General features: G+C 37.9%; 3 protein-coding genes and 1 non-coding gene across 13 annotated transcripts; 1 reads left to right on the top strand and 3 right to left on the bottom strand.

Annotated features, from left to right (window-relative positions):
* Positions 1-1,492: 1,492 nt before the first annotated feature.
* Positions 1,493-31,694, bottom strand: ppp1r13bb (protein phosphatase 1, regulatory subunit 13Bb). 7 transcript variants are annotated; one of them, XM_032585931.1, is made up of 19 exons: positions 31,329-31,694; positions 30,949-31,100; positions 24,116-24,263; positions 23,302-23,421; positions 22,057-22,127; positions 16,988-17,089; positions 14,216-14,390; positions 13,786-13,985; positions 13,539-13,703; positions 12,745-12,937; positions 12,201-12,329; positions 9,361-9,494; positions 8,135-8,585; positions 7,057-7,823; positions 6,835-6,972; positions 5,867-6,000; positions 5,613-5,779; positions 5,312-5,511; positions 1,493-4,475 (listed from the first exon to the last, which is right to left on the bottom strand). In XM_032585931.1, exons 2-19 carry the CDS (start codon positions 30,955-30,957, stop codon positions 4,434-4,436), a joined length of 3,345 nt encoding a protein of 1,114 aa, XP_032441822.1. In that variant the 5' UTR covers positions 30,958-31,100; positions 31,329-31,694; the 3' UTR covers positions 1,493-4,433. The 7 variants fall into 7 exon arrangements, with proteins under 7 accessions (XP_032441822.1, XP_032441826.1, XP_032441825.1 ...); XM_032585935.1 differs by having other exon boundaries at positions 9,361-9,467; XM_032585934.1 differs by having other exon boundaries at positions 13,563-13,703.
* Positions 31,695-32,272: 578 nt separating this feature from the next.
* LOC116734500 (histidine triad nucleotide-binding protein 3-like) lies at positions 32,273-36,248 on the bottom strand. The gene is made up of 5 exons (XM_032585942.1): positions 35,822-36,248; positions 35,093-35,210; positions 34,932-35,001; positions 33,804-33,930; positions 32,273-33,653 (listed from the first exon to the last, which is right to left on the bottom strand). Exons 1-5 carry the CDS (start codon positions 35,912-35,914, stop codon positions 33,576-33,578), a joined length of 486 nt encoding a protein of 161 aa, XP_032441833.1. The 5' UTR covers positions 35,915-36,248; the 3' UTR covers positions 32,273-33,575.
* Positions 36,249-37,507: 1,259 nt separating this feature from the next.
* On the bottom strand, positions 37,508-53,212 carry ncoa7b (nuclear receptor coactivator 7b). Of its 4 annotated transcripts, none has more exons than XM_032585938.1 (17): positions 53,044-53,212; positions 52,146-52,291; positions 46,363-46,508; positions 44,397-44,467; positions 44,152-44,259; positions 43,961-44,062; positions 43,692-43,817; positions 42,688-42,872; positions 42,156-42,310; positions 40,933-41,490; positions 40,602-40,773; positions 40,320-40,467; positions 40,098-40,223; positions 39,664-39,816; positions 39,414-39,509; positions 39,249-39,322; positions 37,508-39,146 (listed from the first exon to the last, which is right to left on the bottom strand). In XM_032585938.1, exons 2-17 carry the CDS (start codon positions 52,181-52,183, stop codon positions 39,011-39,013), a joined length of 2,394 nt encoding a protein of 797 aa, XP_032441829.1. In that variant the 5' UTR covers positions 52,184-52,291; positions 53,044-53,212; the 3' UTR covers positions 37,508-39,010. The 4 variants fall into 4 exon arrangements, with proteins under 4 accessions (XP_032441829.1, XP_032441832.1, XP_032441831.1 ...); XM_032585941.1 differs by having other exon boundaries at positions 42,156-42,277; XM_032585940.1 differs by having other exon boundaries at positions 46,369-46,508.
* Positions 53,213-53,421: 209 nt separating this feature from the next.
* On the top strand, positions 53,422-53,493 carry trnae-cuc (transfer RNA glutamic acid (anticodon CUC)). Its single transcript has one exon. It is a non-coding gene; the product is annotated as a tRNA-Glu (tRNA).
* Positions 53,494-60,688: the final 7,195 nt, after the last annotated feature.

The following is a 60,688-nucleotide window of genomic DNA, read 5'->3' as shown; positions in this document are numbered from 1 at the left end:
CTATATATATATATATATATATATATATACACGATAATGAATGTTTTCTCAATGTAACAGCATATTCAATTGCCAATAAAGTAACAACTGAAACATTTTTCTTGCAAATCTTAAATCTTTAAAATTTCAACTTGGTTGTAAAAATACTTTATTTAGTTTGGTGACAAAATTAAACTTGACATTTACTAGCAATTACTGAATGCAATGAAGACGGTTTGTTTTCGTCAGACGAAATTAAGGTTCAGCTTTACTGGGTGGATTTGGCCTGAAAAATGTAGAAAAGTATCTCATTCCCACTATTAAGTACTAGTGGAGGATCAGTGATACCTTGTGCTGTTGTCCCTCGTGGGCATTTTTTTATTAAAAACTTATGAATAAACTGAAAACAACTTACTAGCAGGTCTTTTGAAGCATAATGATCCGTAACATATTGCCAAATTAACACAGGAACGAGTTAGCAGTCACAAAACCACCCCACTGCCATGGCCATCTTAATTCCCAGACCTAATTCAGAAAAACTGGAGAGATGGTAAGACTCCTCTTCTGTATGCTCCAATGCTGAAAATGTCAAATGTTTCCATACATTTCTGTAAACAGTTATTGAGTAATAAACAGCAGTTTATATGCACATAATTCATTTTCACACATTTAACTGTTAGTAAGCTCAAAATGTAATTAACACCAACATATAAGCAATGACATAATCCCTCGCAATAAATGTTGAGATATTAGTCATTTTCTATAGTCAAGTTCTTCCAATTTACCAAAAGCAAAACAAGCAAACTGCACAAAGGTTTCTGTAGTTACAATGTTATTTAGGTTGAGAAAAACCTGTATGCTACAAGGTATACTTTAACAGGTAGTAGAACTTCCATGTTCTTTTTTTAAATTTTTTTTATTGCCAGACGTTTTAAAATCGACCTGCTTTTCATCAGAAGCTGTAACTTTGAAGACTGGAGTAGCTATGGACAGATGATTTACTGCTCTCTGGTGGCACAAAAACAAATTGCATGGTTTTAATCTGAGCTGTAAAAACAACCTCAAACTTACTTTATTTAAAAACTCTTCAACTTATACTGACAAAACCACCCTGTTTGTCCAGTGCCAGAGCATTTTTTCCCCTAAGCTTTAAGAACTGGTGAAATAACGGCAGAATTATAGCCTATATTAAAAATCATAGCCAATAAAAATGTTTGTGAAGAAAGGCCACTTAACATTTCAATATTTGCTTGAGGAAAACATCTCAAATAACAACCTTAACCATTCAGAAATTATGTCTGATCAAGAAATGAACCCAAACCGTTCCTTCAGGTCAGATCTTAGACATTCCTGCATTTCCTACATATAACTATGTTGTGCGTGACTTGTCTGTAATAACGGAAAACTTCTGAAATATTTCTCTGCAGTCTGACAACTTAAAACATAAAAATCAGCATAACAAACTTCACTTCAAGCAGCTTTATAATTTTTAAATGAAAAAAAGCACCACAAATAAACAGAGCAAATAGATTTTATTAGCATTTCAGCAACGTAAAGCTCAAAACAAATAGGATCAATTCTAATATTCACACCCTAATTTAAAGGTATTTATGGCACAAACCAAAGAATACAGGAGTTATACGATGATGGCCCAGACTTATCTGCAACACAGAGCAACAGACTGCAATTTGTTAAATGCTATACCAGAGCTGAGATGAAATGAGTCTGCAGCACTTTGTCAGTCCTGAGATATTTCAGTGGAGTTGGTTAAATCATAAGAAATAAACCAGAGATGACACTGTAAAATCCAGCTAGGGTGGAAAACAAACAAAATAAAATATTTTAATAGAGAAAATAAGATAATACATAAATTATATTCAGAAATAGAGTGTAATCTGTCTAACGAGGGAAGATAGATGTTTAATAAATGTTTTTGAAATGGTGAGAGTCAGGTCTCAGGAAGATAGTAGCGAGGGATAATGCTACAGGGTCTGGTTCCTTGGAGTTTAGATTAAAATATGTGTATATAATCCAATGTTTATTTCCTGCACTTCTTTCTGATGAGTTGTGTATTTGCATGTGTAGGAAATACAACATTTCAGAGCCAAAAAACTAGTAATTTACCTTACCTGTACTTTTCCTTTAAAGCTAGTTTTGTAGAGATGAGTTTTCTTGAAGAAAACTGGCCTATAAAACACCTCAAGATGCATTAATATATTTAGAAAACCTTTACGAAGCCTAAATCGATAATTTTCTAATCCAATCTTTTTTCTTTGCGTTTTTTTTATGGTTTTATTGTACTTTCTTTGTTTTTTTTTAAGAAAAATAATTTTAAAACCCATTACTGCTTAAATCAGCTGTGCGCGCGCAGTACTCCGATGTTGTTTTGTTACTCATTCTGCTGCAAGTTGGCTCAATTTTGAAGCGCAAGACGTAACCGGTAAAATCCGGTATAGGATTTTCAAAATAAAACATCCGGAAGTAGTTCATTATTTCTTGCGCGGCCCGGTACCAATTGGTCCGCGGGCCAGTGGTTGGGGACCACTGGCTTAAATGATGTTCCCTCAGTCATTGGCACCCTTGGTAGAGATGTGAAAGCCTTAAAATTTTATTCTACAAACATAATCCTTTATGAAATTTTTGAAAAATCCAAAATTGAATAGTTTTGCCACCTGATATTTATTCTACTGGGTTTTCAATCCTCCTTCCAAACTTACTATATGTTCACTTTTAATTCCCATCAGCTTGTTTGTTGCACCGTTTTCCTTGTTTTAGTCCATTTATATTTAACTTTATTGCAAGCATTTTGTTTAAATACTGTACTAATTGCTACAGCGCAGTACTGTCTTTCATGAGTTACAGAAACAAAATTTATGTTTACCAACAGTCTAAAAGAAATAAGTTTTTAATTTTATCAGTGTCAAGGACGCTAAATAAACATCCTGTTTTTCTGGGGTATAAATATGACTTGACAAGTGAAGTTCTCTCAGCCACTCCTCAAAATGGAAAAGATAAAAGAACATGCCACTCAAGTAAGCTAGATACAGATGTGTGTTAATCTCTGTAAAACAGAAAAAAGGCTAAAATAACACTCCTTACCAGAACTTGCTCTTTTTCACAGTTGGACAAAGTAAATATTTTAAACTTAATATAAATGGAACTATAATAAACAAGGCTGGATGATAACTTAATGTGAGCACATACAGTAAGGTGGGACGGGACAGGGCAAAAAAAAAGAAAAAGAAAAGCTCACTTTAAGATAACCGCGGCAAAGAATGGTAACAATAATGTATTTTTAGGCTTTTAGATGCATCTGTATCAGGGGCACCAATGAATTGTGGAGGACACTGCATATAAATGACACCACATGGGGCCTCAGCGCCATTTGATGCCAAATTTTTCCCCTTCTCTGTGCAAATGTAGCTATTAATTGTGTTATACGCATTAACACACATTCTACAGTTGTATGCACAACATTTTCTGGCAAAGCAAAATACTGATTGTTGCCCACTTTCATAGCATTGTCTTTGGGATGTGCTAATTTCAGATTTTACATACTGAACCTCTTAATTTAACATCTGTTTTACACAGAGATCACATAACACAAAGAAAATATTGTTCAAAGGCTCGCTTATAATTTATTAGTGTTCTTGCCAGAGATCCAGAGTAATTCTGCGCCAAGATTTTGCACATTAATTTCAACAAAAAAAAAGAAAAGAAAAACGTTACTGATGTGTATGAAATCAGTTGTATAATGCATGAAATGTCAGTCCGTATTCATTAAACTAGCTTGTGTGAGCAATACTGAGGATTTACTTTCTCATTTTCCCCACAAAATTTCAATTTCAGCTCCGTGAGAACATCCAGAGTGACTTTTACTCCTGGAAACCATTAATAATTACTAACAGCAGCAAGGAAACTGATCATCCCCCTCTTCAGCTTTACTTCAAGCTGTTGCAGAGAATATGAATTAAAACTTTTAACTGTATTTCATCTTTGGTGGTTAGTTTTTCTGCAATAGTGTTTATTCAGGTGGAGCAGAACAAGAAAAAGAATGTCCTTAAACCCAAACCAGACTTAAAGGATAAACCTCCAGCTATTATACAGTATCATGTAAACCAGTGCCATCAATATGACTTTAGGAGATGGCTGAAGTGTGAACACTGCAAGAAATACAGACCAGGGGTAGTGTTTGAATCTTCAAATAGTCGTCTGTTAGAACAATGAGAGAGGCGGGAGGAGGAAGGAAGGAGGAAATAAGGATGGAGACAGTTAACAGACTTTGGAGTGCTTGTCTTTGTGTGTGCAGACGTGAGTAGGTGTGTCAAAGTTCAGTTCCCTCTGAATAGGAGGGAAGGATTTTGTGAACGCACAAGGCTGGGGAAGATTATGGCCACAGGGAGGAGTCGGAGCACCGGGCTCCTCTGGTGCGTCTCCGGTCCAGGCGGGAGACTTTACGCCAGGGAGCGCTGACGAGGCTTAATTCGAGGACAAAGCTGCAGAGACAAACAGTAATCAAAATTATTTTTGCTTTCCATAACTAAATTCAAACTAAATTTCTGGGCTTAATGCAATTATTTTAATAATCTTTTTTTTCTACTTCTCAATAATTATGAGTGTTATTTTATTCTAAATTGTTTAAAGTAAAGCAGAACTCAAAATAGTTACAAACTAGAAACAATATGCAACGGTACATAACAAAATACGTCTAGCAAATGCTGTTAATTACAAACGTAACCAGGATCTGAATCTTCTCCCTATATAATACACAAACATGACTACTAGCACACTTCAGTGGTGGTAATCTTTAGATCTCTCTAATATTCCTCCTCTTGTCTGAAAAAGTATTTCTAAGCAGATTTAAGTTCCCATATTCTGTGTCAAACTATTTAAACTGTTTTGATCATTTCCATTAAATCTTTTATTTTTAGTAGCTCCCATGTTTGCAATTTCAAAAGCAGCAGGTCAATCTAAACTCTGAACAGCATCAGCATGTTATCAAATCTGCTGTTACACAAGACATCATGTTGCTGCTTATGAAGACAACTTTCCAAACGAGCTCAGATTTGGATCCTCTGCCCACCTAGTAACCCAGAAAGACAGCCTTATTTGGAATTTAGATATTTCTTTATAAAATATGTGGATAATTAATTAGTTTGATAAAGGAAACCTTTATTTCACTAATAATCCAAAGATTTATTTTTCACAGAGTTAAATGGAGGTTAAATTTTAACCCAGTCATTTTTTCCAAGGTAATTGAAAGGGGTAAATACTGAAATGCCAAAATACTAAAATAGTTTATAGCCTGCTGTTAATATTAAGCCTGCTGTACCCCGAGCAGGTTGCGGGGCACGTAGCCCTCCTTGTCCTCCAGCCGTGACCACCACCACTCCGTTTCATTTTCGTCTTGCCGCCGCAGGATTGTGATGGCGTCTCCCTCCTTGAACGACAGCTCATCTGGACTCTGGGCTTCGTAGTCCCAAAGAGCGTACACCGTGCCCTTGTTCATCACACCCAGCTTCTCCTGAACACCTGCGTAGGATAGTGCAGAACAGTTTATGTCAGATTTGAAGGAGATGAAGCAGCGATGGGATTATAAAACCAGAACTTTCCTCTCTGGGGCCCTTTCTCACCGTATAAAAACTGGGAACACTGGATGTAGCCCTCCTCCATTTCCTCACATTTGTCTGCTGCCGTCTCCACATCACTAATGGTGCTTGCAAAGATGGCGGCTCCTGACTCCACCAACAGTTTGCAGAGATGAACACTGTTGCAGGAGGCGGCACAGTGAAGAGGAGTCCTGCTCAGATGAACACAAACAGTTAAAGAAGGGAGACGCGAGCGGAGTCATGATTAAAGCATTATGGTGTCGACTCTACAGACTCACCATCCGTCGCTGTCTGCCGCATTGACATTCACACCGAAATCTAGCAGGAACTTGACGATGTGGTGGTGTCCTGCACACACTGCGTTGTGCAGAGGTGTGATGCCCTCATCGTTGGGAGTGCTGGGATTCTCCACCTGGAGGACAAGAGAAACATGAGGGTTATACACCGCCCTAAAAAGGATGAACTTCCTCATCTTCTTCCCATAAACACACTGAGGTTTTTGATTTTAAAGGGGCAGTATTATGTATTTTCCGGGCACATAGTGCCATTTTATAGTACAATCAAGTAACTGTGTTACCTTCAGTTGTTATAAAAATGCTGTATATATCTAACATAACTTACAAAATGTTGTCTTTGAAATTTAATGCTGGTAAAAACTGTCAAATTTAAAGGACTCTGTCACTTTAAGAAGCCCATAGTCTTTCCCACACTACACCTTCAGCAAGTAATTGCAACAATATTTCTCTGGTATCCCATTAACAGCATGATAAGCAGAAGCGCAGCTCTACCAGGTGTTTCCTAATTGCTGCTGTTAGTCTGAAGGAGCCACTGGGATACTCTGTGAGGCAGAAGCTCAGCTGGGAAACTGCAGCTTCAGGGAAGAGCTGTGTTGAAAATGCGGCACTCATTAAGAGCGACCATTTTCCCATCCTGAATGGTTGCCACGGGAGATTAGAGGATTTCTCAAACATGCATGAAAAAAATCATAGCAACACTTTGATTTCACATAATCCCAAATTCCACCTTTAAAGTAAAATGTTCATGGGGTGTGAATATTTTTGCACAGCTCTATGAATGAAATGTACAGTACAGACCAAAAGTTTGGACAAACTTTCTCATTGAATTCAATGAGAAAGTGTGTCCAAACTTTAGGTCTGTATTGAGTACAGACCAAAAGTTTGGACACACAGTTGTGTCCAAACTTTTGGTCTGTACTGTACATAAAGCATTCCTCTGAAGGACATACCTCATAGATGATCCTCTGAACCAGATCAAACTCTCCCTCTAGTGACGCATCAAGCAGCAGGGCTAAAGGATTAAACTTGACTCTGAAGCCATGACCGGTGCGCTCAGAGTCGGGTTTTTTCAGGTTTGTGCGCTTCTCCTTTAACAAAAACAGAAATGTCTTTTAAGATAAGAAAAAAGTTAACGTATTTAAAAAAAAGAATACACCTCTGCAGTGGCTCACCAGCGGTTGAGAGACTGCTATCCCGCTCTCCTCTGGACTGCTGACTTCTGGCACCGGGCTGGGCAGAGATGCCTCAGAGCCTCCTGTGTTGTTGTTGTTGTCGTCCTCCGGTTCCTCCTCCTCGCCTGGATCCGCAACTCCTTCTGGTGCCTTGGGTTCGTTGTCATTGGCGTCGTTGGTAGAGGAAGCCTCAGAGCCTGGTTCCTCCCCTCCTGGTGGTGGCGGTAGCTGCGTCTCAGGGAGGAGGTTGCCGTTGTTTGTGTCAGCCAGCGAATCGCCTCCCAGGTATCCAGGTGGAATAGCCGGCTGATAAAACGGCGTTCCATTACCGCCGCCATTACTCCCACCTGATCCACTGCCACCATTTCCCTCTATGCCTCCAGCCAAAGTGTTAAACCTCTGGTAGAGAAGTTTCTGAATGTTGGGTCCGCTGGGGCCCTCGGGTTCTGTGATCGAGCTCCGCTTTTTCAGTGGTCTAGGAGCGTTGGCTAGCTTTTTACGGAGCACTTCCAGGTCTGCGTCGCTCTGGTAACGGAGTGGGGAATGAACCATAGGCGTAAGCTTCGTGGGACTGAGTGGCCGTGGAATATTCTCCACACTGGGAGGAGGTGCCGATGGTTGGAAGCTCTCCGGATCGTCAAGTTCTCCGTCCACAGAGTCGTCACTGCCGGCTAGGCCCTGGAGCGCCGGGAATGCTCCACCTGCCTGGACGTAAGGCAGGGGGGATGCTGGTGTCGAGCTGGAGGAGAGAACAGGCTTCCCATAGACTATATGTAGAAAGAGAAGGTAGAATAAAAGCAAACAGGGATTCCAATCAGTTTTTTTTATATATTACACTGCAAAAACACAAAAAAGTACTAGTTAAAAGTGAAATAATCTCTATCAGATTATTTCACATATAACTGTTTCATCAACATTAAGGAGTAATTGTCTTACAACAAGCTCCTATTTCTTGCTGAAAAGTTACTTTTAACTTACTTGTGTATTATTTCAAGTGTACAAAGATATTTGCACTAGAAACTAGACCGGAAATACTTGGTTAGATTTTGAGTTTTGTAGAAAGGTTCTTAAGTCTCACCTGCTTTAACAGCAGGCTTCAGCGGTTGGCTCTTTGGCGCAGCATGCTGCAGATACATGTGATAAATGGAGCTAGAGTTCACGGTAGGTGGGCCCTTGCGGGGCGACTGAGGCCGCGTTCCTCTGTCCGGGATGAAGGGGCGCACTGCCACGGCGGGCGGATGATCCAGACGCTCGCTCAGCGCGGGAGGGAAGAGCGGAACGTTGGGCTGGAAGGTGGGACTCGGCGGCACAGAGATCCGCTGCTGGATCTGCTGAGAGGAGGAGCCGGTGGAGGACGGCACACGGGGCCACGCGGGCGCCGGGGGGGCTGGAAGGGGCCGCGGGGGCGGTGCATCTTTGCGGCGCTCCAAGGAGCTGGCTATATTTGCGGAGGTGAGGTGGGATCCGTACGGCGGCGGCTGCGGCTTGGTTATGGCAGGGGAGGACACAGCAAGTTTTGGATCTAGCACCTGAGGAGAAGCAGCAAACAGACAAGAATGTTTTTCATGAAGGATCAAGTGTCAGGGTTCTGTAGAATAAGATATCATTTCCATTTGGTTTATTTAATAAATATATTCAGTTTTTGAAAATAAAACAGCTTGACAAGTTATTTGATTGGAAGCATCCTGTATCATGGTTGCAGTTTCTGAATGCCAATATTGAAAAAGCAAACACTTTCCTGGCTATTTTCTTTCTTGGTAAAGAAAGTAAAATATTATTAGCATGCAGAGTTTGAATTCATTGTGTATGAAATAGAACATTCTTTCTTAGGATATTGCAGGCAATGAAATCAAGATTTGATTCATTCTAGGCTGTAATATGTAACAAAACTTTGTTTGGATTGAAAATAAAAAAAACATTTAAAACAAAATGAAGCGTGAAAATCAAAAGGCAAAACTGAACTTCTTATGTAGCTGATTTGGTTGTCAATAATTTAGCAAAAATAAAACTTAAAACACAAACTTCTTTGATTATGTTTAAAAATAATTAGTCATACAACTATACAATGTACATCAGGTACAATTTGCTTGATCTCTTTTTAATGTTTAGCTCTGATGTTGTGAATTTTTCTACAGTTTAAAGTCTGATTTGACAGTTTTACCCCAATAGACTGATGGTAAATTTGTTCAGAAATGAATAATGAGATATTATGGTCCTCACAGGTTTAAAAAGCACAATTGAATTGGCTGTAGTTAATCAAGTTTCTGAAGATTAATTAGTGAAGATTAAAACTAGACAGCTTACCTTTTCTGCATTTGGGGTGACGGGGGAGCCTGAGGTGGGGCTCTTGCCCTGACTGTCGGACCCTGAGTCTCGTCTCTCAGGAGGTTTCAAAGTTGTGCTGGACTTGCCTATGGTGGGCCAACCAGTGTCATTAGCTATGACAAAACCAGGACACAGTAAGTATGTTATAAAGTATTAATAGAAATACTTCTTACCACTAACCATAGTGACAAATGCCACTAAGCAAAGCGACAACTAATCTGACTTTAATGTTTTGTATGAAATGTTTGGTCAGGGCTGTCTGGAATTTTAGTGAGGGAATGTAAACATGTTACCAATTCAGATGGAGGAGTCAGGATTTTTACATGTTGATCCTATTAACCAGAAATCATGAAGTGGCAGATAAGGTAAAACTATTTTCATGGTTGTCAAGGTTTTTAATCTGTATGTTCCAGAAATCAGAACCACTTGATGGGGTGTTGGCTTTTGATTCAGCAGTCCGATGACGGGATATTTTGCCTGGTTTTGAACTCTGAGCCAACATGAATCAGATCCATTAAAAACATTCTCAAATCCAGAATAGATTATTATCCACTAAAAACTGGTTCCTTAATTTATTTCATCTTTGAAAACGCTAAAATGTTTTATCAATGTCTTTCTTTGTTTGGAATCTAAACCGTAAGTCTAGTGTAAAACCCTGATCTGAAAAGCTTAGTGACAAAGAAAAATGTGAAGCAGCTCTTTTATATTTAAATGAGTCGATTAACTTAAATCAATGACTTGACAAAAAAGTGTGTGAAATTAAAATAAATGCATAAAGAAATGTACAAAAATATTTTAAGAATGTTTTGTCGTCTTAGATCATGGAAAAAGGAATCAAGTCTCCTTTTCCAATTTTCCCTTTTCAAAACCTATCCAAAATTGAAACATAAATCTGATCAAATTAGGTTACATGCTTGTTAAGATGGAAGGAACCCTATGTTTGCTTCTGATATTGATGGGTATACACCGATTCAGTGATAATATATCTGAATCTAAATCATTTCTGGGAAAGTCCTTCAACTTAATATTTCAGATGTCTAGATGGCCTAAAATCCATCTGAATACATATTAATCAAAATCAGGGATAAAACAGATATTCTAGAATAGGACAAAAAAATCCTGAGGCCCAATTTCACAGCAATGACAATGGATTTGCATGCATTAGTAGAGTAGAATAGAATAGCATGTAGTTGCTGCACTTGAAGTAAGACGTGCGTTCAGGCTGAAATAGTAAATATTTTCATTAGATTTGAGGGGAAAGAAAATCTCTTTTACAAAGGTGTGTCTTTTAGACAGCAAGGAAAGGGCAAATGGAAAAACAGAAAAATAAAAACAGAGCAGCAGAAGTAGATGAAGACGACAAAGTCGGAAAACCATAAAGCTGAAGATCAATGATGTGTTTAAGAGATTTCATCAGATGTTACCAGATTTCTTTTAGGTCTTAGATCAAGTGGAGGCTAACTATACCAACAATATTGCTAACAAAGCTGAGGCAGTATGGGTCATATCATGCCGTTGCAACCTTCAATAAATTGAATGGGAAGCAATAATTTTCACTTTATTAAGCAAAACTTTCAATGGTCAAATTGGAACTGCTCCTTTTTTTTCCTTAATACAGTGATAAAAGCATTTTTGATACTTGAATCAGAATTCCTAGTGATAAGGAAACCTTTTAGATTCAAGTCAACATCTTGTGCATGCAAAGTGTTTAACAGCAAATGCTTCCTAGTGTTTAGATGTCACAATATTCGCATGAAGGTTAGTGCTACAACAGGCAATCAAGGAATGTTATGAAACTGAGGAAAATAAAGATCAATGGCTGATCTGTGTATGAAAACAAACAAGGCATTCAACTCTTCAAACCTTCTCAAAACTGTAAATAACAGGCACGGGATCAGCAGTGCTTTGATCATAGTCTCTCTAATAACTGCATTGTTTAATTTATTTTAAAATTATTTTAACATGATGTTTAACTGTTAATAATGTAGCAAATAAAATAAAATGTACAGAGTTGTACAAAAGTATTAATACCCCTTAAAGTTCTTTATTTTGTCACATTACAACAACAAACTACAGTGCATATGTCAATTTAAGAAAAGACCAACACACAGCAGTGCGTAAATGTGACATTCAAGAAAAGGACAGACTTTTACCAATTAAAATCTGAGGGAAAACAAAAAAAAAACAAAACAAGACTGTGTGCATCAATACTTTGCCAAAAAAAAATTTGTAATTTGTCATTACGGCTGTAAGCCTGCAATATTGTAACAAAAAATATGCTTCAATTATAGCTCTGGTTATATGTTAAGTTGAGCCTCTGCTCAAGTCTAAAGAATTTTGCAGACTATAAAATGGCTGCCTTGTAGTTTTGCCCTATCTTTACATTCTCCCACCTGCGGGGTGGCTCTCTGCAGCTCCTCCAGAGTTACCATTAGGCTTTTGACTGCTTTGCTGATTATTGTTCTTCTTCAGTTATGCGCTGCTTTTTGTTGGTCTATCACACAAAATCCTAATAAACTTTATTAAAGTTTGTGGTTGTATTGAGTTAACATTGTAATAATGTAAAGGGGCATAAATACTGAACTCAGGCATTGTACTGTATTGCTGGTCAGTGAATATTGGAGCAACTCATCATAACGCAATCACTTTAATATAAAAACACAAATTAGTTTCTGAGGAGGATTTCAAGGAGTCCAAATAACTCTCTTTTTTCTAATCTGGAGTAAAATACTGAATGCATACTGAGGATCCTGTGCTACAATCAAGAGAAAAGGTTCAGTCGTTGCCCCTCCTTTGCATATGCAGCTCTGAGCACTCACGGGACGTGCCGTCAGAGCCACTGGAGGCTCCGGGGCCCGGGTGTGACTCTGGAAAGGACGGGAGTACCGGGTCCACAACGATGTCTAAATCAGACACTTTCCAAGGACCGGGAGGCTTTCGCACACCGTCTGCCCAAAAGCCCAACCCCCAATCGAAACAGAGACATTACATGGACATGACAGAATCGATATGAGGAGAGACCAGGACAGACAAAGAGAGTTCACACGACACAGGAAGAGAGTGAAGGTTAGAGAGGAGGGAAACAGAAGTTACAGAGGTCAAGTCAAAGCTGAGATCTAACAGTTCAGATTGGGAAGAAACGGCTTCAGTTCATGCAGGAAGTGTTCAATGTGAAGAAGTGAAAAAGCTGGTTTGTCCAAAGTGCATGCTGAATTCCTGATATCCTAACAGTAAATTTATTCACTGTTTTAAGTCACTGTTTTAGTAAGAAATTTTGCTTCTGATATCAGGTGAAATAAAATCTTGTACAGTTTGTTTTTCCTGGAAATATTGTTATTCCTGATTCAATGTAGTTCAACCCACCTGATTTAGGACGACCCTGGTTGGCTTGGTTATTCACACCCAGTGTTTGAGGCTTCAGAGGGTCAGGCGGTAAGGTGTAGCCCCCATCCTGTCGGCTTGGTACTGGAACCTGGATGTAGGGCCCAACAGCAGCAACCCGACCCAGAGTACCAGGGGCCGGTTGGGGGGAGGGAGGCCCATTGGCTCTATTGAGCTGTAAGGAGAGCGTCAGACACATTTCAGACATTGTGATGGAGAGCTATGGACACTTTCAGAGCACTTGAGGAAACCTGCAGAACTGATGTTTCATTTTATATTTGACTGGAGAGATTTTTAACTCCCAGGCATCAGTTTAATTGACTAACTTTTAAAACTTGAGAAAAATATCCACCTTAAAAAATGCATTAAAAAGATACTGTTTAGTATTTTCTCTGCGTAGATCTTAAACAACATCAGCCCTTCTCAAAACTTCCAAACATTGAGGAAATTTGAAAATTTTAATTTTTGACTTAAAATGTCAGTCTTGACTGCTGATGTCAATTTTTATTAACATGACTTAATTTTCCAATCATATGTTTGGAGACAGTTCTTTAAAGTCTTTACATTTTTTAAGAGTTTCTTTTCTGTTTTTATATTTTTGTAGTCTAGAGTAATGTGCTGCACTATAAGTGTCTTTGCAGAGCTGGGAGGGTTTAAAAGATTCTTGTAAAGGAGAAAAAGAAAAGACAGCAGTAGACAGCAAAAGTATCCATGATGATGCCTGAATGATAAAAAGAAAAAAACTCAAGAGATGGATTGAATGTTCCTAGTCTTACAGGGAGATTTTCTTTTTGACGTGCCTCAGCTTTTTTCTTGTAGAGGCGTTCCCGCAGCTCGCTGATCCGCTTGTCCATGAGCGTCACTTCCATGTTGCGCTTGTTCAGAAGCTCCTTCTGCTGCTGCAGCTTGCTGTTCTGCTCCTGGTTCAGCTTGTTCCGAATCTGAGGAGCATAAACGCCTTCATCACTGCAGCCTGAAGCAAAGTAAACATCTTGTAAGTGGTGAGATCATGCAGAGCATTACCTGAAGTTCTTGGTAAAGCTTTCTGAGCTCCAAGGCCGCTGCGCCGGTCACTTGGCCACCCAGGCCGGTCTGTATGCCGTTGAGCTTTCCTCTTCGTAGGTCTTCCAGCTGCAGGCTGAGCTGCTCCACCCTCAGCACGGCCGTCTGCAACTCAGCCTGCTTCTCTTGAAACAAACTGGTGACTTGTTCGATCTCTGCCGCTGGATGTCAAAACAAAAACCCAACAAAATCAAACATAAATACTATTTATGTATATGCCAATAGTCATCAGAAGGAAAAAATGCTTTCTGGAAATCATACAAATAAATATTTCTATAGTTCATCTTTTTTTAAAATCATTGCAATAACTGATTTATGTAGTATTACTACCAAGATATTGACTTAAAAAGGTAGAAGAAAAAGTCAGAGTACATTTGGTAATTTTACATACACAAGTTGCCGTTGATGACCTTGCTGTAGTCCACCTGGCCTCTCATAGCTCGGATCTTTTTGAGCTTCGCCTCCTGGCTCTCCACGCGCTCCTTGAGCCTCTGCAGCTTCTCGCTCTCAGACACGGTTTGCTGCTGCCGCCTTTCCTGCTGCTTCAGGTAACGCAAACGTTGCTCCTGAAAAATAAATAATTGGATTTTTTATTTATTTATCTGTAATATTAAAAACGAAACACAGAGATAATTATTTTACCAGGAAGCGCAAAATGTGGAGGCTTTTAATTTTTTATAAACTACCCAATATCACAAGGACAAAACATTGACCTCTGCTCCAACAAAACAAATTACTCTTGCAGGCAAATAAAACACACAACGTACCATCTAACACAGGAAGAAGAAGACACACTTTTAAAGGCTAAACAGGTCTAGAGTGTGTATTAAATGAGACACTTCATTGTGTCAGGAGGGCTGAAGAAAGGGTCAGATGACTTCATCTCTACCCAAGTGAGAATTGCTCCAGTTAGGGTCCTAAAAAAAGAACCGACAAGCCCGAGTTTCCAAATGACTGCAGGGCTTCGAGTGGGGCCTACTTTTCACACATCACAACAAAAGGCAATACACTGTTATGTTATCTGGGGGTCTACAGTGGCCTTTATCCTGCATGACTGATCAGCAAAACCACAAACACACAAGTCAGGCTAGTTCTGTTTCTCCAATTACAGAGACTGAGCAGAACGTCTCAAACACAACAGACGGAGCAAAATACAATCACAATCTAGGCCTGTCACAATTACAACTTTTGCTGGACGATAAATTGTCCCAGCAGTTGTTGCGATAAAAGATAATATTGTTGTTTCAAGACCATGTTTAAGTAATACAACTGTAACAGCAAAAATAACAATACAAGAACACAATCTCAAAGATCAATCAAGTTTAAATTCTAATAAACATTTACACTGGAACTGGAAAACATTTTAACTATCCAAAATAAATAAAACAACAAATAAAATTAATTTTTAAGTCTTTGAAAACAAAATTGTCCCTCAAAAAAGGGCTAGTTGAGACCAAAACACCAAACTGAAGACTTTTATCATCAGTTTTTGGTAGAAAGAGAAGGTGAATGAAAGTTATTGAGTTTGTTCATGGGTTAACATTTACTCTTGAAATGCCTTAATGAATTTTATGTTTCTACATGTGTTTAAAGTCTCTTTGCCAAAAGTCACGCTACAATCCGTCTAACTGGTTACGCAACAGCTTGGCCCCCGTTTAAGGTCACGGGAGAATCTTTGCATGGCACAAACACATAAGCAGTTAACTGGACTTCTGTGTCCTGAAGTTAACCGAACCGAATGCAAGACAGTAGCCATCAGCTGGCTTTCCAACAATCAGAGAGATCCATTAGCTAAGCATTACAAATCAGCTCAAAGAATGAATAATCTGCATCATGTTAAAATATTTGGATAATCCTCAAATTGATTAAAAACATAAAAGAAGCTGGGTGGCTCAGTTTGTGAACCTGGGTTCAATTCCTGGTCTCGGGCCATTTGCTGCACAGCTTAATGACTGTTTGATGAGGTCCAAGTCTTTCAGCATTGGAGGCCTCCTTGACATCACCCTGATTTTTAGCTCTTTACTCAGATTTTCTGTAAGATCCAAGTCAGGACTCTGAACCAGGCCACTCCAAAAGAGCAGTATTTCTTCCAGTCAGAAGAATCATACTGGTAAAATTAAAAAGATGACTTTAAACCTAAATATGACAGAGTGTCAATGATTTGGGGTATTTTATATATATTTTTTTCCCCCAACAGTAATTTAAGCTTCATTCAATGCAACAGCTAAAAATTATACAAATCCTCAAGTATTGTGAAGAAGCTTCTTTACTTGCAACTTTCCTATTGCAAGTATTTTATATTTAATAGTGAAGCATTAAATATAAAAAATTAGACTGAGAATCTCACACTTAGTCACCAGCTCATGCTTTTCCCTGAAACAACTGTCTTTATCTACCCATTAGGTCAAATGCAAATCTAAAAAAAAAAAAAACACCACAGGAAAATTTCTTGTGCTTTCATTATGCAATTGCGGTTTTTAAGAAATACTACAGCTGTTGAGCACAAATGATGGAAAAAGCACCAAAAACACAAACATGGATGAGCAATCTGAGTACTCCCTATACTGAGGTAAAGATAAAAGTATTATGAATCATTAACCGTCATCATTTCTTTAAAAAATTCTGTCATGAATATTTACACTGATACGGTGTCTTTTTCTGGTATAGATGTTTTCACATGGATGTAAAAATTTCCTCAGAATTTTTTACTGAGGAAAAAAATTCCTCAGTAATTTTTTTGAGGTTTAAGTGGAAAAACAGAAAGTATATCTGTAATATTTTTGTTTAAACAGTGTGTAGGTCTGGTTTACAAAATTAAATTCTACTCCTCTTTTTCTTTATAAAATAAGTAAAAGGGTTTCAACTAGATGTACATTTTATTTTTTATCCTTTTTTTTTCTCTCCAAAAGTTATACATTTATACTCTTTATGCTGAGAGTTCCAGAAAACCAAAATTAAACTCCTTGTTTGTGCGCAGTTTGGGCCAATAAAGTTGATTCTGATTCGTTTTGACATTAAGTGGGTGTTAACGTAGTATTAGACTAATTCAATTTAGAGGAGACATGAAATGCAAACAATGTGACTTTATCTGTGCAGCCCAAAAACGATACAGTAAACAGAAACTTGTTCTGAAAAATAGATTGAAAAAAAAAAAAGGTTTTACCTTTGCAACAAGCATCTGCTGCTGAGCCTCGATCTGTTGCTGCTGCCGGGTGGCCATCTCCTGCAGCTCTGACAGCGTGAGCTCCACACGCTGATTCCCCACCTACAAAACACACACACAGTGGTCAAGACACTAAAATCTAAACATAGTGATCCCAATGTTGACACACACTGAGATGTTACAAAAAGTGCTGATATACACAGCATCACAGAGGGCGGTTAAAGATTTCCAGTCAGGTGAAGAGAACTGATGGGCCTAATTGTGCAGAACCATCCTGCTTTCTTATAAACACAACTGTCTGCTGAGTAAATATAAATAAATAAAGCAAAAATAGGCTTAAATTTTAGAGCTTAAATTTCCATTACTAAGAGCTGCCGGATTCAGAAAAGTTCATGACCGGAGATTTTGCTTCTTCCCAGGAGCTTTGATGAGAAGGATGCTTTACTTTAGCGGATACCCGGATTTTCGTCCAGCCACAACATCAAGGTTTAACAGCTCGGAGCAAAAAACTGGAAGAGCTGAAAGCTGCCACTGAGACATAGTGTGACGTGGCGGTGTGTCCTAAAGCCACCACTCAGGTGAATGTCCCATAAGTCTGCACATCAACGACAAATGTAAAAAAAAAAAAAAGTCACTAAGTGCAGAATAATACATGTGGTATTTACGTTACATAAGCAAAGCACATTATATAAAATAAAAAAAAGTGCCAGAGTAAAATACAAACTGACAAGTTACACAAAATATTCTATTTGTATAAATATTAAAGAGATATCAGACTCAATTTGGCACAACAGAGAGTCTCTCATCAGACATTATATGTAATGAAGACTCAGTGTGACGATGAGGCCAATGTGCCATTTAGTGTCAAGAGCTTAATAACAGTTCATATGACAGCGAGGGCATCACAATTACACAGCAGAGCTTCAACCAGTCAAATACACCACACTAAGTCTCCAGGAGACATTTCTTACAGTAAAAGGAAACTCTTTGACTCTACAGCCGTCCACAACTCGACCACATCAGATGTTGACCTTCATATTGTTTCCTCAATACTGTCCACAACTGGGAGTTTGACACAAGTACAGATTATGCTTTCTAAATAATAGGAGTGGGGTGAATACCTGCAGTGGTATCATGTAGAGGTGCGATGGAAAAATAGCTTTTAATCAGAATTGGACAATTTTGAGTTAGCCAGGTGGTTGGGAACGTAAGAGTAATTGTTTTTCTGTTCAGTAAATGTTACCAGGTCATGATAAACACAACACTGGTCAGTGTAGAAGTTACTGACAGAAAGGTACTGTATCCAAGTTAAGATATTTTTAGTACTACTGAGGTTTTTAAACCTCTCTAGGAAACACTCAGACTGAAGTAATGATACCCATGCTAACTGTTACTAAACGTTAATGACAGTTTGAAATGTCAAATCCAAATGATCTTGTCTTCATTTTAAAACAAGATTTCTATGGAGTGGCTTTATGTCTCCGTATAACAAAACACAGCTCACAGTATGACAGTAGTGAAAAACATACTTTGAACATTTAATTCTAGTTCATAATTAATAATTTGCAGGTTAAAGCTTTAAAAAAGCTGAAAATCAGAAACAAAACTTTACCTGAAAACTGGTTCACTGTTGACATGATGTAGCAGTTATGTTTTGATGATTGTGAATAGTAAGTAATAAGTTGTGTTTCAACATCTGTTCTGTGTATATACTGAGTGGGCAGACAGATTATTTTAACAGTTTTTGCTCAACAGTGATAAACACTGGATGAAAAAAAAACGCTTTTGAAAATCTAATCACCAAATTAGATCTAGGTGGATATAGGATAGTTAAAATATCCAATATCTAACTTGGATATTTCAGAATATTGAGAGAAGCCGAAGCTGCAGGGAAAGCCTTCCAACCAGCAGGCTGGAATCTACAAACATTTTACTCTGAGGTCAACATCGTAAACACTGCTTATAATCTACTAAATCAGCACCTTGTGACATATTTTATAGGCTGCCAATTGGTAGGATTTTTTATAGTCATTTTAACTACTGGAGAAATTCCCCTCTTCTTTGTTTATGCACCTCAGTTCACAGGCCTCCTCCAAATTTAGCATCTCTTATCTCAGAACAGGCAGCATTCCTGACAAAGGGATCTGAGGAGAAACTGCATAATAACGGTTCACATGATGCTGAGTTTACAGGAGAAACAGGAGTTTACACTGACAAACTTCTGCTAAACTTCACAAATGTAAAAAATTTTTTTTAAAACTTCCAAATAAATGAAACCAACAAAGACTTGAGATTATAAGTCAGTTGCAGTTAATAAAATATTTCAACAATTAAACTAAATTACCTTTTTTTGTGACTTTCTATCATTTTTTTTAAATGTTTCTGGTTTCTAATGCAAATTCACAAAATTGTGAAGGAAAAAAAATTCAATGGACCCTAAATAACATGTAGGGTTTGCAATGCAACTACAACCCACTCCAATAAAACATTTAGGTAACAGCATCCATGTACAACTATCTGTAGAAGCTGCTGAAATATTAATAACGGTAGCTTTCACCACCACACCCAACCAAGTCCTCCTCTTTATCTACAGAAAACGATACTAAATACCTGAACGCTTTCAAAACAAGGCAGATTTTTGTTATGCCTTCACTTCTGTTTTTCTCCAAACCAAACCTCTGAACATCATCCAAAGATGCAGCTGCCTTTGAGTGAAGGAGCATTCTTAGTGAACTCCAAGCTTCTCTAAACTGCCTTCCTGACATGCTTGAAACTCTCCCAGACTTTGTCTTCGGTTCGGATGTACAGAGAAAGCAGATGGTGCCAGACATGTGAAGGTGGCCTCCTTTTAATGTGGAATACTAGCACAGAAAGAGTTCAGTTTGCTGCTAAAGAGATTAGAGAGAGGATTACTGTGAAAGTATTTGTATTATAGGAGCTAAAATAGCTAGATGGGAATGGACTTACTTGATTAATGGAGATTAATGCGACTCATCTCATCAGAATAAAACACTGCTTCTTTTCCAGAGTGATTTTCCTTTCTACATTTCCATTTCTCTGAAATATTGTGCAGGGAAGCAGCAACACTAAACTCAGACATGCCCCAATGTCACTGCATTGTCGCCAGCACAATTCAGCCAGTCTGTCCCAACGTGGCATTTATCAAAGCATTCACATGAATGGCTGTCTAGAAGAGAAAGAAGGAAGGATGCAAAGGAAGCTACACTCAAACTCACTCAAGCAAATCTGCATCAATAACAATTCATCCGAGGAAGAAATTCGAAGCGCATGCAAACCTTTTGATTATGCTGCCAAAACAAACTCTTGAATAAAATCGTGTATTTATACCAGAACCCACAAAATAAACCAATTCAAAACCACCTTATGTCTCAAAAGGTGTTTATGTTACTTTTTATTTGATCTGTCAAGATAGTTAAGCATCTGTTAAGCTGCTTTGAGGACAAGATTTGTAAGACATAAATTGAAATCTATATTTATTCTCTTCATGCAAGTCTGTTGTAAACAGCAGCCTCCCTCAGTGGACAGACGTGATCCGCAGAACAGCAGCCTGTGGAAATGCCAAAGAAAGCCAAAGAAATTGTCCTATTTGTGACAATTATATCATCCAGAAGGAAGTGTGATAAAGTCCTGTGAATCTGACACATGGGAGAAACTGACATAGATGAGTTCTGACAGTCATGAGGCTTCTGAGAGACATCCATGGCGATCCTGTTCTTCGACAGAGTTCATTTCATCCACTGGTTTGTGTTATGATAGATGTATGATGTTGGAAGTGCATCTTAAAGTGGCAGAGACGTTTGAGAAGAGGAATCAAGATAAAATGCTCATTTCTACTATCTATTATCTGGGCCTCAGCATTTTTACACCAAGTCTCAAAATTGCAAAGAAATGTATTTGTGCTTATCTCAGTCGTACTAGAACATGACCAGGTTAGGCTTTAGAATACGAGTTATGTTCTTTGGAACAATTATATCATCAAGAAGGAAGTGTGGTAAAGTCTTGTGAATCTGACACATGGGAAAAACTGACATAGATGAGCTGTGACAGTCAGGACGCTCCTTTTAATGATTGTAAATACTTCCGTTATGTCAGTAAGCCAAAGTTTATCAGACCTCTTTTTTAAATTATATATCTTTCCATCTATCTTACACACACTTTACAAACACAAATAATGTTGAAAGTCCCAACTGACCTAAAAGTGGAAAAGCTTGGTCTATTTAAACGTGAGTCAGGCTGAGTCTATTTATAGTGCATGCAAATATCTGGTTTGAACTGTGTATTTGCATGCAGACTATGAAAGCATCCAACTTGCTGTGCAGAATATTACAAAGTATTGGTTGAATATGCGATTGTGTACACATTAGTGTATATTGCATTTCAATATACTGTGCAGTTCTATTGAAAACACTGGATAACCAAGAGTAATCATTTTTTTACTGCAAAGAGAATTGTAGATTACAAATCTCTCTAAAATAATGACAAAACACAAGGAAATGATTTGCCACCTAAATACTTTTCATTCATATTGATAATATTTTCATCCGTCAAAGAAAGAATAGTAAAAATGGTGCAGCTACGAGCTCTTCTGGTATCAAATAAGCTGTCTCTAAAAAAGAAAGAAAAAAAACAAACAACAAAACTCCAAACCTCTCATCTCACCAGATACACTGGCTTCTTGTCTTAACCCTAAAGGTACAATTAGTTACATTTCCTTGACCGCAACACTTAGGTGCAAAATCTGGGACAGATGGTCGGGCAGAAAGAGGATGTCATGCCAGAGGGAGCTCTTAATGGGAGTCATTCGCATCTCCAAGTGGATACATCCTGAGAGTCCAAAGGACATGACGGCAGAATCATACACCCACTATTATTTTTCCTTCTACTCCCAAGATAGAAGGCAGAAATAACTGTCTGCGAAAACATACTTCTGACTGAAGTGTTATCAAAAACACTCTGGAAATGTAGGTATGTTTATGAGCTACATATACTTAACAGTACATAATAATAGGTGACTAAAGAGACAGTAAATTATAAGCTTTACTTCTCACCCCATTCTCATTGTGCTTCTCTCCAGCGTTGCCAGTTCTGCGACCAGTTTGATCCTGCGACTGCTGACTCCCTGCAAAACAAACAGGCAACAGCAATCGTCACAAACCAAGAAAAGAAACGTACAAAAACACAAACAAGTGTGCAGATAGGTGCAGACAAAACAGCAGCTTTGAAAGATGACAATGAGTGGAACAGACTGACTAACTGAAATATGCTCAATGGAAAAAAATGGATATGGGTAAACCTTTGCTTGGGAGAAAAAAGGTTAAAAAAAATATGATTCAAACTAAGGTGGAAACACATTCCTGTACTCTGAAAACTTCTTCATTTTCTGTTGTTTTTCCCTGTCAACTCCATGTTTTTGCCAACTGTTCACAGTATTTTTTTAGGATGCACAATACATCTGCATTACTTTAAATCTAGCAACCTACAAAATTATAATTAATACACCGAATATATGACAAAGGCATGTTTACCAAATGTGTCAAATTATTAAATACACAATTACATTTTTACAACTGACTATATCATAAATTAAAGAAAGTCACAAATTAATTATACTTTTGCAACAGTAGCTCCACCCACTAACTGACTGACAACACAGGACGAAATACTAACACAAAATACAATTAAATACTTTTAAACACGTTATGAACAATATATATTTTGCATGAATCATTTAATTGTGTATTTAATGAAATGAAACTAAATAAAAACAATTATTGCAATTGGATTAATTTTATGTTTGCACAGACAAAAATGTAATAATGTACTAATTTGACATGCCTTTGGCTTAATGTGTGTGCACATCTTTAACATACCTAATGAGCTTTAAAAGTAAAATATTTTGTGGTGCTCTTGGACAGATGGGATTTAAATGTAGGATTATTTCTGGTTTATTTGGCAATGCTTCAAACATGTGCAGCTGAAAAATATATTTGAGAGTGAAAACTGGTCCAACCTACCCCAAGTAAACTCTCTAATCGTTTAAATGGTTGGAAACTGGCTTAAAGAAAAACACACCCGAGGACATTCTGGTTGTCAAACATTTTTTAACAAAAGTGAAAGAAAACAAAACTGTCCCTGTTGGGGCTATTTTGATTTTTATCAGCACTCAGGCTTTGACGTGCAACAACACAAAACAACAAAATCTGTAAAGCAGACCCAGAGTGTCACAAACTTATGATGACAGCAGTGTCAGTCATAAAGAGCCAACTTGGAGTCGGGACTTTCCCTACACATACCTTGGTCACTGCTCTCGGTGGGAGAATCTTCATGGCGGAGAAAGAACTTGACTTCTTGTTTTCGAGGCCCCCATTTCTGCAGATGTTCATACATCATGTGCTCAAATGGGATTGCTCTTTCTGCAGAAAAATGATTGAAAGCAGGAAGATGTAAATTAGCTGGGCTTTAATCTGCCTGCAAATAACAAGGTTGTAGGAGGAGATTTGTGGATATTTCCAAGAGTTTTAAGTATTTTGGATGTCAACGTGACAGCCCAGTGTTTGCAAAAACAAAAGAGTGGAATAAAACATGGAACCCCCCGCTCCCCAAAAAAACAAAAAAAATACCAGAAAGATTTTAGAGGGGGGAGTGATGGATTATTAAATGTCAGCTGAATCTTATTGCATAACTTGGGTTTAATAACACCCTTTGTTTGGATGTAGAAGAAAACAAGGGGCTCTGATAAAAAACTGCTGGCTCCAGTGTGTCAGGATATTATGAAGGCTGTAGATTATCTGGATGGAGGTAAGTTGTGACAGTCCTATGAACTGCAACCTAAACTCGAAGCCCGTTATCTAAAGCTGTAATAATATCTTCCTCTTTTTCCATGTTCTGTCTTTTTTACTCAAGTAACTCATGCATAACTCAGCTTAACACCTTCTTTAGATTGAGTATGCTTCTGGAATAAGAGAACAAAAATAAAATTCCTGTGCATGAAAAGAAAGTGTCAGACTCAGCAATAATAGGCTTCATTACATTATTTTTATGCACTACTTGAAGACTGTGTAGATTACGGCAGATCTATGTACTCCCATTCTCCCAGGCGGATCTCACCGTTGCCTCTCCAGACCTCAGCCAGGTGGCAGCCGCTCTCGCCGGGCTCTTTGCAAAACTCGACGACATCGCGGCACGTCGTCTCGGGTGTGATGGGGACCTCGGCCGCAGTCTGCTCCCCATCGCTGAGGTACACCGTCAATATCATCTGAAAGACACACGGAAGGGATAAATGACCCGGAGAACAAAATTTAGAAAACATAAATAGATAATGAAGGAAATAAACAAAGAGTCCATCACTGTCTAAAGGTGTGGTTGAAGGTTGGGGCTTTAAGCACTCAGTGACGTACAAAGCCCTCTGTGCTGATGCTGCGTTATGCTGCAGACCATCCGTGACTGATAGGTTGAGCTGCTGATATGCACGTGACTGTGCCTGCCACTTTTCTGTTTACATAGATTAAGGCCCAATACTGTGGTGAACATGCAGTTTAGGCTGGAAGTGAATGCAGAATAATGTCTCTCCCTGCATTTGTGAAGATAATTTACAACAAAAGTTCTTAAAAAAGAGGTTTGGGGGTCGTTTAGAAGATAGTGACGCCATGTTTATTTATCTTTGCAATCCCAATGTTACAAGTATATCATCAAAAACAGGGAGAAAAAAAACCAAGCATCTAAACTGGTTATCCTACCTTGGTAGGTGAGATGACAATGTATCCATATAGCAAATGATACTTAAAAATAAAATATGTAACTGACAAAAAAAAACACAACAGAAAAATAAAAAAGCAAAATAATATTTTTTTTCGGAGTGGTGCCCATTACTACATTAACTATGAATTTATGTTTGTTACGAAAACATAAAAAAATAGACTTTTTGTGCAAAAGCTACTCTACATCACTGCTGTACTTTTAAATTAAAAGCAGTCACATATGGTTTCTAAAATTAACAAGATGTTGCCTTTTGTTCTCATACAACAAATGTTTACTTTAGCCTTAAAGATGTTCCCAAGTTAACAGGTGCTTGGGTCAAGGACTAAAATGATTAATTGTGTTCACTAAAGGAAAGATTATTGCATTTTAGACCGCCTAATACCGTATAATAGGTTTAAGAGTTCAAATAAAAACTGCTAAAATGTGCCACAAAAATCTGACTGGTTTAAATATACCGTCTCAATAAATGAATAAAGCCAATAAATCGGAAGAATATGATGAATCCCAGGCTGCACATTACCCACAAAGTGATCTATGGTAGTATGTGTTTCACTATTGCTTATTTATTGTCTGTGTGCTTCTGTCGGTCTTGACCAGGTTTTTAATCTCAATGAGGCATTCCAGGTTACATACGTCCATGATGTCAGACACTCAGGTCACTGACAGGCTATCTCTGACCTTCTCCTCAAAAACAGGTGGACCTCCATAACAGAGGAAAACACTTCCCACTCTGCCTTCATCACTGTAAGCCAAGCCGAGGGAGCCGTCCTTCAGCTGAGCGTTAAGAAATAGACTAAGTCACAAGTCTGCACAATTTTTCAAAACCATAACCAAAGAAGAGATATAGGTCTGTATAAATGGGCGCAAAAGACTAGCAAGGCATTTTAAGGGTAGGAGTTGGCAATACGTGATCAAGGGAACGTCTAGAGACACAATTGGTCCACTGACAGTTATAACCTTTCTCAATCTTTGGGCATATATGGTTGTTTTTCTTGCTGGAGTAGTGAGAACACACTACATGTTGGTTTCATGTTACTGGTAAAATGAAGCAAAAAGGATTGAAGATATACCTTTCTGTTAAATGTGGCAAGTCTCAAATAGAATAAATCTAGAGCTATGCCTTAAACAAACTCAGTGTTTACATTAAAAATAAAGTAATTCACATTTACATTTGTGAAAAGGGCTCCAGTGTCCGGTTACAGCTCTGCAGCACTGTCATATATAATTTACAGTCCAGTCACTGAGCTACCTTTAAACTGTAACTCCAGGAGATTTTCTGAGACAAATGACTCAGAATTTCAATGATGCAGACATCTGATTCATTGACATTTTCAGCAGCGGGCTAAATTAACCAGCATGATCACTTGTTCTCTGAAGCCTGACTAATGCAACCAGAAGCCCAAAGATTCTGCAACACGTGCAAATATTTTAGTTTGGCTTTCTTTTACAAGAATACCAAAAAAAACAACAACCAACATCTATTATGATGCTGCTTAACTGTGCTGACATGAACTATTGCAGATAAGTTAAGGGTGGTGACACCTTACTGGCAAAACCATTTTCAGATGATGACACCAATATTGGGAAAAAGTACGAACCCATGCATCTACTAGAGGAAAATTCATCCTCATCTTGAGGGAGAATTGAGCACATTCCTCCTTGTTTACATGTTTTAGAATACTTTGCTTTGATGCTGATTTTTAGGGTAATAAGCCAACAATTAATAATGTAATTCTAATTGTCTGCCTCCAAACCAACCTACAATTACTCAGGCTTATCAGGAAAAAGTTGCAAATTTAAACTTAAATCATCCACTAATAAGAACAAAAAGCAAGACAGGAAAAAAAATATTCAAAAATCTGCATAGGGATAACAGCAGCTCAGAAAACAGGAACTCCAGTGATCCTGGTGAAGGACCACTGGAGAAATACCAACCGCCCTCACTAAGTTGCGTCTGCCCATACTCTTGTTTCTCTTCACCGCCCTCCGTTTCCTCTTGATCTTCTTTTTTGGCAGCGGCTGGTGTTCCTTTGCCCAAATAGGGCTCTCCTTGGAGAGGCTAACAAGGCCACGCAGCATTATATTCACAAACCTCTTCATCATGGCGCTGCTGCTGCTTTTGCAGTCGTGGGACTTAATCGTTATGCCATCGCGAGCAGACCTCTAAAGCCGACAGCGGTGCGTGCATCAGAAAAGTGCTGCAGAGGAGACTTGGGAGGGGGGAAAAAAAAAAAAAAACACGAGCTGGATGTACAGTTCGGGGAGGGAGGGATAGATGGACGGACGGGGGGAGAGTGAGCAAGAGTGTAACTAACAGTAAGAGAAAGAATGAAAAAGAGGGAGAGAGGGCAGAGGAGGATAACGAAAAGACTTTCTGACAGAAGATTGTGGCTGGGATGTGGTGCTGGCTACTGTGGCGTCATGGGGAAAAAACAAAAAAAGGACAGGATCGGTCTTTTCATGGCTAAATATGTAAAGCAGCATTTTATAATATGAAAGTAAGAAAGAAACATTCTAAAACCTGGTTATTAATCAAAGACCTTGACAGAATTTTAAATTAAAACTATTTTTCCACAACCTCGAGTGAAAGAATGACATAGAATCTTAGTGAAAAGCTAAACTTTTAGTTGATCTAATCATGATTCAGATTAATGTTCACTGGGTTCAAAGACAAAAAAAAAACACACACACGTATTAAACATGAACAGGATAATCCAGCAAATGATAAAGGCCTCAGGCCAAGTCACCCTATTTTCACTACTATATTCACCTAATGAACAGTTTCTCTCTGTAACCTTTATAAATCTATTTACTCGCGTTGTAGTTTTGGGTTTTTATGATTTATGGAAATAAACAAAAATTCACGAAACCATTAGTATTACTTAAATTTAAGGCATAACACTTAGAGGTTTTTTATATTGAACTCTGTTTTCCCTGATTACAATTCTAAACCCCTTTTGGGGCTATTAAATGACCAAACATGACAAATTAATAACCTCCAGTCAAACCAAAATAAGTCTTAGTGAAACTCATACCCACAGTTGCTTACAGAAGCCTTTCTTAAAATATAAAAAATACTTTTAGTAAATATTAATACAGTATGTTCTGCCCAGAATAGAGGAAGCAGAACATATTGCCCCCTCTATTCATACAGTCATTTCGTACTGACTTTAAGGTCAGTACGAAATGTCTCATGGCAGACAGCTCCTTTTGTCCGGTAGAAAATGATCAAGATTGCAAAAACGCAAGAAAAATGGTGAATGGACAAAACGACCAATCACTCACTCAAATTTTATCCTACACTTACTCACAATAAAGTGGAACATAAGCAGGAGAATGTTCCACTTTCACAAAAGTGCTTCCTGAAAACCAGATTCAAAATAAAACTTTCCTAAAGCAAGATAAAACAGTGACATCAGAACACAAGACTTATACAGTCAAAACCATCTGAGCTTTATCGCAATGATTTACTAAGTATATTTGCCAACTGCTTCAAAATTTTTTTCCCTTTACTTCAAATAAAAGTGAAAAAAAAAACAACACATAAAATATTCTTTTAGAACTTGAATGATGCCAAAGAAAATGTTCTGCTTTGATAGAAAAGCATGTATTGCACTGTAGCCAAATACTGAGGCAGAGGAATGAGGTTCTATTGTGTCAACATAGCTTATTATGACACCATTGAGGATAAGAAACTTGTGGCAAGGAAAAATATTCAGGGCTCCGCAAGTGTTGCATGAGGCAGTGGTAAACAGCAGGAGTGTCTACGTGGCTGTATGCTGACCAAGCTACATGGCCGTGGTCGTTTCCAAGAATTAAATGCACACACATTTAAACTGAATAGATTTGATTTCCATCTTTGGATGACTTGTGACCATTTCTTTGTGATTTATGCTGCACATCATTGAATCAAAAGGTTTTAACAAGCTTCTCTTTAACAAGCATCAATAAACTGGCGTGCTTTGATGAAAGGGCTTTTTGAATCTGGATGTCACAATTCTCAGCATTTAAACACAAACATTACTGAAAAATAGCCTCAGAATGAATGAAAAATGGAAACACATGCAACATAAACCTGAATAAACATTTTCTTTTTTTTTATTTTGCTTTGACCTAAACAACATAACAACAGGATCTTTCCACGTTGAATAAGCAGACTTAAGGCTTGCTTTAGCTGATTAGGAAATTGTTCCTGAGCATTTATGCAGGTTTGTTTGTTAATATGCAGCAAGTCTTAATATTTCACATTTAGAATATGAAGCAGATTTGCCAAGGTCTTCAAAAAGAATAAAAGCCTCAGCTTACAGACGAAAAGGTGTCAAAGTCCAACAACGTCTTATCTGCCCTTCCTAAGGCACCGTTTCAGAGTGAAGGCTGACTAATGTCCATTAGGACAAAACTTTAAAAGCATAATCAAAATTGTATTTTATTCAAGCAGTAAAATAGAAATGGGCATCTTAAACAACTGAAAGTTTCTAAATAAATCAATACCTGACTCTATCCATCTACTCATATTGGGTTTGATAAAAAGAACAAACAGTCACAACCCACCATATTAGACTACGAATATTTAACTTTTTTATGACAAGCACTTTTAGCGTGGTGGCTCGCCTGGTGTTGCTTTTAAAGCAACTAATCTAAAAAAGTGAGAGTAAAAAAAAAAAAACAATGTTTACTTTTTCCTCTAAGTCAAGCTTTGCTCAGTTTCACAGTGTGAGATTAATGCCTCTTGACAATCCACTCAGCTCAAAAGCCCCCCCAACAACAGAGCGTTAGTTGACGCAGTCGAACAGACCTAGATCTACTGCGGTCTCATTGGCTGGCCGAGTCACACGAGAGAACCGAGTCCCTCTCTGCTGGACTAACTCTTTGACTCTGTCAATATCTGGTTGGTGCCACAGGATGCAACTGTTCGCCGAGGCTGTGGCTGCATTTGGACCGGAGGAGGTCACCACTGGAACAAATATAGAGCGACTATGTACACTTGGAAGCTTTAAAAGGCTCACTGTGTTTGTTTCCTGCAACTCTTGGATAACAAACCAAATACAAATTACCTCCTTCAATCATGACATTATGGATTCTGCATTTATGTTTTCAGAATCCATAATGTCATGATAGAAGGAGGTAATTTGTATTTGATGAATTTTCCACAAAATACATCACTGCTTTCTCAGCACTGACAGACAACAACAAAGCCTTAGTACTAGAGCTGCAATTCAGTTATTATATTCTACACCACATACAACAATAAAACCAGGTCAACACAGGGTACAGAAAAATATAACAAGCAAAAAAACCAACACTCCTTTAGGTACACCAGTGCCTTTTTTTAAAAATAAGTTTTGTATAAAGTGGAAAGGAGCCAATAGCAGTGGAGGTGATAAATGTTTCTTTTATTTGACAAAATGTATGAAAAAGTGAATGCTGAGTTAAATAATATGAAATATAGTAATAAAAAATAATCAAGATATTGCTAGAGTTTTATCTGAATAAGGTTATATTAAACAAGCAACATTTAAAAAAAATTATAAGATGTCTTTAATGTATTTTATATTATAATTAGACAGAAGATTGTGCAAAACATACTGTATTATCTTATTAAACTTCAAATTGGCATATATTAGAAGTTAAATGGCAATACCTTTACACAAATACAAAACATGGCATAGTTTATGATCAAAATGCCGAAGCTTTCCGTTTTAATAAACCCATTTTGGATTAGCCATAAAAATAGTTTTGGTTTTTATTCCACAGCTGTGTTTTAGGTTGATGTGAAGTGCAAAATGTTTTAATTTGAGAAATTAACAATAAATTGCAATCCATTGTAAAAATATTTGACAGTAAGGAACTTGGCCTTTTGGCTGAATTTAACAATTCCAAGTAAATTAAAACATAAAATATTAAAGGGTTTTGTAGGACTCTAAATTGATATTTTATTGATGATATTTTAAGAAATTTGATAAAATAGTAATTTGGGTCAGAATATATTTTTATGTATCAGAGACATGAATGACCCCAAAATCTAAATGTTTTAAATGCTATGCAATGCACTTCTGTCATTTAAATAAGCAATTTATTTTAAATAAGTCTTTGGGAAAATTTCACCTACCTAGAGAAAGCACATAGGATTTCTGTATAATTAAGCACACAACTCAACATTATTAGAAGGCGATCATACGCACCGGCATCATATTGGCAGCTCTGGTAAAACCAAACCAGCGTGCACGGACGAGCGTATCTTCAATAGCACCGATGCAGAGTCAACCGAGACCCACCTTGCAAGAAATGGGCTCGGATAACTCCTAAGTGACAACCAACAAGGCCTCAGTACTCTCTGTGAACCAAAAACAGTAGAAATGCCTTAAATATCCTGACCACAAACATTGTACAGTAGTAGGCGCGTTGAAGCCGAAATAAGTTCCCAGCGTCATGCGGCGCAGTGATTTAAATGGTACAGGCGTGGCTCTGGATGTGTGGCTACAAACAAGCCGATGGTTAGCGCGGTTGCATTAAAAACAACATTAAAAAATATAAAACATATCAAACTACTACGATGACTCACCAATGTCAGAGACGACTCATTGTTTTATCAAATAAATCCTTGCTACGTCGTTGTTAAAGGCACGTAGCTAACCCAGGCAGCTGTCAGCGAGCCAGCTAGCGATAGCTGCTAATCTTGTTCCGGAGAAGGCTAAAGGACGGTACGCCAGCGAGTCTCTCTGCGGCCGCTGGTCCAGTAGCATGCATGGACGACACGGGCCGTGACCGGAGCCCGTCTCAGATTAAAAGAAACAAACCCAAGTCAGTCGAGGTTACGTTACGTCTTTATGAACGCAACCATCGTTAGCGGGCTAGCGATGCTAGTTGTCGAAAATACAGAAAGCTGGAATCCAGTTGTTGACGATGGGAGGGGCGGGACTTCACCACAGCAGCGACGCTTTCACGTTAACGTAGAATGTTAAGAATGCAACGTCAGCACCAGCCATGACAGGCAGAAGGAACTATTGATACAAGTCCTAATCTCATAATAATAAAATAGCTAAAGAAAAAAAACCTGTTGTATTTAAATCAAAGAAAGCACCAGATTTTTTCATCTACATGATGACATTTCGCCTTTATGTCACATTTTGTTTGTAACATAACACTTACTAAGTTCACTGGGCTACCCACACATCAATATACTGTGAATAAAGTCATCCTGTCCTAGCTCTGCTTAAGGACCTATTTTCCAGCTGGAAAGTCAACATGGATTTTTTGGCGATTTGCTGCGTTGTTTCTGTCCCAAGATGTTCAAGTTCTCCTATCTGACAACTCATTTTCCCGCATGGTTTTGGAAGATATTAGCCAGGCCTGGATGTTTTCTTTGAAAGAAAATGATTGTCTTTCAACTCTACTTCTCGGTCCAGTATGGAGAATAGAGACCATTATCACATATAGAAGTTCTTGCAAGCTCTCTCCCCTTTTTATCTTCCCATCAATGATAAACATCCTATTTTTGCAGTCTTCTTCCTCATTTTCCACATTTATTAACTGTCCTGACACACTTACAGTACACAATCAAGCTATTGCAGCATTTGTATATGTATTAATTTTGTTTTGCTCTAACATGTTGGTTTATATTTAGTTTATTTGTAGGATGTATGCCACAATAAATGTGGGAAAAAGTGCTAAAATATTTTGTCTTGATCATAATAAAAACATGAAAATTTTTTAGAGGTTTGTAAACGTCATTATGGCCATTACAAATTGTCATACAAGCGAGGAATCAAAAGCACACCGACGAAATAAAAAATACATCAAGCGGATGAGTTTGATTTCAGCACTTAAATTATAACATAAGTTGGCTCATATGCTGTACATCTTTAAAGAAACACAACAGTCACAAAATTGTAACCCTTGACTCCAAATGATGTGAACAAAAACTATTTTGAGGTGAAACAAATATTGAGAATTTCTATCCTATAAACAATTGTTTTATCGCTTTATAAGCTTAAATGGACATTTATAACTTTAAAATAAATCCAATAAATACAGGAAGCTTTTTTTTCAATCACAATCTTTTTCATTTCACTGATAAAAACCACATTTTAAAAGGAGTACGCATCTTTTTTATATATCAAGACCATTTTTCAAACAAGTCAAAAATCACCTTTTAATGTTTATATTAGTTATCTAACAGTTCATTTGGTACTAATTATAAATAACTATAAAATAACAAATCGCTTTACATATATTTCAGTAAACAATACAATCTACAATAGATGATTTATATGCCACAGTTTGGCTTATTGTCTCCTTAACATGTAAATGTGACTAAAAATAAAGATAAAATGATTAAAAAATAAATAAATGTGTTGGTTGTACAGTGGTGCAGTGGGTAGACTAGTTGCCTTGTAGCGAGAAGGTCCTGGGTTGGAGTTCCAGCCAACCTGGAGATTGCATGTTCTCTCTGTAAATGCGTGGGTTCTCCCCGGGGACTTTGGCTTCTCCTTAAGTGTGAGTGTGCACATGTGTGGTTGTTTGTCCTGTTTGTCTCTGTGTTGCCCTGCGATAGACCGACGATCTGTCCAGGGGTGTATCCCACTGGAGAGAGGCACCAGCCCCCCTTGCAACCTCCGTGCTACATAATAGACGGATGAACAATAAATGTTCAAAACAGCACACTGGAATTCAGCTTTTCTGTCTTAACAGCCAGTGCTTGTAAAAGTTTCTTTCCAGGCTGAGTTTTGTTTTTTTACCACAGCTGCATGATCATTAGAGGCTCCTTAAGCTCCAACATTTTCCCTTTAGGTTAAATGTTGGATTAAACTTAAAATCCCAAATATTGTCTAAAACTTGCAAAGGTAAGTGGAGACACTTTCTTTAAACGCTCCCTTAGAGACCTTTCCTGGAGAAAGAGTAGAGAAAGGACACACGTCGTTATATCTGATTCATGTTACAGCTGATTCATGTAATGTTTTTTGTTTTCTTTAAGTGAAGAAAACATTACAATAGTATAAAAAAAAAATTAGGAAGAAAATTCGTTAGCCAATCTCACAGCAATAAAACGGTCAGTTCCTGGGGTGAACTTGTACTGCATAGAAGTTGAGATCTGGCTAGCCGGGGCGAGCACATGGAGGTGAAGGTGTTCTACTGAGATGAAGGGAGGCTGATGGAACCCCAACCTGAAGAACAAACACACATCAGTGCCAAGCTCAGTTTCTTTTTGCCGCAGTCTCACAATATGTGAGTGAAGTTACAGATTAAACAGAGTTGCAACAAGTTTTTCTTCACTTCTAATGTCTTGTATTGTAGCTGACTCAGAATTTCAGCGTTCTTTTTCAGTTTCAATTTCCATTTTAAAACACAAATAAAAACACTTCCAATTGAGTTTATGCTCAAAGTATTTGATTAAGCCTTAATGGCAACTGCTTCCAATAACTGGCGAACAAAAAATATGCTAATGTCTATCTGAAGTCTGCAAAAACAAGAAAAAGCAAAAACGAAAGTTAAAAAAGAAAGTTAGGAAGGATTACAGAGTAAAAGACAGCAGGTCTCATGGAAAGAAGAAAGGGAAAAAGGCCAAAAAAGAGAATCAAGAAGGAAGGGAGAAAAGAAGGATGGAAGGAAACAGAAATGGAAGATTGAAAGGATACAAAAAAGAAACAGAAAGAAAGAAAAGACAACTTGATAGAAAGTCTGTAAAGTAATTTTATTCCCACCAATCCAGGCCTGAAATATATGTATATATTTCAAAGTCAGTACTTTCCTGACATTTCCAAAGTTTTTAGGCTGTTTAAAGTAATTTTATGGTTAAATGAATTGCCTCACTATGGCCATTTTGTGCTTAAAATGACCAACTTTAGATCATTTTGGTTGTCTGTCAGTTTATTTTCTCCTTCATTTCATATATTGCTCTACTGTCACAATCTGTGCAACCATTTCCACCTGTCTCTTTGTGGACATTTTCTGGTTACCCTGCATGTTGTGTTTGACATGTTTTGTTTAATTTATGTTGTTTTGTTTTATAAACTTGACCCGTTTTACACTTTAAACATCTTATATTTCTATTTTATTCCCCTCATGTAAAAACTCTAGAAAAAAAAAAAACAGACAGAAGAAAGGCCAGAGGAAGTTTGCTGGCCACAAGTGAGAAATAAACACACTTGTTAGATTTCACACCCACCTTACATTCTCCATATCAGTGATCCCCTGGTCCAGGAGGACTTCTTTCCCAAATTTGGCCATCCTTTCAACTGTTAAACACATGGTTTGTTATTGCTGGCCGCTATGAGCAGCAGATATAAAAATATAATAGAACTAGTGTAAGGAGAGGATGTCACTGACCGAGGTCAATGTGGGTTCTGTTCAGTGATTTGCAGCTGACAATGTGGTCTCTAGGAATAACCAGGTAGTGATGAGGAGCAACAGGATCAATATCTCTGAAGCAAACAAACTCTTTGTCCTGCAGAAGAGTGAAATTATTTCATTTAAGGTCATGATGCCTTAAATGAGATGCTGATCTGGGTTCGTTTTACTTCCTGGATGATTCAGAGCCGTGCTGTTGAGTATTTTTGAAATGGATTTAGGGATTGTCACTCCTGGAATGGTTGACCATTCCTTCCTGCTTTCTCCATTTGAGGAGAATGAAACTTCCGGATGCATTTAACTGCCAAAAACTTGGAAATAAATTCAGGAACTATATTTTGTTTAAGCGACAAAAACTTTTGCTCTTTGAGATCTGTCAATACGTCAGACAAGTTCTAGTCACTTTTTTCGTTTTACTTTTAAATATTCAAAACACATAAATAATACCCACCCAAAGATAACTCACATTCAGACGTGATATCCATTTAAAAATTCTGAAATGTATAAATCAATTCAAATTCAAAAATACTTTATTGATTCCAAAGGGAAATTAAATATTGTTGTAACTCATATTAATTCAAATTCTTCAAAGAGTTATTGTAGATAGATCAATAAAAATCCTGGACGGGATTATTTTTATTTCAAATAATAAATCTGAAACTCTGACCTAAGAGTTTCTCCTCTTTAAACCCAACAAAAACTCCTTACCTGCTTAAGAACAGTCGTTTCTTCGTCTCTGTTGTGCGCAAAATGGCAGAAAATACACGATTCATCAAACTCTCTAGAAGTCTTTCCTTCCATCTTCCTTCCTGGTTCGAGTTACCTTTCAACATATTTGTTTTTGTTCCGCATTACATGTCTACCAAAGATCGTCAATTTTTGCGAGGGGACATCACTCGGTAGTTTTCCTTAAAGGTAAATGGCGATGAAGTTAGGTTAACATTATTTAGAAAGACCTTAAGAGTAAAACAAAAGTACAATTTAGTTAATCTGCCAATCTGTTGAATCCCCCGAACACCTTCAAACCTCCTTTTAAAGCTAAACTGAGCTAAAAACTGTTTGTAATCTACAGAGTGACGCATCTTTTCTGAAAACGGTCTGTGTTGAGATGACGTTCTACAGCACGTGTCAAACTCAAGGCCAGGGGCCAAATCCCTCCAGACCAGGGGTTTTCAAAGTATGAAAGGGTGAGCCCCCCTTCAAGGAGCACAATGCCTGCTGCGCCCCTCCCCCCGTTACATCTGAGATTCTGAGTTTAATGTTTGAGATACCAACAGTGTTTTCACATCTTAACAAAAACATTTTGATCAGATCTTTGGAACACATCTGTAAATGTTGCACATTTCCTTGAAATTAAAAAGTAAATCAAAAACCTAAACAGTTGCAAAACCGTGGAGCTCTTTTTGTGGCTCATCTAAACAATTTATCTCGAGCTAAAAGAGCGTGCTGTATGAAAGAGCGGAGGCTTACAAAGGAAAAAACAATTCCGCACGCTATGCGCACCCTTTCTTTTTCTATCACGGTCCTGAATCATGTGTGACTCATTTTATTTATGATTTTAACTAAATTGGCAACATGGCGACATTACTGTTCAGCTCACCTTAGTTTTAGTGGGAACAATGTGCTTGTGCTTTTGAAGCGCGAATCCGGTTAATGCGGGGTTGCGCTGTGGAGAGGTTTAACCGCAGATCATCTTCAACCAGCAGCCTTGACCGGTATTTGCTTTTTATCATTGCGAGTGCGGAAAACCCACATTCGCAGAGATAGGTTGAAGTGAAGGGGATGAGCACGTTCACTGCCTTCGTGGAGAGCTGTGGAAATTCAGTCCCTACTGACAGCCAAAAGTGCGCCAAAAGTGCGCTAACATGCTATCATTAGCCAGAACCTCCTTGCAGATTACACATTGCGGCCTTGGAGCATCATCGGGAGCAGTCCAGGAAAATCCAAACTTTAAGTAGTCGTGGTCATACTTCCTCTTTTTTCTACTTACGCCAGAGCTCGTCTCCCCTGCCTTTTTCTTTACTAAAAATTTGTCCATTCTTTCTCTCACATCAGTAGACAGCAAGCAGATAGCTTCTTTTCCGGTTTATTTTTCCCTCGCACGGCGCCTCCCCTAAAGTGCTCTGGCGCCCCCTAGGGGAGGCGCGCCTCACACTTTGAAAACCGTCGCTCTAGACTATAGAGGGAAATAAGTCAAACTTTCAAGAAAACAGTCTTTTTTGTAAATTATTTTGGCTCTAGTGGCTTTTATTTGGTAGTTAATTGTCAGGGAAGTGGGTAATGAGAGAAGGGGAAGACATGCGGCAAAGGTTGCCAGACCGGGAATCGAACCTACGACAGCCATGTCGAGGACTAAGGCCTCCATATGTGGGTTCAACTCTTAATAAACTGAAATCATGAGCAGCTCATCTTTATTTTTATGTTATACGTTTAACATTTATTTAAATTTAAATGTGGTGGCAATAACAACAATAAATAGCTTCTTAGAGACATCACAGAGCGCAGCAGTTTTGGATTCACAAGAAATGATACTTGGAGAGCATTCACAGTTACAACACCAACCAGCTTAAAGTAATATCGCTCAATTTTAACATGAAGCATTTTTCTGGCATTAGTGAACAGAGTATGACAGGTAGTGGTGTTGTATTCATGCACTACAAGCCTGAATCAGATACAAAAAGAGGCTTCATTTCTGTGTTAGCAGATTTGATTGTGTAGTTAGTGCCACATCAGAGTGCAATAACAGTTTATCCCTTTTTCCATCAACGCTTAGCTAATGTAGAGAGTGAGGCGTGGTTGGACTTCCCTTCTCTGGTTAAAGATTCAACTAGATTTTGTAACAATTTAACAGTAATATTAAAGTAACGTTCATTACCAGGGGCCACAAAGGCAGCATTGCCTGCATCCTGTAGTGCAAAGTGGCATCATGTTAAATTGGCTCAACAACAATAACCAAGTAAAAAAAACAAACAAACAAAAAAAATTCTAACATAAAATTACTCAAGAACAGAAATAAACTATTGTAAAAAAAAAAATAATACTAAAAAAGGAGCAGTTTTCTCATAAAAAAAAAATAATATAAAAATAAAATGCAAAAATATTCTTATAAAATACAAGGTCAGGAACAAAACATTAAATTTGGTCATTGCAAACTTGTTTCTGGCTGTAAGAGTTTTTTTGGATCATATTTCTTCATTTGGGAAGTGAACTGTATCTCACTCTTGCCATTTCAGATTCACCACAAGAGAAAAAGTTATCACCAAAGGAGAAGCGAATGCTTCAGATGGAGACAATTTAGCTATTTGATGTTGAATGGGTTAAAATTAACCCTGGTAATTGTCTCTTTCCTTCAAGTTTTGAGTAAACTGCAGCAATAACAACAAAAAAAGATTATCATTCCAAATTTCTTCAGTACACAAATATGTACATTGTCAAACATACAAATATTGTCAACACTGTTATAATTTCTGTAAGGATAACCCCAGAGCATTCCGAGGCTTCCTATTCCTTTACATGGACCTTCATCTGGTGTTGTTCGGAATAATGTGAACATTAATGTGAGCACTTTGGCCTCTTTAGATCTTAGCCACACAGTCAAAGAGCAACTTTGACTGCAAGGCAGCCTTCACACTGAGGAAGCTGGAGCCTCTGTTCTATTTGTAAGGCAGCAAATGAGCTCAGGGCATTTTTTTTTTCGCACCTCCACTTGTAAAAGCAACTGGATGTAAACTTGTGACGAGGCTCCCTGCAGAACACAGACGCCTTTGCCGCTTGTGTCTGTCTCACATGACACTCAGTCTCATTCATGAGTGGCTCCAAGTGATGCATAACAGACTTGGGAGTGTTTTTCTAATGGCTCAAGATGTGTAGATTTGTCAGGAGCTTGAGCAGATGAGGCTACTCAAAGGTCCACACCTCCAGACTGTGGATGTTGAAGTCCTGCTGGGTGGAAAGTGGCTGATTGTTGAAGGTGGCACATTTGGTGGTGGTGCCTCGGTACAACTCCCCGTCCAGCCAGAGACCCAGATGGCCGCTACAGTAGAGAGGACAAAAAAAGTCAGGGAGCAGCAAAAATGCACTTTTCTGTTCAACAGCCAAGTGTCAGCAAAGGAAATAATGTGGTTGCTGTACACACCCTCCTCCGCCCATCTGCAGAGAGTCAGTGTTGCCTTTCACAAAGTAAGAATTCTCCCCCGTCCAGCGGTACACCTGAAATTATGCCAAATTATGTCAGAATTAAAATACTCTAAAGTGAGTGCAGATTTTTGGGATATGTTTATGGAGCTAGTTAAGCACAAACCTTAATTTCAGGACAGAAGCTATACAGGAATGTCTCTCCAGTGCCATAGAAATGTTCACTGACTCTGAAGGGGTGAGTTGAAAAAGCTCCAAATATCTGTAACAAGACATAAAAATAAAAAAAAATTACCTTTCTGATAGAAATATCCACAAATGACATGACCTGGAGTTTGTGAAGTCTATATATCTTTCACCACTATGAGGCGCCAAAGCTAAACAGTTTTATCTTGTGCAATATGTCTGTCATTTACTTGCTCATCCATATCTTTGACAACCAGCAGCACAGGACTGTCCACATCTAACAAGTTCCTGTACAGAGTCTTCAGACTGGTGCCATGTTTCTCAGTGCTGTAGACCAGCCTCCATAGATAACCCTGCACGCGGGCTGGCAGGCGACAGGCAAGCTGAAAGAAACAAAATAATCAACTATTAGACTGTGAATTAAGGAATTAATACTTGCACAAGTATCTAGGGTAGGACTTAATATGTTTATATTTATTTCTAAATCATTTTAAACATAAAACCAAGCTGTTATGCTGTGACCAGAGTGAAATCTATTGTTTAAACATAACTTTTTTTTGTCATGTTTGACATGACAAACTAAAATTAAATCTCAATTTAAAAAAAAAAAAGAGTGAAATGATTTGGATGGTGGGAAACCTGCTTCATGTCCTACACAACTTACCTTCTCAATGTGTGTATCTTGGAGCAGATCACTGTTATCAATAAGCATGGGCAAGGCGTCAACCGTAGAGTCTCTGTCACAGCTGCTAAAGCTCTGCCTGCGTTTGGCTTCGTCAATGGTGATGATCTAGAATATGCAGCAGTAAAAAAGACAAAAGTAAAGGGATTAAAAAACACACGTACACACACACAAACTGGGGTGATGGTAGCACAAAATCGTCACCTCCCAGCTGCAAGACGCAGGGTCACTGAAGAAGTTGTCGATCATGTCCAGCTCGTCTTTCTCCACCACAACAAAGCCCTGCTCACGGGCTTCCTTCCCGTACACATCAGGAGACCACTGGACGAAAAAGGAGTAGAGACTGTCCACCCTGAAACACACACACACAGACACACACAACACACCTTTCAACAGATTGTCCTCGAGAAAAAAACAAAAAAACATGACCATTTCTTTATTTTGACGTTGTCATTTCTGATGGTTTTTTGAGGGGGTTAACATCACCTCTCCTGAGGAACAGCAAACCAGTATTCTGGCTGCCTCTCCCGGACCCTGACAGAGGGCGCGGGACTGGAGGTCATGCCGGTGGCGAAGGACTTCCTCATTGGCTTCCCAACCTTGAAGCACAGGAACATGGGTGGATTTTTGCTCTTCTCCTCCGATGGTAAAAGCAGGTCTGCCAAGCAAGACAAAAAAAGAAGAAGAAAAAAAAATAAATTAAAACTTCTTAATGAGACAGTTTTATTCTAACTTTTCAAAGTTCACCGACACTGAATGTTTGAGGTGTAATATATTCAGCATATAAATACCATTAATAACCAACACTCTGATGTACCTTCTATTGGAACCTGCATCCTCTTCAGCAGCCATGACCTCATCTCAGATTCCTGGTTCTTGTTTTGTCTCACCTCCTCACTGACTCTGTCGCCCTCTGCTAGTCTGTCCAGGCTTCTTCTCTCTACCTCTGAAGCCTCCTGCAGGCTCAGCCTCCTGGGTGTTTTATCTTCTACTCTATTTAGCAGCTCTTCGGCGCCTTCAGGGTGCGTATCTTTGGTTTCAGCTACCTGCTGGCTCAAGGGTTTAATCTGCAAGCTACCCTGTTTCTCGGTCTCTAAGGCAGATAAGACTGACACTCCTTCCTCTATGGAGCTGTTCTGAGCAACACCTTCGTCCTCTTCGTCATCCAGCCTCCCTTTAGCTCGACTGAGTGCTGAATAGTCTCGGGGCTCCTGCAGGTTGAGACAATTTGGTCCTACATGTTCATAATTGTCTCTGCAGTGTGTTGTCAAGGAGCTCCCCTGTGTCTCCTCAGCGTTCCAGTTGATAGTAGGCTCCAGATCGGTAAATCCCTCATCCGATGGAGACTTTTCTGTCTGCTCCCCCTCTGTACTCACTGGAAATAGGGAATATGTTAAAACAAAGCCCTATACAACTACGGGCCCCTCCGTTTAATATGTGCAAACACCCTTCAAATAAATTTACCACTGACTGCAAGAAAATCCAACCTTTAGTTTGAGCACATTTATTCAATAAAGATCCCATGGGAAGATTAGGAAATTTCCTATATGCAAATAAATTATTTGGGAGGAAGGACACAACTTTTCTTGCCCTTACATCACTAAATTGAATCTGACGAGTTTACTGGACTCTACTAAAACCATGTTCTATGGTCAGATGCGACTGAGCTATAATGTTTTCAAAGGAACAATGAGGCACACTAAAAACAAACAAAAAAACTATAGACCAAGGAAACAAACAACAATCAATGACGTAAATTTAGAAAACAGAATACCTTTCTTTTAATAATGTACACAAGAGAAACCATTACTTAAGATCTACTGAATTAGATATTAAATCTGACCGATTTGTTTATTTTTATTAAAATATCTCATACTTACTTTATTGTTGATCAGAAAAACATAAAAGCCAACAAAAAAAACATCTTTTACTTTTAAAGGTTTTGAGTCCTTTGAGCATATCTGACCAGTTGATTTTGGCATACTACTAATGCTATGGGGGTGTATGGACTGGAAAAATCCATATTTGATGATGTCTTACCAGTTTCAGAAAGGGTAGACTCAATGTCATCCAAAAATATGGGTTGTTTCGGAACCAGAGCCTCGTAACGACTAAAGGGGTTCAGCTCCCGCTCCGATGGCAGCTGCTCCCACTCACCAGGCCTGTAGACAGGACACAGATCCTGGGGTAGGTCTCTGTGAGGACACAGGACATCACATAGACGGGAAACAGGATGGAAGGAGGGGAGGGGGAAAAAAAGTACAGGGAAAAAAAAACAAAAAACAAAGAACATGACCAACTTAAATTAAAAACTGCACCCAACTGAATAACAAATGTGATGTGAGGTAACAAAAATCTCAAATAAAAGACACATTTTTAACAAACGAAAACGCTCACAATAGGGTGGATGGGAATTGAATTGGAAATGTAGCATTCTGAAGAGAATGTCAGAAAAAAACAGCTGAGGACAAGAGAAAGCTGAGCTGGACTCAGGATAAGGAAAAAAGGAGTAAAAGTGAAGGCCAGGAAGGATGGTAAGAAAACGGCAGAAATATGGAGCGTCAGCTCTTACGATGGCAAAGCGTCTTTGAGCTGCATGCGCGACACGTCGTCGTACAGCGCCACGGAGACCACCTCCTCCATGGGGCAGATGAGGCCGTACTCCTCACAGCCGTTCTCGATGACCAAGGGGTCCGACTTGTGAGGGTCGAACATGATGTTGTTGGGCGTTACAATTAACACACCGCCCACAACACCCTAACACAGGGAAAGCAGCAGTCATGACTTTATCTAGTAGAACAACTATTGCATTTAGGGAGACAGTTTCTGTACACTTTGCAAGAAATACATTAGTGACTACTGCACTTTTATCCCTTAATGTTACTGCCTGACGTGACCTTTCAGTATTGGCATTCTTTTTAGGATAATTTTAAGCATAAACACTAAAGCTCAAATTAAATTCATGGTAAATATTTCTGCTGCGGTCTTACTTTAAATATAAACTCTGCAAAAACTATTCATAATGGATGAAAGCAACTTTTAAACTATGATAGGGAATGAAGTCTGAGAGTACAAATATTTTTTCCAAACTTAGCATCCTTGGAAAATGTTTAGACCAAATTCCACACTAAAATTTCCTGCTTAGCATATCTGCCTCAGGGTTTTTCTTTCATCCACAAGAAAAAGACAAAATCTAAATTTACACATTTAATTATCACTTATGTAAAGCATACATTAAGGTAAGGTATACACAGTAGCTTGAGCAAAAGAAGACAAATCATTTATCAACATCTAAGGACATTAATTAAATGCATGAAAAACAATAAAATAATAACTTTCTACATTTCAGAAGGAGTCTTTCAAGATTTAATCTAAATTTTTTAAATTATATATACTTTTTTATTCTTTTTGTGGGCTCTAGTGTCCCTTATTTTTTGCAAGTAGGCTGACAGGAAAGGGGGAAAAGAGGGGGGAAGACATGCGGCAAATGTCGCCGGGTCCGGGAGTCGAACCCGCGACGGCTGCGTTTTAATCTACATTTTAAACAGACATCAGCAAAGCATCTAAGCTTCTCACCATGCCATCGGTGAAGTACTTGCAGCTCATCTTAATGAATTTAACTGTTGCCGGGCTCTCATCCTCAGAATTTGGTGAGAACTCCCGACGGATGGACTTCGCTGACCGGCAGCTTTGAGTGCAATCCTGGAACAAGTTTAAGGACAAATCCAATAGTATGTGCACAACTTAAGTGTTAAGATTTGATACTCATAAATGCCACAGCACACTGTTTAGGTATTTAAGGTCAAATAGCCTTACAGCAACATCCCAGACTGATTTTGACTCACTTGTAAGGGCTTGTCAGAAACACAGTTAGTGAAAGAGGCGTCAGAAGCCGCTGGCGACTTTGGGTCTGTTTCTGTTTGACTCACGTCGGGAACAAACAGTTTCTGTAATGACAGTGGACGGCTAATAAATAGTCTGCTAATCTATAATGACGATGCAAATCAGCCCAAACGGACAGTTTCAGTCCTCTCACCTGGCCAGGGTAGACGCTGCGGGCGAAGAGCTTGTTCAGTTGCACCAGCTTGTTCGGGGTGATGTTGAATTTAAGTGCGATGCTGTTGATAGAATCATCAGGTCCCACCTGTAACCACAGATCAGCCTTTATGTGAAACCTAGCTTCTGCAGACTTTATAAACACACACACGGCTTAAAATGATGCAAAATAAATAGATTAGCATCTTGTTTTTCAAATTGTCTAGCGAGTGTTGGGCTACTCACAATGAACTCTATTGTCCCCGGGGGCTTCTTTTTCTCCATTTTTGCCTGATTGCTACTTTTACAGCCATCACCTGAAAGTGGAAGAAGAATCATAGACTCTAGAAAATGTTAAATATTAGAAATCTCTTTTTTGTATTGCAACTATTCCCTACACTGCAGTATTTACACTTCTTCAACCTTATCACATTTTAAAAACACAAACTTCAAAGTATATTAGTAGGGTTCATGTGAAACATTAAGCACAACTGCAAGGGGAAAATAAAAAGATAAGCTGAAAGAGACAGAGCAAACGTGGCGGACAACGTCATGTCACATGAGGATGAAATTGAGCAAATTATTCATACCTTGGTAGATCTAGATTTTAAGTCATCTTTTAATTTTAATAAGTTTCAGTTGAGAAAAATCAGCTACATAGAATATATGATATTAAATAGTCGTGCCACAACAAAATTTAGAACTTGTGATTAACATATGTAAGGCCAAATTACATTTTGTAAATTAAGTAAAGACATTTCAAGGCCTTAATTATAGATACACGAATTTAAGATTTTTTCAGGAATGTGTGGTCACACTGTCAAAGTCACAACTCGAATCTCAAGAGAGAATCTGTGGTGCAGTGAAGGGCCTTCACATCCATTGAGTTACTTGTGTTTCAGTACCAGTTATTTTTTTCTCTCCATTATTATTATTCAGCACAGGCTGCAGCAGTTATTGTAAGCAGACACACAATCAGACTCCTGTTGCAGATCATTCCCACAGTCAGCATTTTCCTCTTGCCAGGACGCAGAAGCTTTTAGTGCACAATTGACTGAAACACAGTGCATGACTAAGACTGCTGTAACTTTTGCTGAATGTGCCTGAACAGCCACTCCTCTGACCTCTGCACTTCACCAAGTCTGCACAGAGCCGACACTGTAATACCACAATGTAAATTCAGCCTGTGTGTATAGGGTAACCCCATCATGATATACTACATTTAGGGAGAATAAAGATCCTGAAAAAAAAAAATTACCCCTACAAATCAAATACATGTAAAAATATATTTCAAATATTTTAACATCAAAATTAAATTTAGCTATAGTGCATGTTCAGGCAAGAAAGATACAAAAATTAGATGTTTGTTCGGATTAGTTGAACAGCATCATACTGTGGGACTGCTTTGTCATCAGTGATACTGGAGAGTTTCACAAAGTGAACGCGATACTTAAGGAGGACAACCGCCTTAGTAAGGCAAGTTTGGTTTATTTTAAAACTGTCTGCCATGGTGAAACCTTTATATGATGCATTACTTTTACTGTTTGGTTTATCAATCCAAAGATATATTTACAAGTATTCACAGTGAATCTCGCTTATTCCAAATAGTGGGTTAAAGACATAATATGTTCATTGTCAAAAAAGTGCAAACAGATTATGAGGAGTTTTAACATTTCTTTCAGGATTAACTAATTAAAAGCAAATCTTACTGTATGCAGGCTTTGTGAACATGGTGCCCTGACTGTTCTCACTGACTCTTAAACAAACCAGGAAAATGATTATGCAACTTCCCATTTAAAACTGCTGAGGTTGCTACAATGCAAATAATTCCCTATTTTGTGGGGCTTCTGCATCTCTCTGAGAGAACAGGAAACATTTTAAACAAAAGAGGAATGTTTGTAATGCTCAGTCATTGTGAACAGCTAACTCTGCAGAATAAGTTGTTTCTAAACAGAAACACCAATGATTAGATGTCTGCAGTGGTTAAATATATCGTATTACATGTAATTATCAGAAGCAGGTTTCTTTATTATGCTCAAAACAAGAAATACATGAGAGTAGGCCAACATATACATTAGCCAACAAATTCTAACCTAGATAGATTTACCTTACTTCTGCTCAAACCTAGTAAGTGAAATTTGACTATGTATGCTATGTATGCTTTTCACTGATATCATTGAAGAAGAATCGGCTCTCTCTTGCCACGCCTCACCCAGACCTGCAGGTGGTTTATCCGTTACTCTGTGCAGATCTGCCTTCTTGTTGGGATCTGTGTCACAGGAGGACATGATTGCCGGACTCGGCTCATTCTGGCTCTTTTCTGGTTGGGTTGGCTTCAGCTGCTTTCGCCTTTTCAGCCTGATGAGCCAAAAAAAAAAAAAAGGAAAAGGAAAAAAGACTTTTTACAATTTTTTTTTTTTTTTTTACAGATGTTGCACTCTTTAATAGGAAACCATAATCTAGATCTTCTTTTTAAAACAAAGTGCATTTGCGATAAACAGTAGATGGAGTGAGTTTTGAGGCCGCCTGTCATATACAGTTTTTTGCAGTGTCAGCCACATCATCTTCTCAGACTCCTCTTACTCCCTATTTAATCATTGATGGGCAGCAAATGATGGGGGTACATTATGGAAGCCTACTACTGTGAAGTACACTGGTAGATAGGGTTAGTGGTGAGCCGCAAGTTATGTACAGTGTCTTGCAAGTGTATCTGCACCCTTTGAAGAGCATAAATGTTAGTTGTGCAAAAATCTGACTTTGATGTTTCAACATGAAACTGATGGTTGAAAGAAAACCAGAAGAAGTTTGCAGATTGCCACAAGCTATGAATGCAAACATGCCTTTCTCAACTCCATGGTGGTGAAAAATCAACTCTGAATGTCTCTACAGTAAAACATGGTGGTGGCAAGATCATGCACGGGGATCCTTTTCTTCAACTGGGAAAGAGAAGAATGGGAAGAGGAACTGAGCTGAACACTTAATGAAAAGCTGCTAGACGCTGTAAAAGACTTGAGACCGAGATGGAAATTCACCTCAAAGCAAGACGAGTTTAGATCAATGTGCCTTCATGAATCAGAATGGCCTAGTCAAAGTGCAATCTAGACTGAAATTGATGTTTAGAGATGTTCTCCTTTCGATGTGAATGATCTTGAGCTGTTGTGTAAATGTGAATGGTCTCGAGATGTGTGAAGCTGGTGGACACACACCCAAAACATCTGGAACCCAGTTTAGGGGGAGGTGAATAAAAATGAACGCCTCGCTTCTTTATTTTTATTTATCAAACAATTTGTAAAGCAGGCCTCTTTTTTTTTCTCCACCTCACAGTTATGCCCCACTTTGTGGTGACTGATCACATTATATTAAATTGAAGCTTGTAGTTGGAATGTAACAGAAATGTGAAAAACTTCAATTGGTGTGGATACTTTTGCCAAAGCACTACATGCGCTATAAGAAGATATCTCAAGAAAAGATAAGCCTACTTATTGGAGGAACTGAGGTAATTTCCAGCACAGCCCCAGGTGAAGAGCAAATAAAGGAACATCACAACAACAGGATCTTAAGTATTGAAGTGCTTTAATGGGATGGATGAGATTGGGTCGATAAGGCTACAGGCAAAGGGAACTAAGGTCTCTCCTCTTTGCAGTCTTAGACACAGCATGAATCTCCAGAAACCTATCAGTAGCAGCATCTGTTTCGCTCAGGGGCATTTCTCATACTCCACAGATCAAAAGGATTCCTTTCATTTCCAAACTCTGTTTTTCTTCTTTTACGTGTAGCATTCTGTAGTACTGGTACTGTTCTACTGGTACTGTTCAACAAACAGTGGTACTGTTCTACAAACCAGAGTCTGGGTAGGAACAGATTCGAAAGCCCTGAGATTAAGCAAAGTGTTGCTTGTTGAATCAACCAAAAATGTAACTTAATCTTTTGGTTGGTGACCACAGTTAGTTCATACAACTTAAAATTCAGATATAATTCCAGTTCTGTACAAAACCCACGCATGCACAGGGAGAACATGCAAACTCCATGCAGAAAGACCCCGGCCGGGAATTGAACCCAGGACCTTCTTGCTGCAAGGCAACAGTGCTACCAACTGCGCCACTGTGAACCTATTAGAACAACAATGTATTACATTCACAACTTTGTTTTAACTTTGCTGCACTGAATTGATGATTATGCACCATTTAAAGAAATCATGCATGACGTTTTAACACGAAAGGCCCCTATGAATAAACAAGTGTTTATCAGACAGTGATCAACTAACTATCAACAAAACCTTATTTTGAGTCATAATAGTGAGAATAACTGGAACAAAGCAGTTCAGTGCCTAATGACTTTTGCTTGGACAACGGAATACTGGGCAGCCGCATGTTGACCTTTGCTCGATATGTCAGGAAGCGAAGTGGCACACACTTCAAATAGGAGGGGATGTGGTTGTTACAGCAGTAGCTGTGTTGGCTGATAAGAACTATTTTTGCTCTGAACATATTGATTCTCTTCCCAAACACACCGCGGGCCACTTGACTCTGCAGCACTCCCTCTGAAGTCGCTAGGGTCCCGTGATAAACAACCCTAAATCCAAAATAGGTTTGGAATGTTGAAACAATAAGAAGATTTTAACTTCTGAATTTGAGATTATTATAGACGCATAACTGAGGAATAGTCAAAGCCGTTTCAACTTTTAAAACTCTAATCGGTGTGTTTCCCTTTTGCATTAGCAAGTTAAATCTAAAAGCTCAGGCTAGTAGAGGAAAATAACAGGCAGGTATAAAACATCCCGCTCCATGCACCACCGTTTTCTACCAAAAAAAAAATAAAAAAAAACAAAGTGCAAAGCACAAAATAGCAAGAGGAAAAACAAATTAAACATTGTAGAAGTAACATTAAATATCACTCTGTCCAGGAAGACAGTTCAATCTAATAGCTCAGCTTTGAATCAGCTTTGTGATTCAAAGCTGAGCTTTTAATCTGAAAGAAAGCTTTGAATTAAAATCACAAAGTGACTGCTTGATGGTAGCTATAGAAATAGGCATGTTAAACACTTCTGTTTGAGAGAACTCCATTTTACTGCATGTGAGACATCAGACACCTCTGGGTAACTTTATTAGAGGTGATCTGCTGCATGTTGCTTTAGATCTGCTTAGTGCACATACAGGTAGACCTATTCTAATAGTACATAGAGTCAAAATCCCATTAAGAACCAATGCAATGGTGATCCAATAATTAAAGTCTAATATTTCCAGCAGAAAAGACATGATTGATGTCTTATTTGAGCCAGATCGTCAGCCCAATCAGAACATGAAACCGGAGCCATAATGCAAGGGAAACAAGCCCATAAGACACAATTGAATCACATACCCACTCTGAAAAAACCCTAATGCTGTGCTTACCATCCAGGCATTGATTGGGTTTAAATCTACTTTTATTTCCATTTAGGAAGCAACTGAACAAGTTTCTTTATGATTCACTCGTTCCATAGGTGTAAAAGTTGATTTGTGATTGTATATGGCGCTCACATCCACTGAAACACAGGATGTACAAACATCCTGTAATACCTGCAGGATGCACGGAAAAAAAGCTAACAACCTGGTCCAAGAGGAGTGAATGCTGCAAGTCCATGACTCGATGCAATCTGCTGAATTTCCTTAGACAAAAACATTTTGATCTATAAGGATCAATTAGAATGCATGTATGATTGAATAGAGTTTTTTTGTAAAGTGTCCTGAGACAACATTTGTTGTGAATTGGTTCTATATAAATAAACTGAATGGAATTTGAATAAATAATAACTGGTGACAGGTTTCACAGTAATCTAACGTCTAAATTGCATGCAGCTCGGTGAAGCACCTCACCTTCACAGACGTCACAGACTAAGAGCTGCAATTTGCTGATAGCTTCACAAGTTCTTATCCCTCCATACTCCGTAACTGTGATAAGCCTTTTTCCACTCATTTCCCAATATCATGTTTCAAAACACTGCCAAAATCCAATTTTACAGTCAACAGCCAGTGCCTCTCTGTGTGAAACTCTGACGCACTACTGATTAAATAGAGGCCTTGTAAGGTGGGTGTAGATCAGAGATGAAAATGCACAATTATTCAATGCGCCTCAGTGTTGAACAGAGATGATGAACAGAAATGCCGAAGACTTTCAAACCAATAAATATGTTATGTCAGTACAACCAGAAGGTGCTTTTAATATTTGAGTATAAGCTTGTGTCTGCTACAATAAATTCTAGCACTAGGAGCTAGCATGTTGGATTCTCCAAACGAGAGAAATAAAAGAGAGTCACGCAGGTTTAAACCTAGATGAGCTGCATAAGAATGTGGCTGAGAAACTGAAAGTAGCTCAGAAGGATTTAGCTTTTGTTACAGATGAAGCGAGAAATCTCGGACTCCTTGCTTACTTGTGAATAAGAGAAACTGTTCATTCTGAATGTGCAGATGCCATCAAGCTATTTCTTTCACAATTTGATGCTTTCTGACGTTTGATTTTTTGGGGCTAAAAAAATTCAATCTCCATTTTCTGTTTGACTATAAGGCTGTCTTCATAATATTTGGATTCAGGTTTATACAGATACACTATCTCGGACTGCAGTTGTCTCTAAATGCCTTTTGTATTGATTAGTACTTGCACGTGTTATTTAGATGTTGTGTTGTTATAAATAGACATGTTGTTTCTCAGGACTCTGCTGTTTTTCCTCTCTTTCTGCAGGTGTAGAAAGAGAAATCTGTTTTTTTCTTGTATTCTCTTCATCCTTTTTTCACTTCTCTTTTTTCTCTCCCCTTTTCCCTTCTAACTTTTTACCCCATCTCTCTTCCTTTCTATTTTCTATATTTACCATCTCCATTATATTTTAAATAAACCCAAACTTAACTTTTAATAAAGTTTTTTTTATAACGAGTGGAGCATTATATAGAAAGCCATAATGCGACACTTGTGAAAATAAATAGTTGGGCTTACAGTATTTGTTTAATAAGTAGCAACTGGGATACGGTGTTTCAAAAGGTGAAAGCTCTAAATAAACATAAAATATTTTCTATATACAAGGCTTCAACTCAAACTCAGACTCATAACAGACGGGTCAAACAAGTTTTATTCATTGTGTTTACAGACTCGTATGGAAATTATTAACTACCCATTGAAGTTTACTTTGCAAACAGTAAATGTTTGCATTAGAAGAGACCCCAGCTCTAATACAAGCGACTGGAATGACTGAACTACAGTAGTGGGTGGCAATAAACTAAAGTTCTGCAAAATTACTATTGAATTTAGAAAATTCACATTGTATGTTTACCAAAAGTTAGCTCGTTTAAATCTTAAATGAATGTTTTTTTACTTAAAAATATTGACTAGAAAACGTATGAATTGCTCAATCTCAATTCACCGCACATCTCTATTTTGTACCCTCATGTTGACACTTTGTTCTTTTCTGTGCTATATAAATAAACTTTGACTTGACTTTTCTGCTTTCATTTCATCCCTATAAACAACTAACTGTCTTTAAGACATTTTTATGTGCGTAAGAATCACAGAAGGTTGAAACCTAATTTAATTGCACATTAATTGCTTTACATTGTAACATATTTCCATGATTTGTGGTCATAATCATTGTTTGTGCCAGTTGACTCCAAATATATATGAGAATAAGACCTCAGATCTGAGCAATGTCCAACTGAAACACATATATATAGAAGTTATAAAACTACATTTCCATACAATACACAATGAACAAATTCTATCAAATTATTATAACGATGAGAGGTTTATACTGTCTGTGAATGTAAGGGTTTCTGAAGGCTCTATGGAAGCGTGTGGGCACAGAGATGCGGCTTAGTTCTCTAATGCCTTGGACCGGCTCCGCACCTCACTGATAGCACCAGCTTGACTACCTCTACCTGGTCATTTGGGCATAAGCTCAAATACAAACATTAGTCCAATACATTGCAAAGCAAGAGACATTTAATATAGACAAACAAACCCAGAGTGTCTTACCTGTCAAAATATCCCTGCTTTCTGTCTCTTTTTTCCATCAGGCTTCAAATCTGCATGCAGTTACAGTAAACTCGTCCATACAAACATCCACACACAGCCAAGCTAGATGAGGATCCCACAGTGGTCTCTCACACTTCTTTTTTGTCCTGCAAATGAGAGAAGGAAGGAAATCAGAAAAGCTCTCAGTCTGCCTTCTCAAGCTGCAGCACTCCGTAGGACTGCAAAAACCTAATAACGCATCCAATAAGGCAGTCAGCTTGTGTGGAGGGCGATGAAAGCATCCCATAATGATCTTCGTGTCAGGTTAATTAGCATAAAGGGAGAAAATGCTCCTTTCACAAGCACATCTGCTCCCGATTTCCTACCATAAACATGTGTTTTCATTATGTAATACGGCTTAATTGTAGGAGTCTGTTTGTCTATTATTAGCACTGAGCACTGGGAATCCAATTGATGTAAACAGCCACACTGAGATACAAGAGAATTATCACGACGCTAAAATTAATGAAACGATTGAAGACATACTTAAAAAAGAGACAGAAGTTGATCCATGTGTAGCTTTCAAGTCTTATATAACAGGTAGAGGGTTGACCTTTGAGAAAACGTAATATTTGAAGCTACGTTGTTAAATTTAGCTAAATAGCTTACTTATCATGACCAGTCGAAGCAGCGTCAGCAAACCACAAAACAGCCAGGTATGCTATCGTCAAAAAAACCGCCCGAGCAACCGGCAGATTTAAGCAAACAAAGACGCATCGAACAAGGTCCAGCTTTCTTCCAGCTGACCACACACAGCTGCTGCTAACGCTGCTACAGCGGCTAGCCACTTTGTTTACACACTATAGCAACCTGCTATTGAAGGTAGGAATGGAATTGCGGTTTAAAACCGTTGGCTTACCCTGAGACATCCCCGCTCCTGCAGCCTGTCTCAGCAGTGGGCTGTAACGTCTTTGTGCAATGACTCCATCAAGTGCAAAATTGATTTTGAAAACAGGTAGCTGAAGCAGCTCCCACACCAGGCGAGCATCTTCGAAGAGCTACATGAAGCCTCTCCTTCTTTGCAACGCCCTCTGGCGTCGTCAGTGCCAGAAAATAGGGGGAAGATCGTCCCTTTTGTTTAGAATTGCATTTCCCTTGTGCTTCTTTTCTATAAATGAGGCAATAAGGCATTTGTTGTATAAGTTAAACAGTAGTTCATAGAACAAAGACAAATAACCACAAAACATTATCACTGTAGGAGAGCCAATAAGATGTTGTGCGGACAAATAGAACACCTTCCCTGGTGGTCTAGTGGTTAGGATTCGGCGCTCTCACCGCCGCGGCCCGGGTTCGATTCCCGGTCAGGGAACTTGTTTTTTTTTTTCAACTTTAAACAATTAATTATTTAGCAACAGCATAAAATGTAATTTTTTTTAGTATATCAGCGAAGTGAGAATACCTAAATTACCACATAGGTATGGAAATAGATAATCATACACTTGTTTTCCTATAATATCCATAACATAATGAGATAGCCCAACTGAACAAGGAAGTCAAAAACAGAAAACTTGTGGTGAAACGATAATAATAATTAAAATTTCATGTACTTGGCCAACATCACCTAAAAAACCAAAAACATAAAAATTTACTCAAAGTAACTGGAACTGTTATTATTGTGGGAGAAAATCATCACATTTTAATATGTCACTGAGTAGTTGAATATAATTTATTTGTGGCAAAATAACAAAAAAAGAAAAAAAAACAACCAACAAACAAAACACATTAAATAAATATATCCATTTATTCATAATTATCAAAATTTACAAACAAATAAATATTGTGCTGATTATGTTAAAAGCATATAACTACTTCTTTTTTTTATTATTATTGTAATCATCAGTTGGTCATTGCACAAGTTTTATTGTATGATGTAAAAACATAAATAAAATAATGGAGTTATAATTATTTACCAGTTTCAAATACTTATTTAATACATTGTTGTGTTTAAGTCTTGAAAATATTCATTTACAATGTTACTGATAATCTGTTAAAATCATTATTTTATCTTGTCTTAAGATGTGTTGATTTGACCCATTGGATTTGATCAAAACAGCTGACAAAATAAACACCGGATCTGGAAATAGAATAAATTCTTAAATTACTCTACATTCACCAAGTTTGAATAGAAATGTATGGATTTGAATAGCAATTTATTTTTTCACCTTTATTTTTTTTTTATTGATGTAGTCATATTCGATGTGTTTGTTAAATAAATAGCATTTCTATCTTTACTTAAATAAATGGTAACATATATATATTTAAAAATAACTTTATAATAAATTAAATTGTGGCACTTTCTGATGACATTTAAAACAGGAGCGGAACAACCACAAGAGGGCGCCAAAAGATCTGTCGTGTTCAAATCCAGTTATCCAGTTAATCCACTCTGCAGTTATGCGACTGATGAAAACAAAAACTCATTTTCACAACTCAGAATTTTTTATTTGTTAGGCTTGTTTTGTTTATCTTTCTTTTTTTTCCATTTGCATTCTTGCCCCAGTGTTGTATGATGTGAACATATCTGGCTATTATCACCGAGAAGCTTCTTGAACAAATCTGAGAGCTACAATTACTAGAAGACTTGAATGTACAACCACCAGTCAGATGCTATGCTTTAAAGCATAATCTAGCCATTAATATATTTTCATTTTATATATTACATACAAATGTCCCACCTCTTCGTAACAGAAATACAATAAAATTATTTTTTCTTAATAAGAGAAGATAGTGATGCTGAGGGTCATCTGTACCTTTATGTATTACTGTTAAATATAATTGGGTGCCAAGACAGCAGTGACATTATCAAGCCCAAGTGAGCCATGTAGGAAAGACAAAGACCCCGGCATTCTAGCTGGACGGCCTACAAGTTAACCAGTTCCTTGCTGGGTGTGTATCTTGGCTGTTATTTTGACAGGCGCTATCACTGAGAGAGAGGAGATAAGTTGTCTTAGGGATCGCCATGGCGCCGGTGTGTCGCTCCTCTGGCCTGTTCAGACTTTCGTCGGCCTCCCCTCGGTCCCCCACCTCCTCTCCTTGCCCTACTCAGAGCAAAGGATTGTGGGGAGGGAGGTGGCTCTGTTCAGAAGTAGGGTTTGTGTTGGCAGGGACGCTGTGGATCTGGGTGTCATTGTCCCAGATCCACAATACCATTGTGGGACTGGAAAATTGGATAGTTCAAACAGTGGCCTTCCACCCACTCTTTTTCAGTTAATGTTGTCATTTATCTGGTTCCAGAGAAGAAATTAAAAGACATTATGTTGAGTCCGAGATGTATTACATGGTCACATAATTCAAGCACTCAAAATGCCAAAAAGTGGAGTAAACTTTAAGCTCATATGAGTCATGGAGGTGCACATCAAAAATACCATCATTATCTGTTCAGTATGTTTGTATTTCGTCCCCCTGACATGAAGGGATTTCACAATTCACATATATCAAAGTTGCGGCCCATAATCAGCTCTAATGCATCCATGGATGCACAGTAAAATGACATTTACCCACTTCCAGATTTCTTCTGTTTGTCTTTATAGATTTACAGTGTCCAGATCATCAGACACTGATCAAAAAGCTGAGTTCAGATTCACCGGCCACACCCAGCATGGATCGACCAGACCTAGAATTGGGAAGTCACTTTAACCTGTTGTCAGAATCTGTCTGATAACATGAAATAGGCTAAAAGTTTTCTAAAAGCAAGACATCATGCCCTGATCGAAAGTAATTCAAGAACTGCTGAGGAACAAAATCATCTGTTGTTGTTGTCTGTTCTAGGAAGTGTTCTGAGCATTTCCAAGGCTTTTGCTCTCAGGCAAATCACAGTGACACCCATTATCCACAAATGGAGAAAACATGAAACAGTGCAGTCTATCAAATATACTCCAAGACGGCATTGCTGAGTCCAGGAGATCACAAAAAACTTCCTTAGCACTACAGGCCTTCTCCTCAACTAAGGTCATGATTCAACAATAATAGATTGAATATCATCCATAGCAGATTTTCAAGGCAAAAACCATTGCTAACTTATTGTGGAACCTTCTGGACGTGTGCTTCTCGTTACTTCAGGCATAAAACTAACACAACATTTAAAAAAAAGAAGACATCATATCTGGATTAAACCTGGTGGCTATAAGGCAGGGCTGTTAAACTCCAGTCTTCAAGGGCCTCTGTCCTGCAGTTTTTAGATGTGCCACAGGTATAAAACGCTGGAATGAAATGGCTTAATTACCTCCTTCCTGTGTAGATCAGTTCTCCAGAGCCTTGCTAATGACCTAATTATTCTATTCAGGTGTGGTGCAGCAGAGGCACATATAAAAGTTGTAGGGCAGTGGCCCTCCATGACTGGAGTTTGACACCTATGCTAAAAGGTGACAATCTTGGGCTCCTTAACTGTTGCAGTATTTGGACGACTTGCTGAAACCGATCTACTCTGTACTATGACAATGATCAAAAGCATCCCAGCAGGTTCACTTCTGAATAATTTAGAAATAATCTAAAACAAGCTAAAGGTTTAGCAGTAACCTGGTCAATTTCTGAACATAAATGTGATTACGTTCCTGTGGTAAAAGCTTTGAGTTTGCTTAATTCTCATGGTCAAAAAACATCCAATATGTCTTTCTTTGCTGAATTCAAACTATTCAGCAAAGAAAAGTGGGCCAAGATTCTTCCACAGTGATGCCGTCCGAGCAATTTAGATTTAGATAGCTCTTTTCTCCTTTAATAAATACATTTATTTGAAAACTGCCTCTTGTATCCACCCAGCTTTTCTTTGTCTTATCTTAGAACATGTTGGAGAGGAATTTTGATGGGGATGCTTTTTGTCTAATGTAAATACATACGTTTATGTGTATACGTTTTATAAATACATACATTTATGTAACCTTTTGAATGAAACAACCATGTCGTTTATTAATACAAAATAAAAAACATTGATATAAACAGTGAAATGTAAGTGCACAAGTCAACAGAATATACTCAAAAATTATGCTCAGATTAGCACAAACTTTACCACCTATGTTGCAGAAATCTAAGCAACTAATGTTTACAGTCTTCAAAGTCTATTTATTTAAATGCGAAAATCCGACCCTGTGACTGATTTCTCTTTGCAATAGATATATTTTTCAAAGCAAGTTATAATCACTACTTACCTGATAAGACGATGCATCATCATCCTTACTGCTGGCCTCTGGTGTCATGTCTCCTCCCTGGCTTTGCTCTTTTGATAGTAATGAAAAAAAAATGTGATAAGAAATAGCAAACACAATTTTGGTGCAGAAATGAGGATGATTGGCTTTATTCCTAGCATTTTATTTTTCCAGAAAGAGATGCAACAGAGGTAACATCATTAGTATTCCTATTAGCAAGTTTAACATGATATATTGGTATGGATTAAGTAGTTTTAAATTATTATTTGCATCCCACAATATTAGTCAAATTAGCCTACCTGGTTTGTTTGAAAAAAAAAAAAGTGCAAATTGGTTGCTGCCATAATTCTAGCACACACCAGCATGCCGCAGTGATACTCAGCAACATGTCTCCCCTCGCTGACCCACAGGTTTAAAACCGACAGTGTGTGAATGCTTATGCTGAGTTTAAAGGAAAAATACACTACAGCATATTAACTACAGATTAAACAGTTGTAACCATTGTAATGATTGAAAAAAGTGTAGGGGACACAGAACGGGTTGTAGTGGAGGCAAATACTTTCACACCAAAAACTTACAAAGTTTCTCCTCAGTGCTAATGCTAGAGTCAGACCTTTCAAGTTGATCTACTTAACCTTGTTAATTATCATCTTAACCAAGGTTGATAGGAAAAAAAAAATTACATTTGTGGTTTTATTTTAACATGGACAAACCTGATCAACATGATCGTTTTGAGTAGATAGAATTGAACTAACTTAGTAGGTACTGGTAAAATGCGTCTTTCTGTAAGAGTCTTTTATCCATACTTAATACTCAAAAATACTGATTAAAATCTACCCAAGTGAAATGTACGCAAATAAGCATGTTGCACCAGCTTTACAGATTTAATTTCAACACGTTCTTTGATCAGTGTATGCCATTTTCAGCGATTTCTCAATAAAATTGTCCACATTTTATTGTCAACATGTCAACATGGGACCTTTTGTCTGGTCCCATGTTTGGACATTCTCCCAAGAGCGTAGACTAAAAGCTTTGTTTTGGTAAGTCAGTGCAACTAAAGATGATATCTTGTCTCTATCTGTTTAAACTGACACAGAAGTCTGACCCAGCTCGGTCCTTGGATTGATTTAAAATCATTTTGCTCAGACGTCAAAAGCTCCAGCTTAGACTACAGCCACTGATAACGTCAAGTACACAGTGGCAACAAGAAGGAGAAAGACCTAAACACTGAAAAAGGAGATGTCACACAAATGATAATTGATAGAGACTATGGGGTCATAATTCATTCATAATAAGCCAAAACATGTTAAATACGTGCTGCTGTATTATGGGGGGAAAAAAATCTTGTGTTTTGTCTCAGAGTTTACAGTCAGATGATTGATGGTGATAGAGGGGTTGGGTCATAAACCAATTAGGGCAAGAAATCTTTAAAACAGAGTTAATCACAAAGATAAACAACAGAGAACTGAGCGTCCTACTTACAACACAGCTTCAACATAAATAAGCACAGCACTGAAGAATCTGAGATAGCAGAAGTTCAAAACGAGATGTCCATATTTGTGTTATTGAGATTTTATTATAATCACAATTTTCTTAATGCTAAGCTATTTATGTTTGCATTGCCATGGTTTATTCAAAATTACGGCCTACTTTCTGATAGTTAGCGACTTTATCTGTCCTGCCATTGTTTATAAGATTAGAAGAGAATAATAGCAACAATAGCAACTTGGTTTAGACTTTGAAAATATTATTTAGCCCTCAGGTTAGCAGATAATGTAAACCCAAAGAAAAACAATTAAAATAAGATCTTTAAACAAGAAAACACAATACAGTAACTTTCCACATTTCTTATGGGCCCTGGTAAAGATATCTGAAAAGTCATGCAGAAGAATAAATTGAGATTTTTCAGTTGCATAATTCCACATGGAAAAATCCAACCCTTCTGAAGTGCGTTTATTAAATGGAAAAAATGTCTTTGGATGTTTGCGTGTGGGCGTGTGGGGGTGCGCGCGCGTGTGTGTGTGTGTTTAATAAAATAAAACCTTATGTGAAGAATTTGTGATGTCTATGAGAACCTTGGTAAAATGCATGCTTTCATAAACCCTCCCAAATAATTCTACATTTTGAACAAAAAATTGGTGGCTTCTGCAAGTGAACTGAAAATGAGCCATTACTAGATCGTTCAACGTCCAAAACAAAAGGTCAAACGAACACAGAAAAAGCATACCAGACACAAAATTAACCTTTTTCATGGCATTCTGACTCCCCAGACCTAAATCCTTTCGAAGACCTTCAGGATAACCTGAAGAGAGGAGTACATAAGGCAGGCCCACTAAATGACACAAAGACACTGAACAAAAAAGGAATGGACAAAAAGACTTTTCGGAATTTGCTCCAACTTTATGAAATGTTATAGCCGATGACTAAGAGCTACCCTAAAGGCAAGAGAGAGGTGTACAAAACCTTACAGGAGGACTACTGATGCTTGGGTAATGTAAAAATATATCTGTGATTGTTTCCCTAGTGAATAAATACACTAAAATTAAAAGTTGATTTTTACTGTGTGATTATGCTACTGCAAGAAAAGGTCAGCATATGTATAATTTATTCTGTATTTGTTATGCTTATAAGTGTTAATCTAATTCAATTTAATAATAAAAATCAGAATGAAATTATTCAGTTATGTTTAGGAATTGGACTTTCACACTATAAAAACTGACTTTATAACGTATTAATTATTAGTTACTGATGATAATTTGGCATTCACCTTAAAGTAAAACATGCAACAATGTTTTGGACTCAGAACATTCAACACTTTAAAGTCAGGTACAACAGACCTTTGACTTTAAACTTCAAGTATGCTAATTTCCCTTCCAAAAAAATATTTTAATTCGTAAGTATAATCAAAGGAAGAAAAAAAGTGGAAGAATGCTCCTGAAGCTTGAAAATATGGAGGGGATTAACATGAATCTATGAAACTAAAGAAAAAGAAGGAAAATATTACTGAAACTAGCATATGAGGCGAAAAGGAAAATGAGAAAAATAACATCAGTCTGAGCAAGAGCAGGGATGGACAGGAAGCGCTTTGTGAGTTGATACTATTGTCAACACCATCTAATTCCTCACAATCCAACATGGTCACATCACAAATCCTTAATTACACTGACATTAATTGCAGGTAAATGAAGAAAAAAAAAAACTTAACTCCATTATGTCCAATTAGTCCTTTCCCCTTTGTAATGAATAGTAAAACAAGTCAGAGGCCTGTAGAGTTAGAAATAAAATACATTTCTTAAATTTTGTAACAATGTTTTAAGGTTTAACAATCTAGATGTAAAAGAGAAAGTCAACTCTACCTTGGTGGTC

Source organism: Xiphophorus hellerii, chromosome 15 (assembly GCF_003331165.1).
Source record: "Xiphophorus hellerii strain 12219 chromosome 15, Xiphophorus_hellerii-4.1, whole genome shotgun sequence".
NCBI lineage: Eukaryota > Metazoa > Chordata > Actinopteri > Cyprinodontiformes > Poeciliidae > Xiphophorus > Xiphophorus hellerii.
The sequence above is the reverse complement of the archived record's forward strand: the minus strand, read 5'-3'. Positions and strand labels throughout refer to the sequence as shown.

Bases quoted from the DNA above. Each gene is read 5' to 3' on its own strand.
- LOC116734500 (XM_032585942.1), bottom strand. From the start codon at position 35,914: ATGGAAGGAAAGACTTCTAGAGAGTTTGATGAATCGTGTATTTTCTGC. The intron at 33,931-34,931 runs GTGGGTGTGAAA...TTTGTTCTTCAG, and splicing joins ACTGATATGGAGAATGTAAG to GTTGGGGTTCCATCAGCCTC. The intron at 33,654-33,803 runs GTGAGATTGGCT...CTCTTTCTCCAG, and splicing joins GAACTGACCGTTTTATTGCT to GAAAGGTCTCTAAGGGAGCG.
- ppp1r13bb (XM_032585931.1), bottom strand. The intron at 17,090-22,056 runs GTGAGAAGTAAA...TGTGTTTTGTAG, and splicing joins AGAAGCACAATGAGAATGGG to GTGGGGAATCAGCGTGTGGA. The intron at 12,938-13,538 runs GTAAGACTAGGA...CTCTCCTTACAG, and splicing joins GTCAAAAAGAAAATCTCCCT to CTCAATAGAGCCAATGGGCC.
- ncoa7b (XM_032585938.1), bottom strand. From the start codon at position 52,183: ATGGAAAAAAGAGACAGAAAGCAGGGATATTTTGACAG. The intron at 39,817-40,097 runs GTAAGTTGTGTA...TGTTTCTTTCAG, and splicing joins AAGATACACACATTGAGAAG to CTTGCCTGTCGCCTGCCAGC. The intron at 39,323-39,413 runs GTTTGTGCTTAA...GCATAATTTCAG, and splicing joins GCTTCTGTCCTGAAATTAAG to GTGTACCGCTGGACGGGGGA.